General features: G+C 34.5%; 1 pseudogene; it reads right to left on the bottom strand.

The window, feature by feature from the left end:
- Positions 1-37,019: 37,019 nt before the first annotated feature.
- Positions 37,020-37,621, bottom strand: LOC144289183 (ubiquitin-conjugating enzyme E2 N pseudogene; annotated as a pseudogene).
- Positions 37,622-72,089: the final 34,468 nt, after the last annotated feature.

Here is a 72,089-nt window from a genome sequence, read left to right as displayed (position 1 = left end):
TTTTTTTTTTATTTATGATAGTCACACACAGAGAGAGAGAGAGAGAGAGAGAGGGAGGCAGAGACACAGGCAGAGGGAGAAGCAGGCTCCATGCACCGGGAGCCCGATGTGGGATTCGATCCCGGGTCTCCAGGATGGCGCCCTGGGCCAAAGGCAGGCGCCAAACCGCTGCGCCACCCAGGGATCCCTTTTTTTTTTTTTTTTTTTTTTGCCAATGTGATTCTTAAAAATTATCTATCTTCTGTGGTATATATAAACAATGAATACTACTCAGCCATCAAAAAATGAAATCTTGCCATTTGCAATGATGTGGATGGAACTAGAGGGTATTATGTTAAGCAAAATGTCAGAGAGATAAGTATCATATGATCTCACTCATATGTGGAATTTAAGAAACAAAACAGAGGATCATGGGAGAAGAAAAGGAAAATAAAACAAGACAAAATCAGAGAGGGAGACAAATGATAAGAGACTCTTAATCATAGGAAACAAACTGATGGTTGCTTGAAGGGAGAGGTATAGGGGGATTGGGTAAGTGGGTGATGGACATTAAGGAGGGCATGTTATATAATGAGCACTAGGTATTATATAAAACTGGTGAATCACTGAACTCTACCTCTGAAACTAATAATACATTCTATGTTAATTGCATTTAAAGCTTTAAAAATTTAAAAGTAAAAAATTAATTAATTAAAAATAATAAAAATAAAATAAATTAATAATAAATTTATAAATAAACTAAAAGTCCATTGGAGTAAACTGCGAAAAAATTACCTATCTTCTATGGAAATATAGTTCATACTATATTTTCATTACAGTACATCAAACTTCCACCGTTGATCTAAAAAATAAATAATTTGTAATTACATATAAGGATACAGTACCAACAAGCTTCAACTTACTGCTTGATGATTGGAGCCAATAAGTAATTTAAAGAGTTTAACAGACTATACTGTGGCTTAAAAAAGAATCAAGAATTTAATCAGAATTTTACACTGGCTTTCATCACTGTTTATATACCTAGGAAAAAGAAAAGGTAAGTACAAATGTCAAAAGAACAAATTGTGTGTCTTGTATTCCTTCCCTAAAAGGAAATTTGCTTTTAGAGCTAGTTGTGAATTTCAGAGTTACACTTTTAACCTGTTAAAGATGGCTTATGGGGAAACTGCTCTCTCTGCTATATCTAACATTCTACACACATACCTCTATATACGGATCATCCATGGGTGGCTTGCTCAAATCTTGGTTACTTGATCCTTGAAATTAAAATGAATTATGGGATTTGGCTAAGATAAATGTTAGCAAAGGTCAAAATTTGTTTTCTTTTGCTTACCAATATTTTACGATGACCAATTAACACTTATGGCTACTTTATGTATCCACAGAATGTTAGAGCTCAGACATCTAAATAGAGACTCCAAAATATTACATTGCTTTCCTCAAAATTACATTTTCCCTTTTAAAAAATGCTCCATTCTCACTTTAACTTACCATAAAATATTTCTTATCAATGTTCTCCACTCTTACAAAAAAGTTTCATATTTTAAAGTAATTGTTTATTTGTTTACTTAAATAAATTTTAGTAAAATTTAAGAACAATGCAAGCCCAAACATTTTATGCTAAAAACCACAGAACCTTGTGTCTTTCAAAAAGAAACAAAAAGTTTTGTTCTGAATATGTATTTAGAATATTTTTTACTAATTTAGTAGTTACTCCAATTTTATTATATTAATTTTGCAAGTTTCTTACAGAACAAAATGCTGTTCCATTTACTTTTCCAAAACTTCTTATTAATATTAAATTTTTAAGCATTAGGAAACATGTTGTGATACTACATGGAGAATTTTCATTGAAAATAATTTAAGTTTTAAAAATGATCAGATTGATTTATTAGTTAATAATTGGAAAATTCTTTTCTTCTAAACTTTAAGCCCAATTTGAAAAAGCCTTTTCCTTATTTAGAAACTCTCAGAATTTATTTAAAATAGCAAAGAAAAATTAGGAAATCTTCATTTGCTACTGAACTGGCCTATTAATGACTTTTTCAATAATCACTTTTTAATCTTTTACATTTTTGATATATGTAGAGATAATCAAAATTATAAAAATTCAAACCTGATTATCTGTGTTTTCAGATTCTTCAAAATTTGTTCTCAATTATATGGAGTATTCTAACATAGCACCTGAGGTTTAATACAGTTTTGTTTAATTCTATGCCTCAAAGTCTTAATGATTGACTATGAGAATTGATAATCTGGAGTGTATGATATATAAAATAAAAATATTCATGTTTGCTTAAGAACAACAAACAAGCTTACCTACCAATCTGACATCCAAAATGTATTAAAAAGTCTCCATTAACTTCAGTCTACAGTGAAGGTATCAATCATCAGTTTCTCAAAGTATTTACTCACTAGAGAAGCTACTCCCAAATTTCAAATCTCTCTGTTGCTTTCTCCATAACTTTCTGGCCATGCACATACTCTTACTCTTTCATTTCCATGCATGTACTGTCACTCTACTCCTGCCCAATATACTCAACCTTGCAGAGACTGTCTTTTCTTAATATCCACCAGTGGAATCTTTTTTGGCTTAGAGTCTGTGCCAATATGTCTTCACACTCCTTAAAAGGTTATCTGCCATTTGCTTATCAGTACTGCTCCAGATCTAATCATGTATCTTCACCTATTACCTAGGCCAACAACAAAACTCAAGGAGTCAAGGAAACAATACAAAAACCTTCCTAAATGAGGAGAACAGAAGTTTTAAATAGTTACAGATAACATTTGCCGCCCCCCACACAAATATAAATCACTACTTAACACAGTAGGTCGTACAGTTTCTGTAAGATCATTAACAGTATTTATTACATATTTGGCTCTTTTAAAAGCTCTTCCATTTACTCTCTTCAGAACAAACCTTACTTCTACTTTACATTTTCCTTTGAGATATCAAATATGTAGTTTAGTGGATTTTTCCCTTTAGCATTTGTTTATGATTTTTATGTAATACTTCTTCCATCCTGGCATAAAGCCAGTAGCCTCTTCTGCCTGTCCTCTTTTCTTCAGAACACCTCAGGCATTAGGAGAGTAGAGGGGAAAAAATGAATTGTGCCCTTACTGACTAGATTGTAACTGTGTTCTTTTGATAGGTTTCAGTTTGAGTACCTCCTGCTTCTAGGACTGCAGTGGCTAACTCACCCCTGTTTGGGAAAGTCAAGTCTCCATAATAAATAATAATCACAAGTATAAGAGACCATCATTAAGATAGCATTTCCACTGGTATAGCACTTTCTGAACCTCTGGCCAGAGGGCTAGTTCAGAATTGACTCAAAGATAGTCCTATTGTTAAATTATTTCTTAAAATAGCTATTCTACAGAAGGTGTTCCTCAGAGATATCACCAATACTGACCCAGCCTACTCCTGCTTAGCTTAGCCTGACAGTTTCACTATTTCAGTTGTATTTCCTTAGCGGGAAGGAAATCCTGCTTGCCTTCTCCTAACATATTAACAGTAAGGAAACACGCTCCTGTCACCTCTTCTCACCAGTTCAAGATGAAATTATTCTTTCAACAAGCCAGTGTTGACTGCTTGACCCTTGTCAGTTTTAGCTGCCAATCATGAAAAGAAAACTTTTCAAGTGGTATGTGATAAAGTTGTCCTAATACAGCATTATGCAGAGATGAACATTACTAAAACGTTTGTTGATAGTGTTTCCTGAGACCACTGCAGGTCATGGCTACTGGCAAAAGATATTGTAAGTTACCTAGAGGAAACTGACTAAACATTAAAATTTCAGTTGAGCCAGCAGTAATAGTGTAGAGAGATTTGTGTTCTAACAGAAGAAAGATAAGGTGCTGAAGGGGAAGATAAGGGGAGGATCTAAATCAGATATGATACAGGTTTCCCCAATGTAGTCATGTAAAAACTAGAATCTGAAAGATGAACAAGATTTAGCCAATTAGAGTAAGGAAGATACTTTTATTGATGATCCTTCCCTCTGTTCTCAAAAATTTGTGAGAAGGGAGAAAAATGACCAAATCAGTTTAGCTCTCGGAGATATCCAGGTAGCTTATATCAGAACTGTGATAAATCATTTCAGGTCACTGTATGTACATTGGTTAAAAATTCTGAGAGACACCCAGAGTCAGAAATAGGAGCAACTAGCATCAACAGGCCATTGGGATTACTAGGAATAAATAATAAATACCTAAGTCAAAGGGCCAAACTCATCAGCTTTGAAATTGAACGAAAACTAATCCTTCCCCACGGAAAGAACCACACAGAAAGAACCATCTAATTAGAAGTTGCTTTCCTACCAGTTGCTCCAATCAAGCTGACCACAGGAAAAAGAACTATTTACCTTGTCCATAACCTAAACACAAGCCACATTGTCAGTCTTCTGCAAACTGTCCTGGCACAGACTTTAAGGACTAGCCCTGTTTACCTCATTCTAGAACCAAAGATTGTATTTCTTATCTATTTTCTCCCAACATATTACCCTCCTGTTTTGCCCAGTAATGTGACTGATTAAGCTTTCAAAATGTACCCCTGATGATACAGTTTTTTCTGTAGCATTTTCACCTCATATTAGGTGAGGGAGTCAATGTTCTTGCTTTTCTTTTCAATTATGCAGACCATTGCACATAAAGCCTCTCCTACTTTGTATCTCATTTCTTCTGGAAGTTTCATTCTCATCTTCCTTCCTTATGTTCCGCTATCATAGCCTGACTTCAATCCATTATATCTACGTCTCACACATGAAACATTCAACATCCTGACTGCTCAGTTGCTTTGTTTATTTAATTTTGAAGAAAATCACATAAACAAAAGAATATTTAGATTATTTCTGTTTATTTCAAAAAGAATATGATGAATACTTAGGTGCTAATCTCCTGGTGAACAGTAATTTAAAGCTCCTCCTGTACCCATTCCTGCCATATTCCCTCAAAAACAGCCACCACCACTCTTGTGCCTATGATTCTTATCCAGTTTTTAATTATACCACTTATGAATAATTACCAAACCAATCTACTGTTCAACTTTTGTCCCTGTTGAAATTTACACACATGAGATTATACTGTATGCTTTCTTCTCTGAATATGTCTTTTATACACAAATTTAATAAAACAGGTTATCAAATATCAAAGTGTTCACATGATAGCTGTGTTGGTTATTGTTTACTCATTCTATCATTATATAGTATCTATATCGATACACCACAATTTAATTATCTATTTTATTTTTGTTGTAGGAATGGTCAAAAGAAAATATCTAAAATAAAACAAAAAAGACTTTTTTAGATATACAGTATCTCTGACTAAATCTAAAAGTCATGATTGAAGAAAAATGATATTTAGGAGATATAGTTGAGGAAATCTTTGAGAACTTAGGAGAAAAAGAAAGATGGCAAACAGAATGGCAAGTAGGTCAGTGCAGGGCATGAAACATCTGAATAGGTGCAATTTTAGAAAGAGGCAACAGAAAAAATAAGAGGAGTATATTATCAATAAAATAATTTCAAGAAGATTCTAGAAAGCTATCTGAAGAATATGGGATTTCCGATTAGAAATTCACCAAGTATTCAGGAAAATAGATGGAAAAATGCTCCATGGCAAAGTATGTTGTTATGAAAGTTCAAGAAAGAAATGACATTGAATTTTTTGGCAGCCGCAGTAGAAGCAAGACAACGGAGGACCCTCTCAATCACTGAAAGAAAATAACTTTCAATTTAGAATTCTATGGTGAACCATGCTCTCAAAATAGCATAAGGTAGGATATATACATTTTTAAACATGTAGTTCTCATGCTTTCAGAAGATTTACTTCCCTTATGCCTTTTCTTGGGAATCTCTTAAGGAATAAGTTTCAGTGAAGAAGTGAAACAAGAAAAGACCCAGGAAACTAAAGATGCCACAAAAGGAGGGGAAAAAACCCCCAAATTCCAGGATAATGAGAAAGGGATGCTCCAAGGACATAACCTGAAAGTTAAAATATGTTTATTTTTTTAAATTTTTATTTATTTATAATAGTCACACAGAGAGAGAGAGAGAGAGGCAGAGACATAGGCAGAGGGAGAAGCAGGCTCCATGCACCGGGAGCCCGATGTGGGATACGATCCCGGGTCTTCAGGATCGCGCCCTGGGCCAAAGGCAGGTGCCAAACCGCTGCGCCACCCAGGGATCCCTAAAATATGTTTAGAATAAATTATAGTCTTGGGGAAAAAGTTTAGAAGCAGTTAAGAAATATAAAAATTGAAAATTATGCAAAGAAAAAACAGAGACAGTTATTGAACTCAAGGCAAATAAAAAGCTATACAAGAATGCAACAATTTCAGGAGCTCTGCTGTGACTTATTTCTATATATATACAAATTCTACCACTTACTGCCCTCATCCAACTAATTCCCTAATTACACCTGTGTTTCTGATCTGTTATGGCTTCTATAAAAGAGAAGGAATAAAAAGAAAGTGTGCAAGTCTTAAACTCCAAATGTCATCTTATTCTGTGCAAGACTCTCCTTTCAAGATAAACTCTCACAAACTCTATTTTCCCACATAATTCAAATAAGCTGCACCTCTCTGGCTTGGGTATCAGATGTCAATACCAGAGTTTTTCTATCCTGATTATATTTATCTAACAATCATGGTAAAAACTAAAAAAGAAAAATGTTGACAATGAGAGAGATGAGGTTCAGTCAATTCTATACGATTTATCCTTTGTCGAATTAATATCTTCATATTTCTTATTAAGTTGTTTTTCTTTCCTGTTTGACCTACTTCATAAATTTTCACATAAAGTGAAATTGATATTCTATAAATAAATATGTTGTTTTAATATGCTTTGAATGAAATACAGGAAGAAAAATTCCTTTTGATGTCTTTGAGTATTAAAAATTGACTATTACAGGTAGGTAATCATTGCTGGTACCTATCTGCAATATGTAACAGAGGTAAAACTCCTTGATTCTACAAATTGAGATGGCAGACAAACTGCTGAGAACTAGAGAAAATATATGACAATAAGCAGCTAATATGACAGGGATGTCAAGAGAGAATTGTGCACAACAGAAAGTTATATCTGTACAAAATGTCCTACTTCATATAAAATAAAATTAAGTTACTGCAAGAGAGAATGTCAGGTGATATGAAATACCTATTTATCTTATGCAACCTAGCTTTGCTGTAAGCTTCTCTGGATGATTCTTAGAGAAACTAGAGCACATAGTCACATTAGTTTCAAAACATGTGCTATATAGGAATATGTGTAATTTTTATTGTGATATTTAAGTACTGCATTTTTGCATTGAAGATTATATTTCACAGGCAGAATGTGAAAGTATAATTTCTAAACAGTTTTTCATGTTGTAACAATAGTAAATGAGGCAAATTACCTAAATTATACCTAATGATTAGAGTATGTCTATTTCACGCCTCTATCACTCTATTCATGGACTTTCCACAGTCAGGAGTGCTTCATGCCACATCTCTGTGGTTCCAGATCTTAGCTACCTATCCCTAGATCCCTTAACTATTTATCCCTGTGAGTTTCCCCACAAAATTACCCCTGATCCCTCAGCTGGAAGGAATTCCCCAACCCTAAACTCCCACAACATTGTATCTCCATCACCTTGATAACACTCACCACTTTACGGTACTGTAGTCACTTGTCTGTCTCAGAATCTTTCTTCAAAGAAGGAATGTTTGTGCATTTAAACAAAAAGTATTTATTGTATGGACAAATGCATGACAGTTGCTTAAGAAAATCAATCTCTAGGAGGGACACCTGGGTGGCTCAGTGGTTGAGCATCTGCCTTCAACTCAGGGTGTGATCCAGGGGTCCTGGGATGGAGTCCTGCATCAGGCTCCCTGCGGGGAGCCTGCTTCTCCCTCTTCCTATGTCTCTGCCTCTCTCTGTGTCTTTCATGAATAAATAAATAAAATCTTTATAAAAGAGAAAGAAATAAAGAAACAAACAAAGAAAATCTAGGAAAGCATGAACCTGAAACACCTATACGTTTGTATCCTGTCCATGAAAAGCAATGGACAAAAATAAGAAAGGTTTCTTTCAACTTAATTTTTGAAATAAGTGGTCAATAATAAAACCTTAGATGGTCTAAACAAACCTGAGCAGTTTCAAATATCTGTTACCAGCTGAGGCCACACAAATAATACACAAAATCTCCTTTACAGTTTCCTGGATGTGCAATGAGAGTAAAAGCATGGAGGTGGCAGGCATGCAATCAATACATTAACTTTATAGAGACCCACTTATACTCATTTCTCTCAGATATACCCAACTCTCATAACACAAGCAATCAATTACACAACTTCAAGAACCTAAGCCCAACCCCTCCTAATAAAATAGCTAGGGCCTTGAATTTTTAGGTACTTCCTAAAGAAAGGCAATCTTTCTTGAGCTGATTTCCTGTGTATGATATAAAGTAAAAAATATAGTTTATTTTTATTTCCACCCAGATTTTTAAATTTTCTCTAAATACCATTTCATGTTTATATGGAACCATCATGTCTCAATTTAAGTCAATAAAAGATCACTGTTTACTATGATTCTAAAGGCAATTTTTCAGAGTAGCACTAAGAAATTGAACTCTAAACTCCTCTATCTACTCTACACTCACCCCAATACCAAAACCTGTGATAGTTTAAAAAGACTCCTAGAAAGAGTATATTATTTAAGCACAGTTTTCCACAATTGCCATATAACAAAAAAATAAAAGCAGATGACCTATTGTTGGTGGTAATCTATACCATATTCTTTACTGGTTAAAGAATATACATTCATAGTATAAATCTTTCACTACTAATTTTTGTGGAGAAGTAGTCTCCTTAAGTGATGTGAAAGAATTGGCCCATAGTTTCTCTTTATTTGACAAAGATGAAGCCTTTCTAAGATATGTCTCTTTCCCAACAGCTTAGTCATCTGATCTTTTCAATATTATGATTGCAGCCCAGATAATAATAATCATTGTATTGGTTATTCTATTACAAGTTTAAAAATATAGAGTTATTAAAAAGCTCAAAAGATTTCCTAATAAGCTAATATGCTATAGAGCTATAATAATACCTAATACTCAGGTACATTGCATTGAATAAAATAAGAAATCATCCTCTTTCTTCTCTTCTCACCAAGAGCCTTTCTCCACTAAGCTTCTCCTTCTCTTCCTAATTTTTGGAGCTTAGAATTCATTCCTTAAAGATAATTGGGCTTTTGATTAAACACTAGATTACTTACTTATTTGATTTTCAAATTCAAATGATTATAGGGACTATGTAGGTAATGTATTCCAAATTAAAATTTGTGGTAAAATAGAGGGCACACATGTGTAAAGAAGGCAACATCCAGTGAATTATTTTGGGGGCAATTAGGGATAATTTTCTAGAACTTCCAATTTTTCAGAAGTCATAATTGAGGTATTTTAGTGAAATAATTTCAATTTTAAATGCTGACAACGAATTCCAATTTAACAAGAAACAACTACAGTATGCAGGGTCATATTTATTGGATTAAACAATATGCATTTGTTGATGTATTCAGTGTTAAATTTCTTATTTCTGTGCTATGCAGACATAAGCAGTGAAATGTATACCGTCATATCGTTCTTTGTCTCTTCCTACCTGTTAAGATGTTTGTTTTTCTGATAAAGCAGAAAAACTCCTCAGTTTCTACCTGTTGACAGGATTTTAAATCCTGTATCACCTTACTTTATAGCTTTGGTTCTCAACTGGGAGTTATTTTGCCTGCTAGGGGACATTTGGCAATGTCTTGGGATTTTTTTGGTTGTCACAATGGGGAATAGATATACTACTGATATCTAGTGAGTAGTACCTAGGGAATCTGTTAATCATCCTAAGATGTACAGGACAGTCCCACAACAAAGACTTACTTATCTGGCCCCAAATGTCAGTGGGACTGAGTTTAAGAAATTCAGGCTTATAATACCACCAAATTCTTAATACTTCCTAAAATTCTCATGGAAGCTTAATGTATGAGAAAAAGTAAAAAAAGAAAAAAAAATTGATGAAAATGTTTGAGAGGACTTGAAAGATGTAGGATAAGAAAGGAATGGATCCCAGTGTGGAGTGTTTTAATTTTATTCCACTTCTATGTTGGTCAAAACCAATCTGGAATAGAGTGTTTTATCTCAATTTTGTTATTCTCATTACGCCTCATGGTAGAAATATTTGAGAAAAAGAACAGGAAGAAGGAAAATCATTATCATTGCTACTTATTTTTCTCTTCCTTAAGCAGAGATGTGTTAAAGTCTTCAAGTCTTCCACCATGTTTAGAGCTCATGCTGTTCTATGTAGATGTTCAATTTACCATAATTACTAATAATGGATAGCCAAAATAGCAATCTGTATTTTCAGTGATTTTTTAATGGTAAATCAGTCTTTATTTTTTATCTTTCCTAGACTTTCTCATTTTTATTTTCATATCCTTTAACTGAAGAGTTGGAGATTAATTTCAAAAAAGTTGAGCACACTAAAATAAAGAATCCACATACTCAAACTGGACTGTTATTGCAGCAGGCTAAATGAGTCCATTTGGATGTATTTTCCATTTTCTAGGTTACCATATAATGATTAGGGAACTTAAGTTTCACTAATAAAAATATATTTCCAAAATTTCCTCATGGGAGCACCTGGGTGGCTCAGCCGGTTAAGTGTCTGCCTTCTGCTTAGGTCATGATCCCAGCGTCCTGGGATCCAGTCCAGCATTGGGCTCCCTGCTTAGCGAGGAATTTGATTCTTCCTCTCCTTCTGCCTGCCACTCCCCCTTCCTGTGCTCTCTCTCATTCTCTCTCTGTTGAATAAATAAAATCCTTAAAAAAAAAAAAAAAAAGAAAGGAAATTTCATGGTAAATCAGCTTTCTGGATATATAACCAACAGGTCCAGGTCCAAGAGTGTTGCTCCTTTTTTGAGCTCAGTAATTATTGAATGGGGTAGTTCCCTTATGTGAAAAGTTTCTTGCATTTTTAAATTCATAATCACTGCTTACATTTTCATTGCATATTTCGAGGGTTACTGAGAGTTTTTATAATATTTTTTAAGGTTTCAAGAGACCACTAGAGTGAGTCAGATTTTCTTAACAACTTCTGACAAGCATCAAATTCATTTAGACTGAGGAGTTAGTCACCTTGAAAATTTCAGTTCATCTTAATCTGTGGTCAAATACACCCCCCATTTCACTCAATTTATCCTCTTCAAAGTAGGGCAGGGGAGGCTTAACATTTAAAATATCTATTGGTACCTAGATATATTCGTGTTTGTGCTGTGTTAGTGTGGGTCTGTTACCAGTATTTATTTATTTTTTTTTAATTTTTTATTTATTTATTTATGATAGTCACAGAGAGAGAGAGAGAGGCAGAGACACAGGCAGAGGGAGAAGCAGGCTCCATGCACCGGGAGCCTGATGTGGGATTCGATCCCGGGTCTCCAGGATCGCGCCCTGGGCCAAAGGCAGGCGCCAAACCGCTGCGCCACCCAGGGATCCCTGTTACCAGTATTTAATTGGATTTGCTAAACTTTTCATTTTTGCCAGTTCTTTTAGTGGAATTTTACAGATGCAGGATTTATGTGAATTCAGATTATTTGAATGTTAACTACAAACCCAAGAAACCCTGTATTTCAAAATTAACTAAAGATTTCAGACTCCTCCATTTTTCTAAAATTGAAAGACTTTAAATTAGAAAAGTTTTATACTTTAGTTATATTTTTAAATTGTGAGAAATTTTCTTACTTCGCAGCATGGAATCTCTAATATTAAAAAATGATTAAAAATCAAGAGTTTTGTAAAACTGTTTTTATTAACATTTGCAAATAATTATGCCAGTATATATAAACAATGGATACTGTAAGAGTTATGCGTGGTTCCAGAAAACTGCAGCTCCTTGAAACTTCTGAAAATATAGGGCTCCATGGATAATATAACCACATATTTGTAGCACAAGTTTAGGAATACTAGAACTTTTTTCTTATTTCTTCAATCTCAAGGTCATTTACTTAGGACAAATACATACCATACAACTTTTGCAGGTAATATCATGGAAGGAAAACATCTCTGCACATATAATATCCCTTACGGTTCTTTCTTTCCTTCACTTCAGGAGACACTGTCACAAGTTTACAAAGCTTCAGGTAAAAGGGAAAATTTGTATGTGCATTTATACAGCATAATTATTTCTTAAATTATTGTGAATACTTAAGTATGTGACATTGAATATTCAAAAATTACCATTCTCACTTAATTAATTCAGCTTGGTTTATCTCCATTTAACAAAATTATTCTATTCAACCACTTTGAAAGTTTGATGTCCTGGGTATTTTTAACTCTCAAGGGCTGACCCAGTACTGCCTTTAGACCTAGACAAGTGGGGCCTCTGCTCTAGGCCCTCCACCTCAGAGGATGCATGCCTCTAAGAGCTTTCTTCAAAATGTTCTAAGTGATTCTGTCCCTGGAATAGTCCATGGCCTGCCTACAATTCTATCTGGGCATATTCCCATAGACCAGACTGGGGACCAGATAAGTCTGGTGTCCATTTCTCTGCTTGGGGCATTCTCTGACCCTCTGTCTGGTACATGGGCTCAACCAGATGCCCCAAGGAGCAGACTCACTCAACTTATATAATCTTCCCAGTTCTTCATGGTTGAGCACCAGATCTGGGAAGATAGTCTAGCGAGAGGATTGCTCCAGTTGCTCAGCAAAGTATTGCTTTTGTAGGATCTAACAAAATGGAACCACTATATTGATTTGAGTGATTTTTTACTCATATTGGACATAGGGTGAGTTCAGGGTTCTGGCTACTGATGGACAACCACTGATCCTTGGGGTTGAATCACATGTATGGGCCCATGCTTTAGCCCTTCCCCTTGTTCCAGTTATAGTGCCACTTCTAGTCTATAGCACAAAATGGTGCCAGAATTGGTAGTAGGTGACTTTTACTACATGTGCCCTTGCTGCTGATAGCCAGAGAGATCATCTGTATGGTGCCAGATGGCTGATTTGTACAGGCAGACTCTGAATGCCCAGATCTTAATCATGATCCAGAGAATGTATAGATTTCATTCTCTGTTATTTTCTGCAAGGAAGATATATAGAAAAAAAACATGTTTTTAAAGATCTGAGTCAGGAGCTTCAGGGTGGCCAACCTGGGGCATCTCCTTGTAACACAGAATGTTTAGGTGATAGGCTTTGATCTTAGAACTTTGGCTGTGCAAAGAAGGGGAAAACTACAGAGATTTGCTAGGGTAATTGCTGTACTATAAAGCTTGCGGCATGTCGATCCCAGCAGCAGATGCTTCATTCAGTCTGCCTTTCCCAGACACCCTGTACATAAGTTCCTGCAATAACCCAACATCCCCTTTACTGTCACTGGGTCTTTTCTTCAGTCTCACCAGGTCATCACTCATCCTTGGCTTAGAGTCTGCTGGAGCATGGCTACACATCACCCCACCCCCTTAGCAGGCTTTGTGGTACATGTCAGGCACTATCTCTCACTGAAAGCTTTAGAAGACTCTTACTTACAACACCAATTCTTCTGAATGGTTCTCTCTTTTCTGATGAATATATGTCTCCTGGGCCAGTCTTAAGCTATGCCAGACAGGGATGGATATTTTTCAAACTAAGAGACTACTCTTGCTCTGTCCAGGAGTCTCTTGTCTATCCTGCCCATGGGTCACTGCTCCTATCTAGGAGACAGTATGTGGAAGGAGGAGGTAGCAGTTAATACTTCTATAAATGCAATGAATGACTCCAACCAAAGAATGCAAGGTTGAAAGAAGTGTTTTTTCCTTTTAGGCTATAAAATTTTGAATGATAAATTTAACAGGAAGTGAGTTCTTATTCTGATTTAACTTGCATGCTTTGGGTAAGACTGACCCTTGTCATTGTCATCAATGAAACACAGCAACTACCTCTGAGGGAATCATTGGAAGCCAGTGTTCAGAGGCAGCACCTGAACAGATGATGGCACATCATCAGTAATAATATAATAAGGATTACACAAATGGTATTAAGGAACTGGCTAAAGAGGCAAAAGGACCTGTGAGCAAGGGCCACTATAATCAGACATGCCAACTCATACTTGGCCTCCAATAATATGCTACATTTTTAGCTGATTCTTCTCTGTCCAGTAGCACCCCTTCCTCCCATGTTCTGCTACAAATAAGTCACCCTGCACGTGCTTTTTTACTCCCTGGAAGGGCTGTTTGTGCCTTGGATTCCACATTACACGGTTGCCCTGCTGCTTTGGCTCTTTGATAGTCCTAAGAAGTTGATTGTAGAGTTTAGCCAGCCCTGTACAGTCATTAGAATGGATAAGGCACTCTTTCCAGATTTATATATGCTAGGCAGAAGCAGAAATTTTATTTAGTTGATTTTCAACAAAGATGCCAAGGTAATTAAATTGAGAAAAGAAAGTCTTTTCGGCAAATGATTTCAGGATAATTGAGTATTCATATGGAAAAAAAGTGAACCTCAACCACTATTTCACATCACACAGAAAGGTTAATTTGAGGTGTTGCTAAATCTAAATATAAAGTTAATGCTCTAAAACTTCCTAAGGAAAGCATAAGAGAGTATCTTTCTTATCTAGGATTAAACACTGATTTTTCAGACCTGACACAGAAAGCAAAGACAAAAAAAAATTTAAATGCTAAATTATACTTCATTAAAACAAAAAAATTATGCTTATCAAAAAAGGCACCATGAAAAAAAAAATGGACAGGCAAACCATAACATGAGATTTTTCATTGGGAGAATTTCCAGTGGGAGAAAACACTTGCAAAACATATAACTGACAAAGGCTTATGTTCATGATACATAAATAACTACTCCTACAACTCAGCAATAGAAAAAAAAAAACAGCTCAATAAAAAATGGGAAAAAAAAGACTTGGATACTTAACAAAGAAAAAATAAAGTGTCTAATAGCCACATAAAAAGGTGCTCAACCATTAATCTTTAGAGAAATATTAATTAAAACCACAGTGAGTTATTTATGGAGAATATCTAATATGCCTAGAATTAAAACTGATAACAACAAATATTGGCAAGATGTAGAAGCACTGGAACTCTCCTCAACCATGGCTCAGCAATTCTATTCCTAGATATTTCCCAGGAGAAATAAAAACATCAGCATACCAAAAAACACGAAAAAGAATGTTCATAGTAGGTTTCTCATAATTGAAGTAGAATAACTCTAATATTCACTACCATAAGAATGAATAAACAAATTGAGGTATGTGAGTGAAATACTACTCAATAAGCAGTAAGAAGGGGAAAAACTTACACAAGTCTACAAGATAGGTGAATCTCACAAACACTTTTCTGTGTGTAATAAGCTGGACAAATTAGTGAACACACTGTATAATTTTATTGATACATTTGAGAAAAATTTGAATATAGGCTGTGAATGAGATAATAGTTTTGTTTCAATGCTGACTTTGAAAGTATAATGTGTTCTGAAAGAAAATGTCCTTGTTTTTAGGAAATTCGCACTGAAGTATTTAGAAGTATTGAAGAATTATATCCCAATATACTCTAAAAAGTTTAAGAAAAAATTGTGTATGTGTGTGTAGATGAGAGAGAAAGAGCAAGAGAGAAAAAATGATAAATAATAAAGCAAATGGAGAAAAATGTGAACTGGAAACTGCATAACAGGTGGATGGAAATTCTTATCCTTGCAACTTTTCTGAGTTGGAAATTATTTCAAAATTTAAAATTTCCAAAAGTTAGCATGCTCCATTTTATAAAATTAAAGTACATAGAAATGTCCTTTAAGGAAACTATTGTCTAATACTCAAGAATATTCAACAAGGCAAACAACATATCTCCAAATTTTGACCGCGATGTTCATGATTGTACGGCTCATCCTCAGTAACTAGTAGCATGGTGGATACCTTAGACAGTAAAGGCCATCTCCCATATAATACAGGAGAGACACCACTATAATCATTCTTTAAACCATCCTATTGGGGACTTCTGCTGACTCCTGAGACTAATTAATGTCAGTGGAGAAGTTCAAAGCTAAATCATTAATGACGTTATGACCTAGGTCAAGGTGTTTGGGTTTTGTAAGGAGAGTGATAGGGAGCCATCAAAGGGTTTTAAGCAGGTTTTATCAAGCTCAGATTGGTACTTCATAAAATTACTTCTACAGACTGGGAGATTGCCAATTTTGGCAGGAAAAGGACTCTAGCAATGTTGCCACAATGTACAAGTGAGAAAAAAGGACCTAGCTTAAAGTAAAGAAAATAAGGACACTGACTGTATCTGAGAGATATGAGGAAGTCAAAACCAAAAAGATTTCTCATGGATTCAGTGTGGAGGTAAGGAAGAGGAAACAGTTAAGTGCAAATTTTGTTAGATGAGTAACACAAGAGTAATAGCAGATTTAAGACGATGATTAGCTCTACTGTTGATTTACTGTTAGTTCTCCATGTAATGGCCAAGTTGAAATGATCAGCAACAATCTGGTGCCAAGAAGGAGATCTAGCCTAGGAAGAGTGCTTGGTAAGATGTCAGCATGTGGATTTATGTTTTTGTTGTGAAATACTAGGTAAGTATCTCTTTAGGTATAAAAAGTCTTTTGAGCCTACATGAAATTCATTAGTGAATGTGAGGTAGGATCATGATCTCTTATTAAGCCTATTATCCAAATAAATAGATTAAAAATCACTAGTGAGAAATTAAAAAAACACAGATGAACCACTAGAAATAGTAAACTTCTATTTCAATTTCTTGGAAAGAAATATCCTTATATTTTCTTTGGTACTTTGTTCTCCTAACTTTGTTTTTTGAATGTTAATAGCGTTGTTTGTAAAATGAGAAAAATGTCTGTAGGGGGAATATTCAAGGGGTTGATGCTCTATTTAGCCAGTTATATCATAGTTCTTGACAAGCTCTATGTTATTGGTATATGACATGGAGTTCTTTCCAACTATAGGCTCTCTTCAAAGATTTTAACAGGCTGTTTGCTCCTATCCAAGAAAGCAAAGGAAGAATTATATAGTTCTAAGACATGTGAGATTCTTGATGGCATTAAATTTTTTTGGCCAAAATAGGTACAAATCTCTAACATAGGAGCATTGCAGAGGTTCAACAAAGCTTTTGAGATAAAAATGTTAATAAAAGCCAAGATGTAAATTGGTAGAAAAAGCAGTAATTCAGCCACCCCACCATCGGAGAGTAACATGGTGGTATACGATGTGCATGTGCAGATAATACCAGTAGAAAATTGGGAAGAAAGCAATAGAAAGAAACTAGGAAGAGGTGGTCAGTGTTTCATAATTGTTCTCAACTACTTACTGATAAAATCAAAGCAGAACCCTCCTGAGAAGTAGAATATCCTTTTGCCTTTCGTGTTGGCCTTTTAGGCAGACCCTAAATCCATGTTTTCTGGTAACAAAGACTTTGGGGGTTAGAAACTTTGGCCTGTTATAACTCATCCATTCTTTCCCTGTTCAACATAGTCATTTTTATTCTAAAACAATTGCAACCATTCTGCCAACATGACTCACGGAAATATAAACTTATTGTAAATAAAATAATATTATTTAAAAGGATATTCCCTGACTTGCCACATTTTAAACCTCTTTTCATTTAGGAGTTAAGACTATTAGTACTAAAAATAAAAGTCATGACTGTTAGCCATCTGAATACATTGCAAATTTACTTACAGTATATGCGCTACAACAATGGCTTAATTAAGTTAGTTGGATTTCCAGGAGTAGAAAGGAATTCTGAATGTTTCCTATTATTCTTAAAAGATTGACAACAATGGCCTTGGTGGATTACTTAAAGAAACTAAAATGTCCCTTTATTAAATTTAACTGAAACATTATCCAAGAAATCACTCTTCCAAGGAGAGCAATCCGAGGTTTCCTCACTGACATTTAAACAATGCCTTCCTACTTACTACATAACTAGAGTTGAGAAAATAATAGATTATGCCATATGTTCTTAGTTAGTTCCTGTCCCCAAAGGCTTAGAGAATGGGCATGGTTTTATAAATTTAAACAAATTAAATAAATGTTTTGTACTTGTAACTCTTACCTTTTAGAAAAGAAGAAAGAAGAAAAAAAGAAAGAAAGAAAGAAGAAGAAGAAGAAGAAGAAGAAGAAGAAGAAGAAGAAGAAGAAGAAGAAAGAAAGAAAGAAAGAAAGAAAGAAAGAAAGAAAGAAAGAAAGAAAGAAAGAGAAAGAAAAGAAAGAAGGAAGGAAGGAAGGAAGGAAGGAAGGAAGGAAGGAAGGAAGGAAGAAGAAGAAGAAGAAGAAGAAGAAAGAAAGAAAGAAAGAAAGAAAGAAAGAAAGAAAGAAAGAAAGAAAGAAAGAAAGAAAAAGAAAGAAAGAAAAGAATTACTGCCAGGGGAGCCACAGAATAAAGAGACCCGATAAACAAAAGAACAGAAGGCTGTCTGCATCTTCACATTAAACAAACAAAACACAAGACAAGCAACAACAGATTGTTTGCAGTTTAGCAAAACAGTTAAGTTATTGCCGTTTATCTGGATTGAACTGTGTATAAAAATATTTATGTTTCATCTTATTTTGATTATTAACAAGAAAATATGACAAAAACGTCTTCAAATTTCTCAAGAAATTAAATATCTTTTTAAGAGCAAGATGTACAAATCTTGAATATTTCCCTAAAATCTAATCTTCTTTCAGTTTCTGCTTGTATCCACAAAAATGCAATACTTAACATTTCTCCCTGTAATCATCTGACTATAAATTAGGATATGTACCTGAGCCCTGGCTGTGGGTCCCACAGTTTTGGAAATCATGACCATGTTCTTCACAAGCTTTGTTTGTTAGTTGTTTATTAATTTTTTCCATACAGAATCAGTCAAATTTTCTAATTTATATACTATGAAAAGTCGATACAAAGTCATAAACATGTTTTTGTTTTCTGCTTATTGACTTGTTAATCTTGCTTTTATTTGTACATCTACAGAATATGTATATTAAGTAGATTATAATTCGTAGAAGAGTGATCATCTCCATGTTGACACAAATATTGTATTGACCCAATTATGTTTCTTTCTTACTTAAATTGCATACAGTCAAGTGAAATTATTTCTGGCCACCCATTATAAGTCATTCAGGGGGGCAGCCCTGGTGGCTCAGTGGTTTAGCGCCGCCTTCAGCCCAGGGTGTGATCCTGGAGGTCTGGGATCGAATCCCACGTCGGGCTCCCTGCATGAAGCCTGCTTCTCCCACTGCCTATGCCTCTTCTTCTCTCTTGTGTGTCTCTCATGAGTAAATAAATAAAATCTTTAAAAAAATAAAATAAATAAATAAATAAATAAATAAATAAATAAATAAATAAAGTCATTCAGGGAATCTCATGCTCTCTTTCACTAATTATGGACCTTAAAGGAAACTTATTTCTAGAGCTAGTGGCATCAATGTGCACTTAATTTTTTTAATGTTCATAATTTTCACCCAAATTACTTCATAAGCCAGAGAAAACATTTGGGGGTGGAGGGTGGACAGAAATTTCTACTTTAAAAGTCATTAACTTGCTTTTGGATCCTTAACAGTTCTAGGATTTCATTTAATCACACTTTTAAATTACCCAGAAATAAAAAAAACCATACTCAACAAGAAGAGGCTCAAATCCATATTAACAGGTTCACACCAAAGATTCAGTACCCTCCCAATAAGAATTTTTAAGCTACTCTACTCATTAAAGTTTTAGTCATTCAATTCATTCAACAAATTTCTAAAGCATATATTATCCCAGGCCTGTGGGCTAGTTATTTTCATACATTATCTACAACTCTCAATTCTTTCCTTTCAGTGGCATAGTATTGTATATATCAATACCCAACATCCTGAAAGTAAGAAAAATTCTGTTGTCTGATCCTAAAATAGAGGCAGTTGGAGAAAGAAACAAAAACAAGAAGCCAGATTCTCTCATCTGTCCATAAATTCATAAAGTGTCCTTTTTCCCTTAAAAAAAAAAGAAAAAAATACAAATCCAGAAACATAAGAGTGGAAGAATCATAACTCAATTTTTAAAGCCCCTAATGCACAGGTACCAATGTCTATGCCCTCCTCTTTCCTCTAGCAGCTTTCTTGGTGGGCAATGGTGCTATAAATGGGTTCCAGGTGTGATAAGGTTTGATCCTCTCATTTCTTAAGATAGCTGGCTATGGCCTGGAATGTGATTCTCCCAGTTAGTTGCCTCTACAAATTTTATAAATGTTTATGAATTCATGACTTGTAAAAGGAAGCACTGTTACACCCAACTATCTCCATCTTCTTGAACCAGTGAAAACAAACTGACTCTTATCACATGTTCTTCAAAATTATTTTCTAATAACATAAACTTAATTCTCTGTGTCCTTCAGGGCTTTATTTAGTAATTCTAAAGCTAAAAAATTAACTCCACTGCCATCTGCTTTTATGAGACAATGATTGTTGCTGACTGGGAGAAGACTTTGGAGAAACTATCAGGATCAAAAAGATGTTGGTTATTATATCACAATAATACCTTCTTATATTTATACAGAGTTTTCAACAAGAGTCAATGATGGTTAAAAAATAACTATAATATTTAAAACTTGTTTCAGCAACACAAGACAAAAAGCTGGGAAGAGGGATGGATTTATGGAAAAGAAATATGCCCAAGAGCAAAAGGAATAATTGGGCCTTTTGTAAGACAAGACTCAAAGTCACTCTTTCTGTCCCCATTGTACCATTTGGTCTTCTTTCTACAGTTCATATTCATTTTTCCTTCACTCTTTTCTCATGCACAAAATTTTTCCCTGATTAATTCATTATTACATACCTTAAAAAGACAATTTTGTACCTCTTCTCACTCAAAATCTTCAGCACTCCTACCCCACATATCACTCTCAACTGAGAACCTAACCTCATTGTCATTGAAAAGTAGATATAATCAGAAAACCACTTGCACATTCTGTCTACCATTATATCTACCAAATGGCCTGTGTGTCTATCTTCAGAAAGTCTGTTTTCATTCTTGTTATAATAGAGAAATTGTTCCCCATCTATGGCCATCTATGACCTTCATTAGTGGACTAGATCACTTCCCCCTGTCATCTGCTCAAAGATGTCAGTTCTATAATTACCCTCTCGCTTGTGTCATTTTTCTGCTCTCTGCTAGATCATCCCATAGCAGTACATACCTTCAAGTTATAATATTTTAAAATATCCATCTTAATAAAAAACTTTGATCTATAATCCCCTCATAGCTTGTGCCCTATTTCTCCATTCTTTTTTAAAAACCTCATTGTAGCAATTGCCTTTATACTTTCTTGCTCAATAAATAAGAATTCACTCTTGAGCTCACCTTGTACTTCTTGTCCCCTCTAATCCAATAAGACTACCTTTGTCAATCACTGTGCTGAACTCTAGATATATAACCTGAAGTCTATTCAGGATATTCACTTCCATGTCTAATAGACATCACAAATTTCATAGGCTCACAACCAAATTCTTGAGTCTGTTGCCACTATAACCCCCAAACTAACTTATTTGTCACCTATGTGTTCCTCTTTCCAAAATATCACCACACTGCCATTCACTTAGGGGATTCACCTAGTAAATCTATTCATTACCTAATACTTCACATTCAAAGCAACAGCAAATCCTGTCAGCTTACTTTCAAAATATATTTTGAATTTAACCATCAGCACATCCACTACTACCTCCTTACTGCTTGACCAGTGTTAACATCTTAAATGGTTTCCCTGTTTCCACTGTTTGCCACTCAAAAAGATCCTTTGACAACATAAATCACTCCCCTTCTTAAAACTTTTATAAAAGATTTAAGATTGCCATTAGAAAAAATTCCATAGAGCTTATCCTCCCAAAGATTTGGCTCCTCTTTCTCTAGTTTCATCTCCTACCTCACTCAGCATAGTACAGCCAAACTGGTCTTCTTGCTGTTGGGCTTTTGTGCTTGCTATTTTCCTTGCTTGGGTCATTATTCTCCAAGCTATCCACAAGATTTGCTTCTTATTTCATGAAGTCTTTGATTTAATGGCACTAACATAGATTCAGGCCATATTTAAAATAAAACCCCTCCTTTGCTATCTCTCACTTTTCCTTGCTTTAATTTTCTTCACAACACTAATTTCTTAACGTTATTTATATAATTATCTTAACAATCTACACATCCCAATAAATTAAGCATGCTTTATTGACTGAAGTATAGTAGGTGGACAATCATTACTTGACCATTGAAAGATTCAAGACCATTGAAAGAAAATAGCCAAACTAGTACTATCCAGTTCAAATGCCAAATACAGTTTCATGAAGTCTCTGTATCCCAATTCCATATTTCCAGGACAAAGAAGCAAATGGCCAAATTCATCTTGATCCCATCAGTTATGCTGTCCATCAGCCATGATGAAATGGTGGTAGTACAGGCCCCATAGTATACACAGTAAGGACTATGGAAGAATAATTTCAGGGAAAAAAGATGTGAGTAGGCAGGAAAATTAAATACCTTGTCTTCACTTTCATCTATTCAACAAATATTTATTGAGTACTGACAGTGTGCCAAGAATCTGGAAAATAGGATACAACAGAAACTTGGCAAACAAGAACCTTTCTCTTATAAATTTTTCATGTAGTGAAGGGAGCTCCAAGTATATATGGCACTCTAACCTATGATCCATGGATAGAAGAATCAGACAAAGTAAATTGTCTGAATTATTTTGTTATGCTACATGCTGCTACATGTTATATTTAAGTGTATTAATTATAATAAGAATACTTCATTCTCACACTACTCCTCCATGAAGCAAATATTGAATTATTCTCACATTGATCTTGATTATAAATTTATAGATATATTCTCATTGAAAATTTTTGTTTCCTACATGTTATATATTAATAATTTATAAATGTGAATATTTATTCCAAAAAGAATGCAGCTTTTTCAGTGTGTGGTATACATGTATTTGACTCTTCCTCATAACCACTGCTATAACTTAACTACTCCTACAACTATTTACTCTTAAATTGGTGTACCATGGGTTCAATTCTTTGCTTCTATATGGTGTTTGTGTTTTGTTTTGATCAGCTCAGTTTGTTGACCTTGGATTTGAATGCTTTAGGACTTTCACTCTCAAATTCACTATAATCCACAATTCCCCATTATTCTATGGTGGTTGTTCTCAAACTTGAGCATGAATCGGAATTACCAGCAGAGCTTGTTAAAACACATTTTGCTGACCTCACCTCAATTTTTTGATCTGCTAGGTCTTCAGTGAAGCCCAAGAATTCGTTTAGTTATGAATTCCCTGCTTATGTAGCTGCTCCCAGGACTGCATTTTGACAATCATTGTCCTATACTACTTCTGCATTTACATTATTTGCTAGCCCTAAAGACATCTAAATTTGTGACCCATTGTAGCATATATGCCTAAACTATTTACTATAATTCTAACACATTTTTAGTCTTTACTTAGAATCCCCACCTGGCCTAGGCTGTGATTATCACATGTAGTGTTCTTTAAGATTGGTTGACCAGGACTTTTATGTGACTGTCTCATTAGGACCACAGAACTAAACCACACACTAGTTGTCTAATTTGAAGTTTCTTCTAAAAGGAATAGACAGTCTCATAGTCTTGGAGCCTGGGGTAGAAAAACTTGTGTTTATGACTTTTATCTTCAGATCTTGATAATGAGTTCATCTTCAAGTAACAATAACATAGGTAGTACTGACAATCTTCCATGTCATTTTTCACTGTAATTATATATACAGACACACATAATTGTACATGTATATATGCTTATCACTTTAGTAGACAGGTAGATGTGAATATATGTATATATGTGTGTATATATTTACATCTGTCTGTCCATTAGAGTGATTTCCACAGTAGATATATTATTTTATAATATCTTTCCCTTATCTTCCTTATCTTACCTAAAGAGTCACTACTGATCCTCTTTTTCCAGCATCTACCTATTCTTCAAGACTCTGAAATACACTGCTTCCTGACCTAGACTCTGGGAGAATCACCAGTTGTGATATAGAGCTGAACTACATTGGAGGTATTACATGAAAGGATAACCATTATTATCTGTTTGGGAAAGTTGTATTATTTCAAAAGGGAAAAGGTGTTTGACAGATAAAGCAAACTATGTTGCCAAAGAATTAACAAATTTCTGTGGCCAAAGGTCTACAAACTTTTTTCTTTATGCTTTCTCTATAACTTGTTTATTCAAAAAAATTGATATGTGAAAAAAAAATTGATATGTGAAAAATGTCAAAGCAATATTAAGTATCCACATAGATTTATGCTAATCATGATATTATTGATAAATATCTAAGTTCCATATAGGTTAAATGGATCTTTGTTTCATAAGTTTAAAAGTCTTCTATAAAGCATCATTTAATTGATTTACTGTTAAATCATTAGAAATAATAAGCATCAAAAAAATAATAATCAGCCTCAGATTACAGGGATTTAAATTGTTAAAGATCTTTACTCAGAGAAGCTAGCAAATTATATTTTTAGTTCCTTATCTTAGTTACTAAACAAATAATTTGGTTAATTTTTTGTTTTGTTTTGTTCTGTTCTGTTCTGTTGTGTCCCTCAGTCTTACAGCTTAGACTCAAGAACTAAGCTGAGAGTTGGCACCATTTGTGGAAAAACTGGGGGATGTAAAGGAAAGAGAATACCACCCTGGTCTCTGCCGTTAACTTTCAGAGAACAAGAAGTGGAGATGATTTATTAAGATACATATTCCTCAAGGAAAATCCACCTTTTCTGTTGCCTTTGCTTGGAGTGTGTTCACCCCACTCCCTTCTTTGCCTAGTTAATACCTATATATATATTATTTTTTATCTGGGTTCAGTTATCAAAATTACTAATTAGGTCCAATCCCCGATTATATCCTCTCATAGCACCACTAAGCTATTCTTCATTGCACTTTTCCCACTTGTATATGTTCATTATTATATTACCTAATTAATGCCTCCACCACCTTAGAAAGTGGATTTCCTACAACCAATAGTGTGTTCGTTCACCAACACATTCTAACAGTAACACTATGCCTGACACCTAGTAGGTCTTAGATTTATGTATCTATGTTAATATCTATATATGTGTGTATATGTTAAATGGATGAATATATGAAAATATATTTCCTCATAGTCTACCGTTTGGATTGAAAGTTCCAAAATTATAATCATTAAAGATCATGCAAATGAAATAAGGATTTTGTCCATTTACTCCCAGGTAACATATGAAATATTATCTAGAAGCTTTTCCTGTTTGTATAGGCAACTTATTAGGTCCTATTGGTCTACATAGCTCATTAGATTACATTTTATTTGAATGATAGGTGACATAATATGGCAATGTTTATCGAATTATATTGAAACATGACATGAACTAAGAGCCCAGGAAAGCAGCATGGACAGCAAAGGCCAAAGCTGACCATCTGATTTGGTAGAGCAGGCTCTGAAATAATGGAGGGGACTGCCTGCCATAAGGCTTATCTAAGCCCAGCTCTACAGGAAGCATACTCATCTCACAGATTTTTGCTCATGTTAGCAGGACACTAAGTATTAAGACTAATATAATATAATAGCTCAAAAAGGAAAATGAATGTGATAGGACTTCTGACCCCCATTATGAAATCTTCAGCAATTTGTATCATTTGATTAGAGTCCACTGCAATTTTTGACTCCATTAAATAGCCACTCACCCAGATAAAGAGGAAACTGGAAGTTCATAATTTCCTTCTTCAAGGAATAATAAAATATCTTGATCTTGAGAAGTTTGGGAAGGATTACTGGATCTCACCTTGTGGGTAAGAACAAAGATTTTATTATTTTTTATTAGCTTAAAGACTTATTTGACTATCATGGCATAATGTCTTCAGTGGGTCAGATATCTAGAGAACTATGCTCATTTATAATAAAATGTAAAAATATCTGTATTTTGTTTAAATACCCATAATTATTTCCCTATTTAGGGATCCCTGGGTGGCGCAGCGGTTTGGCGCCCGCCTTTGGCCCAGGGCGCGATCCTGGAGACCCGGGATTGAATCCCACGTCGGGCTCCTGGTGCATGGAGCCTGCTTCTCCCTCTGCCTGTGTGTGTCTCTGCCTCTCTCTCTGTCTCTGTGTGACTATCATAAATAAATAAAAATTTAAAAAATATTTCCCTATTTATAGCACTTCAATGATGGAATTTTCAAAGAAATTCCAGAAAAATTAACTATATTCTTTGATATATTTACAATAAAACATATTTTATTTTCTTTTATTTGTGTTTTGATATTGAAAAATAACAAATAAGTGAACTTACCCAGCATTTTATGTATTTAGCATAATTACATGTATGATTATTTTATTGTGGTATGTTACCAGGGGTGATAAGATACTACCAGAAATTAATAAAGTCTTCTTAAGTACCAAATCAGTATTTTTACTTCAATTTCATAATAATGTTCAGTTATATCTTAGTTTAACCTGGTTAGAGTTTACATCCATTACTTTGGCCTCCTTTTTAAAAAAAGTCCTATTCAAAAGAGTAATTTAAATCAGATAGAATTTCAAAGAAATATAGGCTTGGATCTCAAATCTATTTGAAAATATTTTGATATGAAGGTATCATCAGTAGCTGTGGTTTCTATAGCTTTGCATATCTGATAGTTATCTTGAAACTTTCTTAACTGTCAGTAATGCTGAATAGCATCCTCAGCTACAGTGCTTTTTCTTGCTGCTTCTAAATTTTACATTCTGACCTCCAGATTCCTTTTATAAACCCCCAAAAGCAGTGCTGCAAGTAAGTGTGCACTCCATGCAAGATCAGATTGGACCTTGTTTCAAAGCCTGATGCACCTATGGATGAAACTATATCACAACCTGATAAAATTACATTGCTATTGTTTTCTGGTTTATACAGCTTCTCTAGAGGCATAGAAAATGACCACTGAATAGAATGTACTGCAAATGACTGCACTTATTTCAGAAAATTTACCTGTATGAATATCTTAATAGCATAAACAGAGTTAAGTAACCTCTCATTAAGTTAATAAACATCAAACATTTCTATCTATTTTCAGAATTGTAAGTTTACCAATATATTTTTGCAAAATTTCACATATCACCAACTAGATAAACCTATCCTGATAAGGTAATCCTCCCAAACCTCCAAACTCATCCAGTTTAAAGCTAGTCTTAGCTTTAAGACAGGGAAGAAATCTGAGAGAAAAAGATTGATTTTTCAGATATTGATGGAAGACTTGGGAGGTTAGCTTAAGAAGCCCTCAGCAGAGTGATTATGACTTCCTTTGTAGCCTCTTTTTCCTTGCCATATCTTTGTTTTTCTGTGAAGAATTCCCAACTTGATGTTACTATTTAAATAAATGTCATATGTTAATACTGCTAAAATGTATTGTGTTAATAGTGACTTTATTCACATAAATACTAGCAATATATAGATATATTTTAAAATAATATAGACCTCATATAAATCATCCCTAGATAAGCACAAAAAGAAAAAATTTCATATTTCATTAATAAAAGTAAATATAAAGCATATTAGTTAATACTTTAAAAAATAAAATGTATAGGTTTTATTCTGATTGCAAAATCAACATTAAAGAATGTCTTAAAGTATAAGAACACAAAGAAAATAAATAACTTTAGTAATCTCACCCTCAATGATAATCACTAAGAGCATTTTTGTGTATAGCCTAACAGGATCCTTCATGTATACACATATACATTGCATTTTTTACAAAAACACAGTTGTTTAATATGCTGTTATGTTCATAATAAAACATGATGATCTTATTTCCCTCATGTTATTTAACATTCTATAGCATAGTTTTTAATGGGTTTTGGAGAGCTCAGCTTTGGTACCATCTCCCTAGTGCCTCTCAAGTGGACCCCAACCCAGACCATTGCATGGTTCCTTCATAGAACTACATTTTCTGGTCCTTGCCTTCCAAATGTTAACCTATTCCCCTGGATTTAGTCTCCAGCTTCCCTGACCTAAAGTAGCCATCTGATCCCCTCATCAGTACCCTGTACACCTGATCAGAATTGTCAGTGGCAGTCGGTACCCTGTACAAATTATTAGAATGACATGTCAGGCCATACTTCTCTTTCCTAGTTCTACATCCCAACCCTGTCCAATTCTCACTTAAAAATGATTGGAGAGAGATGGAGATTTTTCCATCAAATACACAGATGTCTCCAACACATCCAATAATCTGAAAGACAATTCTAGAGAGATGAGAGAGATTGATAATAAGAGTATTTAAGGCTATGTTAAAATGATTTGGGGATATTTATCTTGAAATGTTAACCGGAATTGGTGTGGATGAAAAAGACCCTACAGATAAGAAAATCTGTTAGAAAAAAAAAAAAAAAAAAAGAAAATCTGTTAGAAGGTTGTTCTGCATTCCAAAAGAAAGATGACGAGTCAGGACCAGGGCAGCAGCAGGATCATGGGAAAAAGAGGGAAAATGGAAAAGATTTCATCTACAGACTTACAAACATGTATTGGAAAATTGGTCCAGGGAAAGGGGCAGAAGTGGGGAATGGCAGAAGCAAAAGAAAGAGTGAAACCAAGGGAGATTCTGAGGTTTAGGAGAGATCTAGTTTAACAGTTATCCTGCCAATTTGTATAGTTTATATGCATCCAAGCCAATTAGTTTTAATCTATGTGAAGGTTATTTCATGTAGCAGAAAACTTTCCAAAAAATGTCTCAGTGACTCAGGTGATATTAGACATCAGAACATCTAATAAAACCATACAAATACTGAGAACATGTTACAATTTCTGGGATAGAGATCATTTCAATCTTCTAACTAGGAATACAGCCTAGGGTGTCTTGTTTTAGATGGACCCCATTTATTATTATATGCCTTTAAATGAATCCTGTTTTAGTCCTGACATTTTAGCAAGAAGCTGGATGGAAACTTAGTTAATTGGTTCATTCTGCTACAAGAACATGGCTACCAATTAGAATACAGGCTCTGAAAGTGTTAAGTTCAGCTACACTGAAGATGAAAAGAGGGCCTCCAAGGTATTCTCTAGTTTGTCTCTTGTAATACTTATATATAAAAGAGGTATGTCCCAAAACCATAGCTTCTGGCATGAATTAATTCATTTGTATTTAAAACGAAGTAAAAATCACCTAACTGTTCAGAATTTGTTTCTTTATTTTGGCTAATGCATTCAAGAGTCAATAAATAGGATTGATGGAAGAGAGGAGAAAGGAGTATTGCAATGCAAATTCTATACTCCAACCAACCTGAATTCAGACTCTGGCTCTGCTGCTTATTAGCATCCTGACCATAAATAAAATTATTTATTTCTCTAAGATTTGCTATCTTCCAAAATAGAGATATAATAATAAAATAACAATATCTTCCTTGAAGGGTAGTTGTGAAATTTAAATTAAAAAGGGAATATAAAATACCAATGTGCCTAGCACTTAGTATAGAGTCAATAATGGTTAGTTATTATTATTATTATTTGCATAAAATAGTATTCTGCACTGATGTCAGCTGTGAAGATGAAAATCATAAGAAGTTGAAAGCAACACATACAAAAATTGTCAAAAACAGATTAGTAACTTTTTGAAGTCTCTTTTGTTCTTAGCCACCTTATCTTTATGGTAAGTTAATTGTGAAAATAAACCCCATTCTTTGCCTTTTCATAAATCCACATCCTTTGCCCTATAATTTTGCATCTCCTTTTTTAGAAGGTAGACACTATGGACAGAAGAATACAGCAGAGGTGATGGTGTGCCAGTTCCAAGCCTAGACCTTAATAATCTTACATATCTCCTCATGCTGCTTCTTGGAAAAGAACCAGCCCAAACCAGCTCCTGGTCTGCTGGAGGATGAGAGGTCATTTGGATCAGAGAGTAGTTAAGTCAGCTGAGAAAATCCTAAATAAGCTAGCCACCAGCTGATTTGCTGAGGTCCACAGACATAGTGGAAATGGGCACAGCCTTGCCCAGATCAGCAAAACCACCAAACCATGGACTTGTAAGCAAAAGCAAGTGTTTATTGTTGTATGTCAATAGGATGTTACTTGCTTGTTATAGAGAATTATTGTGGCAATAGACTATTGTCATTCTCTCTGAAATTAAGAATCTGAATGCATCTTTGGTAGAAGGAGTAGAGAAAAAAATGTCTGGTTTGTGAATAAGGACTTAAAAACCATGAAAGAAAAAAGCAAGATACAGTAATTTAAATTATCACTTAAGGACTTACTAAGTGTCAGGTAGTGTGCTAAATAATAAAAGTACATAGGGGCATGTGGGTGGCTCAGTCAGTTTAGCATCTGCCTTTAAATCAGGTCATGATCCTGGGGTCCTGAGATTGAGCCCCAAGTCAGGCTCCTTGCTCAGTGGGGAGTCAGCTTCTCCCTCTCCCTCTGCCCTTCTTCCCACTCATGCTCTCTCTCTCTTGCTCACTCTCTCTCTCAAATTAATAAAATCTTTAAAAATAAATAAATATAATAATATATGTATATATAACAATATAGTATACATGCACATGTAATTTCATTTAATTTTTATAAGAAGCCTTTGAAGAATCAAGTCAGAAGAAATCAAAGCTGAGGGAATTTAAGTAACTTATCTGAGCTCTCACTGCAATTCCTGCTCAGGATTTTCTGACTCTAAGGGCTTATTTCAATGTCTCTATGACACTGTCTTCTAGTATAGATTTATTCCTAATTCACAAAGCCTTAGCACTGTTGACTCAAGCTTGATTAATAAATAGTTTTATCAACGACTTAGAGATGAAATTCTAGGGTAATCATGAATTACTCCCCCAGACTGTTTAGGGATCCATTTACTAAGAACCAGGAATCAAAGTCAGTAATCCAAGTGCAAATAAGGGAAAACACTTTCTAGGAAAGATATATCCTTTTTTAAAAAAGATTTTTTTTATTTATTTGAGACAGAGAGAGAGAGGGACAGCAGAGAGGGGTGGAGGGGCAAAGGGAGAGGGAGAAGTAGACTCTCTGCTGAACAGGGACCCTGGGATCATGACCTGAACTGAAGGCAGATGTTTAACCAACTGAGCCACTTGGGCAGTCCTCTTTTTTTTTTTTTTTCAGTTAGCATAGTAATAAATTCTAAAGAGTTTCAAAGGACACAGACATTTCGAGGACAATTTAGAACAAACTGATCTAAGTAGTAGGTTGAGAGGGAATAGGACAACTCACATTAAAAAATATTTAACTGTTCTGCTTCCAGAGCTTTCAGAAAGCAACTTCTCTTTGCTAAAGGCCTAAATATGTAAGATAATTGTGACAATTATTAAGAGAATCAAACAATGTAAACAGTTGCAAAAGGAGAATGAATTTCCCTTTGGAAAGGATTATCTTGAAATTTTATGGACACAGGAATATTACTATACAGTGATCCTGGGAGAATTAGGGTATCCAATTTAAAGCAAAATTGTCATCAGCTTGACTGAATGAAATGTCCTTGTGTTGCTTACCCCCAAAGGAAAGGAAAAGTCTGTTTTTCTGTTTTAGAAGCTGCCAGTCATGCAGCAGTGAACATGAGCCATCATATGAGTCACTTTTCTTTCAGCTCTAATCTCTTTTCACAGTGACAAATGAATCACAGAAATCAATCTCAACTCTGACTCCAAAAAATCTTCTGTGGGATTTTTATTTGAAGAGAGTTAAGACAGGTGACCTAAAATTTCACATTAGAAGGCAGACAAAATGAGTGTGGGGCTAAGCTGGGTGCCAGGAGTATGCTGAAAGGGTTTGGCATGTTGGAGAGAGCTCAGGCTCTGGACATGGAGCAGATGAGTCCACATCCTGTCCCATGGCCTATTAACTATATGAGTGGGAAAATCAGTCAACCTCTATAGGACTTAGCTTCTTCATTTATCAAGAAGAGAAGATGGTAATATCTATATAGTAGGACTATGATGAGCATGAAACAATATATTTAGACTTTTTCTTCAGAGTCTAATAAAAGCATTAGTCAAAAATCAAGAAAGGCACTAATTAATCCCACAATCATTTTACACTATATTACCTAATACTATAAACTTTTTCTTACTATTTTCTGCATGAATATGTTTTTCTATCTCCCTAATTAAATGACTGTTACCAAAAATCATTGATTTTATTTCTTTTTTAATGTCCCTTTCAGTTCTGAACACTTTGAAGACACTCTGCCCATAGAAGGAACTCGGTATAGTTAGTAGATAATTATTGAGCTACATATTATAAAGAAGAGTGAGACATCATTGATCTATGTATTTATGTGGATTCAGAAGGCACATACCAAAGACACAACAAAATAAAACAATTACTGATACTATTTGTGCTCATTAATAAAGTTTTACATTATCTCCATAGATCTTTCTCCTGAACCAGGGCCTCATGGACAATCTTAATGCATACAATTTGTTTCCCAGTCCATAGTATGAATTAGCTAGGTAATACTGAATACCTCAATAGAACTTCTGCTGAATACTCTGGACTACTTATTAGACACAATTACTGTCAGGTTAAGAAACCACATAGTGGTTGCTGAGCTCCCGTTGCTACTCATTAGAAAATTCTGGAGCCAGGAGCAATACAGAAAGAAAGGGTTTTATTAAGGTTCATTTTCTTTTATCCTAAACAAAGGTTCCATTATTAGCACATATTGAGGTATTTCAATTTATACTAATTAACTCCCTTTAAAAAGACACCTATGTTTAATGGCATTAAATGAAAGCAGTGGTTAAAGAAATGCTTGCTCTGTTACAGAACCTCTGATGAATGACAGAGTCCTCACATAAGTAAAATACAGTGCAAACATTCCCCTAAGCTAAATTTTAGTGGACTGTTATTAAATGTAAATAAATATAAATATAGAAGCTCTATTTTGTGGTTAGTCTCATGGAGTCATCACAATTGTTAAGCTTTGACTTTGGTTTCTTTCAGTCAATTTTTTGCAATCTAAACACAGAAATGGTTGTGTGGGGGGGTATATGTTCCGTAAGCACAAGATTTCACATGATTTCAAATCTATTCTATAATTTTAGTTTTAAATCCGCAATTAGTTGCCTTTTAATACCCAAATGTATCTTATAACTTGAAAAGAAAGAAGAGTGGAAATGTAAAAAAAAAAAAAAAAAATTACACTGAGTAAAATATGGTTAAGCCCTCCCCTCCAAACACATAGAAAACTTTTCATTTAAGATACAGACATTAAGGATAAGGTGAGCATATCATTAGGGATTTATTTGTCAAGCCCTAGGATTCTTTTTATTTTTAATACTTTGACAAAATTTATCTGCAATTCCCGAAGTATAGAGATCTTAGTTTATTAATATAGCGCCATCTTCTGGCAAATATTAAGAAGGGCAGTTGGTTTTGTACCAAGAAAGTATTGAAAAAGAATTTAATGAAAAATTGATCCATTGTAACAAATGTCTAGAATTGCATTCTACAGGACATTCTTAACATTTTAGTGTTATATTAATTTTCTACTTGTTAACCTTGACTTCTAACCTTTTCCAAGTTTAAAGTTATGGTCAAATTTCTACAACGTGGCATAAATTCCATTAAGCAAAATTGTAAAATACAGTTATATATACTATATGCCTTTTACATATAATATGTAACTTTATATATAACATATTCTGTATGTGATATAAAATAAGTACAAATATAAAATGCAAAATGTGCTCAGATCATAATTTTTAAAAAGTAGAGTTATTTAAATACATATACGTATATATAATCCAAAGTTCTACATACATAGACCCAAAATATACAAACAGGCCAGCCTTAACAGGAATAAAAGAGTGAAGCATCAAAAATGGACTGCTTTTCTAAATATCTTACCAAAAACTAAAATGCAAACAAAAAAACTGAACAAAATTTCTTAATGTATAAAAGAAAAAGATGGTTATAATGATTATAACCATCATCAGTGATAAATTCTAACCTCCTTAATATGTTAATAGTTCTAATGCATCAGTAAGAAAAGACAGCAATCACAATAGAAAATTGAGATCAATAAAATTTTGTAAATAAAGGATAAGAATTGAACAAAGAAAAAGTTAAATAAATAAAAAAAATATTTATCCCCATACACAATGCACTAGAAGCTAAAAACAACAAAGCTAGAATTTTTAGATACAATTTGAGAAAAAAATTAAGGCTGTTAATTCACTACTTTATGATACATATTTATACCATATTTCTGAAAGATTCTTTGGCAATAGGCACCAAAAGGTTTTTTAAATGTATATATCTCCTCAGGAAATGGTGAAGCATGTGAGAAACATGTAAAAAAGAATACTTAAAAATCTGAGCCATTTTTGGTTTGTTTGTGTTAAACATAGGGAATCTTTGGAAGTAATCTAGATGCCTTAAAATAGGAGATTTTAAAATATATTTTTAGTATATTAAACTCCAGTGTCTTTATATGATAAAATGATGCTATTAAGTCATGGAATGAGGTTCACAATATATTGTTGAGAAAAAAATAAAATGAAAATAAAACAAAGTAATATTTATATTATGATCCCATGGGAAATGACAGATGGATATATATTGATTATTCATGGGTCACCTCTGCATATTGAAATTATAGACAAGTTTACCTTCATATTAATCCATATGTTCTATGTTTTAAATAATAAATTTATTTATTTTATACATTTTATTAAATAATAATTTACTATTTAGAACATAGAACTTCTAAAAATTGACAAATTGTAATTCTTGACTTTTCAAGAGCATAAAAAATGAGAAAAGTCAGTAAATATTAAAAGCCTATGTTTTGTGGAGTTATACAAGGTATATAATTATACATAGTATAATTGAGAAATTAAGATTACAAATTAGTAATAGAATAGGTGAAAAGTACTGTATGAGTAAATATATCAGTCAGGACAGTTTAGCTTTAAGAATCTGAAATCTCGTTGAATGTAAAGCAAAAGAAAGAAAGAAGAAAGAAAAAAGGAAGAGAGAAGGAAAGAAAGAAAAAAGAAAGAAAGGCAATGAAAGGAAGGAAAGAAGGAAGAGAAATTATTTGCTTTCACAACTAGGAAGGGCACCAGGAGAGCTGATTTTAAGGATGACTATAAAGAAGGACTTAAAGGCAACTAAACTTGGATTCTGTTTCTGTCTGTATGATATTCATTGTCTGATGTCAGCTTCTTCATCTGGTGATAGCAGGAAATGGTCCTAAGCAGCTTAGGGCTCATACCCATATAACTCCATTAAGAAAACTGCAGTTAAAAAATATTGACTGGTTAAATTATGTTATACCATACCTTATAGTCCAGGATGTAGGTTAACTTGATTAGCACTTCTTGTTATTAAAAAAAAAAAAAAAAAAAAAGATTTGAACACTTTAAAATGGTAAGGAAGACTTTATTGGGGACTAGTGTGATAGATGTCCAGACAACCACAATAGGGGAAAGAGACTGGGACTCAACTCAATACCACAAAGACAGCTGGGATTTATATAGTCAACAAACAGAGTGAGGGAGCCAATGAATGAAAAATATGAAGAGAAGACATTAAATGTAGAGGAATTCTTGCCAAACCCACTTCACAGGTTTCTTGCTGAGGACAGGCCACGATGATCAGATATCAAGGATTAGCAGATTCTCAATAAACTGACTTAGCAGAATTATTGCTACCACTAGACTAGGTAGGCTAAAGATGGATGAGACCGAGAATGAGACCTAGCTGACAAGTGGGCTCCAAGGAGCCAGACTAAAATTTGGTCAAAAAGAAAGTCTTCGTCACTGCTAAACACAAAGCTTTGAAAGAAGGAGCAGGATATGGAACAGAATTTTGTTCAAAACAAATAATAAGTATTTAAAAACCATAGTGCAACTTATTGGTAAATTATGAGAAATCAGTCATGGAAAAGACTGTTTCAAGTTTAAAAGTATTTAAAGAAAAGATGAGTATGAAATTGATATTAAAAATTAATCAACTTCTTATAGGCAGAGAGGAAAGCAGGGAAGAAGTTATTGATAAGGAAGTAAGTTGTAAACAAAGATGGGAAAGCAGGAGAAATGAGTCTGTGTGAGAATAAGTTCAACGGTGTTGCTGTAATATCACATTTGTATAGGGAATTTATGAAAGATAGACTGTCGAAGAGAGTTAAGGATGGATTGCAGAGTATCATGAAATTCCAATACAAGAGTCTGAACTTGATCTGACTTCTCAAGCCAGGGTACTCATATCTCCAGGAAAATATGGTGGTGCCAGGGATGCTCGGATGCATAGGACTAGTATGGCACACCTTCTAGACATCAAAATTTCTTCAAGATTTGGAATGAAATGTCAGGCTATTTAATCAGGAAGTATTTTAAATTATTTAAATATTCAAATATAAACAGTATGTAGAAAAGAATGACAGGTTGAATTTTATTTTTTAATTTTTTTTTTAGAATTACAAAAATATTTTACTAAAACATAAGATTTACAGAAGTTTCCAGACAAGCCATACAAAATGGTCACAAGCTTTTTCTTGAAGGAAGGATGCTACACTTGACAGCAAAGTCACAATGTTATTAGTGAGGGCTGTGATGTTTGTTTAATGTTCCCATTTTGGTTCAAACAATCAAGCTTGTCCATCTACAGCGTCTAAATAAAGTTAGACTTGGCTAGAGAGCATATTCTAAAGAACTGGTTAGCTTCTTTTAACCGATGCAATTAGATCACCATTAAAAGGGGGAAAGGAGCCCATAAAATTAAAATAAAACTACCTCTCCCCCTCAAAAATAATAATAAAGAAAAACACCCACACCCCTGCAGCTAACCCTGACAACTACCTTCATTCACAGTGCTTTATACTTAAGCCATGATGGGGGAAATGAATAAAAGCAGAGAGGGCCCACTGCTTTTTTTTTGGGGGGGGGGGCACTGCTTTTAAACGTTTCACAATCCAGATGGTGCTTCTAGCCTCTGCTCGTGCTTTACAACAGTGAATCAGGACAAGACATGGATTTGCTAATGTGCATTTAATCACCAGAGGACTGAAGATGTCTGGGCTTTTATTCTGTAATGTTTCTAAGACTGTGTCCATTAAATGCAAACAAAAAAGGAAGAAGTCTTGGCAGAACAGGAGAAGTGATGCACACTTGATGATCAGATCGATTTTAAATATTATTCATGGCATATAGCCTAGTCCACGCTCTCGCTGTTTCTATGGCTTGGGCGTCGTTGGTCTTCCACTGCTCCGCTTCATCATTTGCTAACGGATCATCTGGGTTGGGAGCACTTAAAGCCTGGATCGATAGCAGAACTGTGCGGATCTGCAGTGCTGGGGACCACTTATCTTTCAAAATATCTAAACATACTCTTCCCAACTTGTCTACATTAGGATGATAAATTTTGGTCATGAAACGTACTTTAGGGGCTGCCATCGGGCATTCTTCTGGAAGGAATAGTTCCAGTTTAAAAGTCCCTCCCTCAAAGGGGGAACCCTGGGGGCCAGCAATGACCACATGAAAATAACGGGCGTTGCTCTCATCTGGTTCTGCTCTAATGCCAGGAACTGGTTCTGCCAGCAAACGCTGGGTTTCCTTGATAATCCTGCGGGGCAGCCCCGCCGTCTTGTCAGATCCTGGGTTTGGCATCTGCTCTGGACCCTGGCTCCGCTGGCATCCGTCAGGTTGAATTTTAGAAATACAAAATAAGATTTGAAGAGGATAGTTAAATCTTTTGCCCTCAAGACTTTTCAGTCCCTTCTCATTTGCCACTTGGGTGGAAATTCTTGAAAACCCTGCTGCAGTCCATAAGAAACTCTCAAGGACATGTAGGCATGAAAGTGGCATGGAGAAAAAATGGTATTATGTAAAGATTAATGGGGTAACAATTTCTCACCTCTTTTTGCTTATCTGTCACAATGCAGGATAGACTAATGGTGATGATTAAGGTACAACCATGAACCATCACAGACACTGTTCCTTTCCCACTCCAAATCTTACATGGCAAGAGAAGCAGTTAAATGATGAGTCAGCAATTCTTCATTACCTCTAATTTCTACCAGAATTCACTTTCCCTTTGGGATGAAAATAAAAAATTAGAAGAAGCTGATTATAAGTTGATTAAAAATCTAAACTCGGGTACAATTCCAATGCCATTCCTGAAGAAAGACAATATAGAGTTCAAAGAAGGTAAAAGAAAAGGTAACTAAAATCGAGAATGTCTAAAATTTTTCTTATGATGAAATGGGATTCATCAATCTCAAAAAAGTAAATTTGAAAGAGAACATAACTGAATTTTATAAAAGCGTGAAAATAACCTATAAAGGTAATAGATTCTACAACAAAATAGCATCTACTATGTGCTAGGTAATTGTTTTTTATTGTAATTCATTCTATCTTGAGAATAAAACTATTATTAAAACTAGACTAATAACTATTATTATTACTATTATTATATTTCAAATGAAGAAAATCAGGCTCAAAGAATTTCAGGATTATCCCATATTGAATGAATGACATAGGGTCAGGTTCTATAAAATAAAATAGCACTTTACACACCAGTTAATGAAAACAAGAGGTATTAAAGGCTAAAAATAAAATGAAATATAAATGAATAATAACTCAGATTCATGAACAATAGCTGTGTCATGAATAGTGAGTGAATGTTATATGTTTTTAAAGTAAAAGGCTAACCTTTTGAGATTGCAGCATAGAAAATAATTGGGAAGCCTTATAATACCACCCTCTTGGCTTTCTCAGAAACAGAATTTTGAATGTACTATATGGCCTGAAACACCTCAAAGTTGTTAATGTGTAACAAATATTTATCAAGTACAGTGCTCAGGATATCTTAACTCAATCAACTTTCCTAAGACATTACTATGTATAATCAAACACCCCACTTAAAAGAGATTGCTTTGCTTTTCTTTTATATGTAATTGCCTTTCTTTATCCTAGAGACCTGGAACTATCTTGTAATACTATCCACAGGATCCATGCCATGGGACTCTATTATAAATAAAACCTTGGTACAATGAGATCCTGTTGGTATTTCCAGTAATAAATCCCCTTGGTTAGGATCAAAAACACATCCACTTTATCCTGAATTCTGCATTCTCCACAGTAGTGCTGTAAGGCTCCAGCCTTACAACATAAATGTGAAAATAAACCCTCAGAAATTTTTTGATATGGGTGGAAAGCCTAAGAATTATCTTTAATATGACCATGTAGTGCTATGTAGAATTCAGAGTAGCTATTATATAAATGCATTCTACTCTCTCATGGGATCTATGTACCAAATAATAGCTGCCAACCAAGTTGAACTCAAAGCCAATTTCTAATTCATTACTCATATAGAAATTTGAAATATACTCCTTTAAAAATCTGTTGGATAAGGTTCAAGAGGGCAGCACAGGAAGATCCTGAACTCACCCCGTCCCACAGACACAACAAATCTACAGCTACATATGGAACAGTTCCCTCTGAAAAAAGACCTAAAAACTAGCTGAACAGCTTCTCCATAACAAAGGATGAAAAGGTCACATTAGGGGACAACTAGGTGGCTCAGTCGGGAGCAACCAGCTCTTGATTTCAGCTCAGGTCATGATCCAGTCATGAGATGAAGCCCCACATCAGGCTCCACATTGACTGGCTTAATATTCTTTCTCCCTTTCCCTCTGCTCCTCCCCCATTCTTTCACGCATGTGCATGCACTGTCTCAAAAAAGAAAAGAAAAGGCCACGTCAAGATGAATAGGAAAGTCAGAGACTCAGTCTTAACAAAATCCTCACCCTTAGTATGGCAACCCATAATTTGAAGAGATCTCACAAATATGAAGCTGCTCACTGAGGCACAAGGAGTTTGTGCCTCTCATCACATACTCTAGTCCTTTGGATCTACACAGTAAAGATGAACCTCCAAAATATCTGGCTTTGAAAACCAATGGGGCTTACATCCAGGAGAACCATAAGGCTGTAGGGAACAGAGATTCCATTCTCAAAGAGCTTGCACACAGACTCACTCACCCTGGGACCCATTGCAAAAGCAATAGTTTGAAATGCACCTATCCATATGTGAAGGATATTCATTTGCTAACCTTAAAGCATCTGCCAAAGACTCAGGAGCCTGTTGGGACTCTCTGCAGGGATGGAGGTGATGGAAGGCACCATTTTTGCACTCTCCCTCTGACCTGTTAATGCTGGTGGTCACATTCTGCCCTCATATCAACCCCACAGTCCCACCAAAGCCAACAGACAAGTGCCCTTGCCGCCATGATTCCCATGCCCCTGCCAAAGCTGGCAAGCTTATACAGCCCACACATTGAGTACCTGGTTCTAGTAGCTGAGGGATTACATTTCTGGGCCCCACAGGTCTGAAACAATTGGAAAGACAGTTCTTGGCAGGCTACCACTCCCCAATCACTGCATAGACAGCAGACAATCCCCAGTTTTCCTGTGAAAAAGGTCCACTGTGCAAGATCTTCAGCTTGAGGGGCAGGCTTCAGGTTTACCATCAAGAGGCCACAGAAATGCTCTTGGAGTACATATCCATTGGCCTTGCTATAGCTCACTGATACCTTACAAAAAGAAACTTGTCTAGAACCCCAATTTTTGCAAATGTTCTGAAGGGGACAACTCCAGATTGCCTAGTCTGGTGGCCAGCAGAATTTACAACTGTGGTTCCACAGAACTGTATATATTTGCATAACTTAAAAGCTGCTGCCTCAGGGACTAACTTTCAATGACCCTGAAACTAGGTGCTGACTGGATCTCTCCCTCCATAACACTCACGGATCTTAACACACTCTCAACGATTAGGACCTTTCAAACCTAAATCAAGCTGCTTAGACAATCACAAAGGTTTGAGAGACAATGAAGAGCTAGGGCAGAGGTTAAAGTAAGTCTCATCTCCTATACAATCCCCTCTTTTAGACCTGAAGGAGATAGCTGTTTTACTAAAAATCAAAACAAATACAGAGAGTCAAGAAAATGAGGAAACTGGGGGATATGTTCCAAATGAAAAACAAGATAAGACCTCAGGAAAAATCCTTAATGAAATGGATATAAGTAATTTACCTGATAAAGAGTTCAAAGTGATGGTCATTAAGATGTTCACCAAACTTGGGAGAAGAATGGATAAATGCAGTGAGAACTTCAAAAAGAGAAATAAAATATAAAAGAGTACCAAAAATAAGTTACAAAGCTGAAGAATGCAATAGCTGAACTGAAAAATACACTACAGGGGTTTAACAGAAAACTAGGTGAAAAGAAGGAGGAAAATCAGTGATTTGAAGGATATAAATATAAATGGACTAAATTCTCTAATTAAAAGACAGACTAGCAAAATGGATTAAAAAAAAAAAAAAAACAGGCCCATCTATCAGCTGCCTAAGGAGACTTACTTTAATGTAAGGTCATACACACACTGAAAGTGAAGGAATGGAAAAAGATATTCTATGTAATGAAAATCAAAAGCTGGGATAGCTATACCTATATCAGAAAAAATAGGCATTGAGACAAAGACTATAATAAAAGATAAAGATGTGCATTGCATAATGATAAAGGTGACAATCCAACAAGAAGATATACCATTTGTAAATATTTATGCACCCATCATAAAAACAGTTAAATGCATAAAGCAAATATTAACAGACCTAAAGAGAGAAATGCTTTAAAAGGATCATACCACATGATCAAGTGGGATTTACTCCAGGAATACAAGGATGGTTAAAAATCCATCAATCAATCAATCAATCAATGTGATGTACCACATTAACAAAATGAAAGATAAAAATCATGATCATCTCAATGGATACAGAAAAATCATTTAAGAAAATTCAACATCTGTTTATAAAAACTCTCAACAAACTGGGTATAGAAGGAACATAACTGTACATAATAAGGGCATATGAGATACATGAAATAAAAAGCTAATAACAGAAACCCACAGCTAATATCAAAGTCAATGGTGAAAAACTTAAAGCTTTTCCTCTAGGATCAGGAACAAGACAAGAATGTCCACTTTCACCACTTTCATCCAACACTGTATTGAAAGTTCTAACCAGAGTAATTATGTAGGTAAAAATAGACGTCCCAATTGGAAAGGAAGAACTAAAACTATCACTATTTGCAGACAACATGCATGTATAGATATAAAACTCCAAAGACTACTTCAAAAAAATGCTAGAAAATATCAGTACAGTTGTAAGGTACAAAATCAATATACAAAAATTTGTCACATTTTTATATACTGATAACTACAGAGATATTGAGAAACAATTTCATTTACAATTATATCAAAAAGAATAAAGTACCTAAGTATAAATTTTACCAAAAAGGTGAAAGACCTATACACTGGAAACTGTATGATAAACCAATGAAACAAATAAATGGAAAGATATTTTTACTCAAGATTGGAAGAACTAATGTTGCTAAAATGTACATATTACCCAAAGTAATCTATAGATTCAATACAATCCCTATCAAAATTTCAATGACATTTTTCACAGAAATAGAAAAAAACAATTAAAAAATTCATGCAGCATCATAAAATATCCTGAATAGCCAAAGTGATACTGAGAAAGAACAAAGCTGGAAGTATCACACATCCTGATTTCAAACTATATTACAAAGCTATAATTAAAACAGTGTGGTACTGGAATAAAAACATACACATAGATCAATGGAGCAGAATAGGGATACCAGAAATAAACTTATTAATATATGATCAATTAGTTTATGAAGAAAGAGACAATATGTGATAGTATCTCTTCACTAAGTGGTGTTGGAAAAATGACAGCTATATTCAAAAGAATGAAACTGGACCACTACATTACACCATACACAAAAAGTAACTCAAAATAGATTAAAGACTTGTATGCAAGGCCTGAAACCATTAAATTCTTAGAAGAAAACATAGACATTAAGCTCTTTGACATCAGTCTTGGCAATGATTTTTTGGACCTGCCTCCAAGGACAACAGAACCAAAAAAAAAAAAAAAAAAAAGAAGGCACTATATCAAACTAAAAAAGCTTCTGCACAGTAAAGGAAACCATCGAAACTAAATGAAAAGCTACCTACTGAATGGGAGAAGATATTTACAATATATGTCACATATCCAATAATGAGGTAATATCTAAAATATATAAGGAACTCATACAACTTAATAACAAAAACAATCAAATTTTAAAATGCGCAGAAGATCTAACTAGACATTTTTCAAAAAAGACATACAAATAGCCAACAATAGCCAACAGGCAAATAGCCAACAATAGCTAACAGTCAACAATAGCTAATGTTGAAGAAAGGCTCAATATCACTAACCATCAGGAAAATGCAAATCAAAACCACAATGAGATATCATCTTATGCCTGTCAGAATGGCTAGTATCAAAAAAAATAACAAACTGGCAAGGACATAGAGAGAAGGGATGCGCTGTTGATGAGAATGTAAATTCATGCAGCCACTAAAAAGACAGTATAGAGGTTCTTCATAAAGTTGAACTAACATATGATCCATCAATTCCACTGCTGGATATTTATCCAAAGAAAATGAAAACTCATTTGAAAAGATATATGTATTCCCATATTCATTACAGCATTACCTATAATAGCTTGGATATGAAAATAACCTAAATGTTTATTTGTGGATCATTGGATACAGAAGATATTGTGTATATGTGATATATGGAATACCACTCAGCCATAAAAGAGAATGAAACTTGCCATTTGTGACAATATGGATGTATCTTGAGGATATTATGCTTAGTGAAATAAGCTGTGTAGCAAAAGACAAATATAATATGATTTTACTTATATGGGAAATCGGAAAAACAAAACAAATTAACAAACAAAAACAAAACCCATAGATACAAGGAACAGATTGGTGATTTCCAGAAAAGAGGAGGATAGGAATTGGGCAAAATGACTGAAAAGGATCAAGAGGTACAAACCTCCAACTAAAACAAGTTATGGGTGGTCGAATGCATAGCATGGTGACTATAGTCAATAATATTGTATTGTATATTTGAAAGTTGCTAAGAGAGTAGATCTTGAAAATTCTCATCTAAAAAAAACATTTGTAATTATATATGGTGACAGATGGCATTTAGACTTATTATGGTGGTCATTTTACAATGGATGTAAATATTAAATTATTATGGTATAATCTAAAACTAATATGTCATATGCCAATTATACTTTAATAAAAATAATGTAAGATGAAAGCCACAAAATGCTGATTAATTAAATAAAATGAAAGCCATTAAAAAATCTGCTACATTACAGCAGGTTCTATACCACTCTTCTGTAATGTCAGTATAATATTACCAAGTATGAGAATGAAACATGAATGTTGACAATTATGGATATTAAATTCATTCTCCCGTATCAGATATATGTCACATGTCATCACTTTCAAAAATTCATAAATGAGCAGTTCTCTTCCTCTAGTCAGTGTAATATGAATTACAGAATGAAAATATTATGTTAAACTACTCTTTTTTTAGTTACACACCTGTAAAATATTCTTCTGCATCCCAGCAGCTCTGGATCACAGAAATTTTCTAAATACTTCATCCATCGCCATAATGTAGTTACCTCTAGGGTGTGATTTCAACAATCAAAGGTGAAATGGAGCATAACAGATCATTACTTCTTACTAATTAATGATTTAAGTTATTATGACTGGTAAGCTTGAGCATTTTTCAAAATGAGAATTGCCGTGGCCTGTTTTTAGAGGCAGCACACTCTGAATTACAGCTATGCAGTAGTACCCTCTAAACAGCAGTTTCACTTCCCACGGTAAACCCATGCTCAGCCATGGTCCAAAAGCAGATGATTCTCCTGATGTGACATCAGAAGGTCAATAGCAGCCTAATGCTAAGTCACAGTGCCTGTGTCATTCACCTTGCTTCATCTCCTCACATAGGCTTTTTATCATCTCACAGCATCATCACAAGAAAGGTGAGAATACTGCAGTAAGGTATTTTGAGAGAGAGAGAGACCACATTCACATAACTCTTATTACAGTACATTGTTACAACTCTTTTATTATTAGCTATTATTGTTAATCTCTTACTGTACCTAATTTATAAATTAAATTTTATCATAGGCATGTTATGTATAGGAAAAAGCATAATGTATATAGGGTTCAGTACTATCTCCTGATGTATAAGGGGGACTACTATATATCTATACATGTGACTTCACAAAATAAAATATGAAAGGTACCAGTGGTAATAAGGATATTTATGGTCACCTTTTGGTTATTACTCATGTTTATTTGCAGGAACTAAAAAAGCAAGTCAGTGTATTTAGCATTCTTTGACCACTTAGGTTGTATGCTGAAAAGTTAAAAGTTCTATCAAAAGTTAAAGTTCTATAATCAATTCTGTCTTAAACTCTAACCTTAGAGCTCAGCTGTTGCAAACATTTTATCATTTCTCTGGAGGCTTACTGTTCATGGCATTCATGCTGTGAAATCGTATTATAGCTGAGGCATTTGTACAACTTTCTGTAATAAATGCTTTCAAACAATGGTCCCAGATCTCAAGAAGATCTCTGTACAGAGAATTCTGCAGTGGCTTACTGTACGGTGAGAGCCAAGAAAATCAAACAAATGTGGTCTACTTTCAAGTGAGAGTTAAACATTTGAGTCCCTAAATCAAATTTCATCTGCTTTTACCAGTCATGATTACATTTAATAACCAGTAGGCTATAAAACATTTTAAGAAATGTATGTATCACACATTGATGACTTATATTGCCAATTCATTATTCCTAACTCTTTTATTGCCATTTTATCATTCCTGACTAATTGCATGTTCTGACAGTTTCTATGAAATGTGTGATACCGAATAATAATTATTGACTATTCATCCAGTAGTGGTAGGAAGCACAGCCAGGAGAAAATGTGTCCCAGATGATACATGGGCAAATGTTATTTAGACTTTAATAATTTCATGTTAATTTGGATTTCAACGGTAATTAGGGAATTTATGCCTTCAAAATTTTCACTTTTATCGACATCCTTAAATACTTGCAGTGGTTAATAAAAATGTTTCCTATTGATTATTTTAACAGAGCTAGCTTATCAGTATAATAAATTTAAAAGCTTTGATTTTTAAGGAAAATTTTCTACCAAAAAATAATGGCTTGGAATTTGTCATAGGTAGAGAAGTTTTGTTTAATTAGGCATTAGCTTCCTTCTTCAAAACAAGTCAGTCTTATTTCCTAGTTTAATTTTTCATTTGAGGGTGATACAAATGAAGAGAGTCTTACATAGACAAATAGCAAAACCAAACTGTAATGCATAAATGCCATACTAGCAACTTGTGCATGAAAAACAAGAGATGTTTTTCAATGGAGTTGCAATTCAATCACAAGCAACCACTTCAGTGGTCACACCTGATACCCCAAAAGTCCAGTTTTACCTATGGCTATTCAGTGAAACTGCAAACACAATTCACTAAACTTTTATATACATTCTAGCTCTTTAACTCAGTCATGCAAAGAACCCAAAGGCATCTAATCTGCAAAGTCGCCTGAAAACATACAACTGTCCTTGTGAATAGTTTTTCCCTGAAATGACTCAAGTATGGCTTAAGTTTTATTACAGATTTTACTTGGAGACAGTGAAAAAAAATAACATGCTTCACAGGCTCTCCTTGCTAATCTAACAACACCTAGTCTGGGGTTAAGGAAAGAGTGGACACAGGAAATACTTGTTAACTGGAACATTTCCATAGTAAAATAGCTTCAGTGATAGAGAAGCATCTCTGCAATGTCCATACAAATAGATATTTTCCTACCTTACCCCAGCACAAAATTAAACAAGAAGGAAATATTTGCTCACAGTTTTCTTATTTAGCAAATATCTAATGAAAACCTGTAACATGTTAGGTACGTGAGATCCTAAAGTGGTAAAATTAGGCCCTGATATAAATGGTTGTCTAGATTTATAAGAGGAATACTTATATTTTAAATGTCACCTAGAAAACAACTTCACTTAATATGTTTTAGTAACATTTCAACCTTTGCTGTTAGATACTTAGGGAGTATGTATATAGAGGGTGCCCCATGTAATGCTTATAGTGCTCAGAAAGATACAAATAATAAGCAATAAAATATAAATGAGGGAAAGAGAGAGAAATGGAGTGAAACAACTTTCTCTCTCTCTCTCTCTCTGTCTCTCTTGACAAACCATGAAAGAAACTCTTAACTATAGAGAACATACGGATGTTTACAAGAGAGATAGGTGGGAGGATGAGTGAAATAGGTAAAGGACACTAAGAGTACACTTATCATAATGAGCACTGAGCAAGGTATAGGATTATTGAATCACTATATTGTACACCTGAAACTAATACGACCCTGTATGTTAAATACACTGGAATTAAAATTAAAAGCTTAATATAATAAAAAATCCTCTCACCTTTGAATGATGTCTTTGAAATCAGAATGGATTGTGAGTGGGGCATTGTAATTTGAAAAAGACAGCAAAAACACACCATCATATGCAAATCTCCCCTGTTGGGCTCACCCAAGGGACATTCATCACAATCACCCAGGCATTTTTGCAAAATTCTCAAATTGCTGAGTCTTTCTGATACATACCTAACCCATGCTCTACCTTCCAATCATTCCACTTTAATTGGAAAACATTCATTTAAGGGCATCCAAAAAAAATCAATGACTAATTATGTATGACTGCAACTTCCACAAACATCAGTTTTGATCCTTGATTTTCAGAGAAGTCAGGCTCAAATTTGGTGCACATATATATCCTGGATATTTGTAAGCTTTGGGAATAATGAATTTGGAATAGTGAGGTAAATTCCTCTCAGCAAGATAGATTAGACAAAAATATCCTGATAATACTGGTTTTGTAAACAGATAACTTCATTTATCTCTCTCTCTCTCTCTCTCTCTCCTCCCACTATGTCTCATTTGTAATCAAAGAAACCTTCTAAACTAATCACCATTAGAACTGACACATCTTCCCTAGAGAAAAAAAGAATATTGGCCCCCAAATTGCCTAATATCAAAATATTAGCACTGAAATCACTGTAGATATATCGAATATGTCTCTATTTCATTTTTCATTAATATTCAGACAAAAAAGAGCCAAGTGTTAAAAAAAAAAAAAGGTTCCTACAGACTACAGCATATGAAGGATAAAGAATGTTGGGTTTTCAATGCCCATTACATCTGTCTACAATGTTTATAACCTACCAAAAATACTCTATTATGAATTTCACTCATTCAGCAAATATATATTGATCACTGTGTAATTGACACTTGTCTAGACACTGGAGTTATCACTCCCGTTTTTTCCTATCTCTAAATTTATTTAAAATCCAGAACCATATGTAGTTTAGATTCTCAATAATTGTGATAATACCAAACTTTTTCATAATATTATATTTTGCAATGTCAGTCATACCCCACATATCCTATAAAAAGATGATGTCTAATCCCCTTGTTCTCTAAATTTGCATAGATCAAGGATCATCTATTATAATATTGTGAATAGATTTGCTACAGCAATGACCATCTTAGGTCCCTGATGCAATTAATAACTGAACAATTTTCTTCTCAAAAACACCCCTCAACTAATAGCAGTTTTAGATAACAATGTTGCTCTTGCCACTTAATTTGTCTTGGCTTTTGCAGAATAAAAAAATACGAGCAGGTAAGTATGGGGTCCAGTCAATAATCTAAAGGAATGTTTTGCTGACTGACTTTGCCAAAAATGTCTTTGTCCTGTAATTAATTGCTTGTTTGTTTGTTTGTTTGTTTGTTTGAGAGAGAGAGAGAGAGACAGAGAGAGAAAGAGAGCAGGGGAGGGGAAGAGGGAGAAGCAGACTCCCCACTGATCAGGGAGTCCAGGACCCTGGGATCATGATCTGAAGTCAGATGCTTAATCAACTGAACTACCCAGGCACCCTTGTTCTCTGATAATTTGAAAAGCACTATTTCTCAGTCATGCAACAACATTTTCCTCCTGTAGAACAACTTAAGAGAAAAGTCTGAGAGTTTTTAACTAAGAGGACATAACTAGGTTAAAGGGAAGTTTGTTAACTCAGATTTCCCAGTTAGATATTCACCAATTCACTCTAATTTTTTAAGCTCTTCTCATTATTTCTTTCCTTAAATTTACTGGATACATTTCAAATGAATTTGGAAACAAGATAATAAAAAAAGAAGCAATATCCTTGAGAAGGCTCAATAACAATATGTGGTTAATTGCTATTTTTAAAGATTTTCAGATCACAGACAAGTATTTATAAATATTAAGAAATTGAGAATTCTCCACTGTCAGGAGAGTGGAAGGTAATGAATTAAATCAATATGGGTGGTGTGCGGAAGTTTTTTGAAGCTGGGGTATCTTTCCCAGATTCTGAGTTGTACCACCCTGATAGAATTCAAAGTCTCGAAATAGGGATGGATATAAGGTATCTGTAAATTCAAAGACTAGGGATCCCTGGGTGGCTCAGCAGTTTAGTGCCTGCCTTTAGCCCAGGGCCTGATCCTGGAGACCAGGGATCAAGTCCCACATTGGGCTCCGGGCATGGAGTGTGCTTCTCCCTCTGGCTGTGTCTCTGCCTCTCTTTCTCTCTCTCTCTCTCTCTCTCCCTCTCTCTCTATCATGAATAAATAAATAAAATCTTAAAAAAAATAAAAAATAAAAAATAAATTCAAAGACTAAAATCAATTAGCACATTCCAATTTCTCTATCCCTCACCCCTTCCCCCTATGGAACTAAATCAGAAAATTCAAGAAGGGACATATTTTCAGGAAACTATATAGATTCACTTTTATTTTACCAATGCTTTATTCTAATTTTTCATCTTCGTTTACATGAAAAATTGGCATCTCCTAGGCAGAATGATATTTTAAAATACACAGATGCTGCAAATAAAACATCTCATGGCTGTTCAACAGAAACATAAGGCCACTGAAATATATTAATTTGTCAGTACACATGTAAATGTGGCTAAGCAAAAATTTGGCAGAAGAACAAGCATTCTCACAAAGAAAATACAACACAGTAAAACATAAACACAATTAAATGAACCAAATTATAACCCATCAATAGATGAGAGAGGCGTGCCATTGACTATGCCCACATGGTAAATATACAGTCAATTTTCTGGCTTATTAGACAAAATATGCACAAAGCTTTTGGACAATTAACTGTATGTATTAGAATCCCATTTATTTAGCTAACATCTATTGAATACCTATCATATTTTGCATTATGATAAACACTGGGATTATAAAGATGAAAACAGGCATGGTCCACACACTTGAGAACCTGCCATCTTAATTAAGTCACTTCTTCACTGCGTAGGATTAGATTTTTATAAATCATCTTACATTTTTTAAAAGTCAACAAAAAAGGGAATCCCTGGGTGGCTCAGTGGTTTAGCACCTGCCTTCAGCCCAGGGCATGATCCTGGAGTCCCGGGATCGAGTCCCATATCAGGCTCCCGGCGTGGAGCCTGTTTCTCCCTCTGCCTGTGTCTCTCCCTTCTCTGTGTCTCTCATGAATAGATAAATAAAATCCTTTTAATAAAAATCAACAAAAGCCTGATCTAACATGATTTGTCCATGTTCTGTGATGTTCTTGCCTTATACAAGCACATAAAGATGTAATTCACTTTATACTCTGTGATACTTTAACTATATACAGACAGTAAAAATATATTTCATTTAAAAATGTCTCATTCATTCACTCATTCTTTTATTCAAAAAATACTTATTCAGGGCTTATTCCTTGCTACGTTCTGTGCCAGTAACTGGAGACAGCAGTGAAATATCAGCATATTTCTATAGTTTTTTGCAAAACTATAATTTTATGTTTTTCCTAATAACAAAGCTCCTAAAGCCTCCCATCTGGACAGATTATTTGCCTTGTTTTCCGACTGTTATTCTGCTGTTCTCCTAAGAATATCTAAAATTCTCTCATCTTCATCAAACTTATTTGGTTTGTTTTCTATTTTCTTCCCTATCTAATCTGACACACTAATATATGCTAATAAATCAAAATATCTCTCCCCTTCTGCGTGATAGTTGTGCATATATACAATGTCCATCTAGAGATCATGTAGTTAACCAAAGTAACTCTAATGATGGGGATTTCAAACTCTGAGATAGAGAGTTTGAAGAGATAACTGGACTGAATTTATAAGTAGTTACCTTTATACCTATACAGGGATTATGCCTAAAGCCATCGGGTGTAAAAACCTGTAAAAAGTATTTTGTTATTTATTTATTTATTTAAAAAGATTTTATTTATTTATTCACTCATGAGAGAGACAGAAAGAAGGCAGAGACAGAGACAGAGACAGAGACATAGGCAGAGGGAGAAGCAGGCTCCTTGCAGAGAGCCCAACGCAGGACTCGATCCTGGGATCACACCCAGAGTGGAAGTCAGACGCTCAACCGCTGAGTCACCCAGGTGCCCCAAAGTATTTTGTTACTTAATTGCATTGCTCATATCACAGTGCGATATTCCCAATATGACCCTCACACCTTCTGTTTTAGAATCAGGCATAGACCTTTGATTGATGAATATAATCACTTCATAACAGGAGTTTTTTTCTTCCCATCCTTCATCCTGTTGTATCCTGCTAATCATGTACTAAAGTGAGCAGAGGATATTCAATCCCAAGACTCTGCCTTAACAGATTCTAGTTCAAACACACTGTCATTCCAGTCCACAGTCAGACTAAGCCAGCAATCGGAATAATTTTTACCACCTGTGACAAATTTCAATTTTCAAAATGAAGTTTATGTCAAGGCCATTCTTCAAAAAAAAAGTTAATGTTTATGTGCTGGGAACTATGCTAGTTTTACATCTGCCATCTCATGTAGTTTACAGTTCTATGAGTTAGATCTTATATTTCCATTTTACAGAGGAGGAAGTTGAGATTAAAAGAGGTTAAGTGTTTGGCCATGGTCACATGACTCACAAGGGTCAAAAACTAAGATTGGAGCAAGTGGAACAGATATCAGTGGTGCCAGAAATAAACTGTGACTGAAAATATACCTGCCAGCATCTGTCACTATAATTCCAAATCTGCCATTAGCAAATCATCCTTTGGAGTCCCAAAGTTATTTTATTTTATTTTTTTTTCATTTTAGAAGATTTTTAAACATATGTGTATCCCTAAAAGAAGTAATGTCTAAAGATCTTCATCTAAATATCATTGGACATTTAGAAATCTCTACAGGGATATATTGCCCATATGCCTTTATTGCCTTATGTTTAATTTCACTAAATCTAAGATATCATTAGTTGTAAAATACACCATTTTTTTGTGTGTACCTACCACTAAGGAAAAGAATGCCAATTTGCCATGACAGTAATAATGATTTTTTTATCACATTGACTTAAAGTTACATTTCAATGTCAGAGATGTTAAAATGTGAATTGACAAAATAGTGTAACACTTCGAATATGAAGAAGCTAAAATAAGGTAGATTTTTGAGTATCACTAAAGACTAACTTTAGCTGCTTCACCATTTAATGAAGATTATTAAAATTGCTAGGTGATTACTTAAACTGGTGTAGAAAACTGTAATTTAAATAGTTATGCTATTTCAGAATTAGACTATACACAGTCACTAAATTCAAAAGAATATAGTTGCTACAGTTATGAATGTAATTAAGAAAATGCTAATTTAATACCTATTGTTTATTATTACTTTGTCTTCTACCATGTAAAGGGAGGGTAAGAGTGACACAATGTTCCATGCTTCTCAGAATTTTAACTGATGGGGAAATGAGAAACTATGTTTGACTTTAAGTGGGTAAATTGAACACATCTACATCCTAATCTCACTTATAAAATGCTTCTGAGAATTTTTCTATATTCAGCTCAGACACAACTGTCACTGTCAAACTTATTCTAAGAAAATTTGTCACTGCTTGAGTAACTCGCAACATTCTCTACGTGTCCTCTCTTACAATTATAGACTTACCATGTTAACCATCTGAACAAGGTTAATATTCATTCCTTATGCAGAAATTTATTTCTTATTTTTAAATATTATCCACTTACCTTTAACAACTAAGCAAACATCAGAGTAGAGAGTAATAAACTTTGGAGTTGAATTTGGATCACCTTTTTCCAAATTTGATTTTTTTATTTGTAAAATATGAGAATTTTAAAAGAGCACTAGAACTTAAATAAAATCTGGGGGGAAAAAAGAGCACAAATGCAGAGTATATAATGGGTACTTGATATATATACATTTCCTACATACACATACTTTGTAAAGAGGAAGTTTGGTTGATCTCTTGTAGGAGACCCTACAATGTGACAGTCTGGAGCACCAACGGTGAATAAGAGGACTCAATAATGGTGGCTGAAGTTGAAGAGAAAATAAATAACATAAATTCCATGGGAAGCTAAAGCTCTATTTTAGGTTTCTCAGAAGGTGTAAAAGCTACTTATTAATATACACAATCTGCTTCAAAGGGCTCCTATTTAATGCTCACATTTTTTCATTTGTTACTCTTCCCCTCTCATTTTTCTTTTCCTACCACTACTCTCTCTTTTTAAAATCAATTCTTTTTTTTTACATTGAAGCACAGTTGATACACAATGTTACATTAGTTTCAGGTGTACAACATAGTGATCAGACAAGGCTATACATTATGCTATGCTCCCTGCAAGTGTAGCTACCATCTGTCACCGTACAATGCTACTGCAACACCATTGACTATATTCCCTATGCTGTAACCCCTACCACTTTTCTTTCACTTTTTCTTCTACTTTTTTCCTACTGTGCTCCAAAGTCCATATTACTGAACAGCTATTTTGATAACCAATGCATAGAAGCCTTCTCAATTGAAGTCAGCCTTCCCTCACCTCAAGCTTTGCAAGAAAATCCAGTATGCAGAAAGTAAACCCTAATTTGGCCTTTCAGTTCTTACCTCTATATTGGGAAAAACTAGATGTGTTTCTCTTAAATTACCACTCACCTAAGCTTTTCTATTAATATATAACACAATTAGCTTTCATTCAACGAGTTATAAAATTGTAGATGTTTCAGTGCCTGTTTAAAATTAGTTTCGATGAGCAAAAATTCTTATTTGTTATTTATGGTCCCTGAATCAATTTTTCAAAGACCTACCACTTTAAGTCTTCTACACCAATAAGGATCTGAGCTAGTTACTATTTGGTGACAATTTTAAGCAACATGTTAGTTAAGGATTTCCATAATCCTCCCCCCACACACACACACATACCCACTGTATGTGAAATGTATCTGCAAATACCTCATCTCAACTTTACATTGAAAGTTTGTTATGACTTCTTTTTTGAGTTTTGGACTATTTCTTATACTTTGATAGATAAATATCTGCATTTTCTTTATCTATATTTTAAATTCCACATTTTCCATATTTTAACTCTATATTGAGAATGTAGAAAAGATTAATGAAAATTTATAATTAAAGACAATTTTTTTAAAAAGCAACATCTGCATTTTTTGTTTTACTTTCCGTATTTCAAAACAGGAAGAATTTTGTCTTACAATTAGTTTTAGGAAAGAAGTTTCAATAAGTAGACAAAAAATGAAATATTTCAAATGCATATTTCTGAAGTGCAAGATTACTAAAGTTCATACAATTATTTTTGTGTGCTTAATTTCTCAGCACAAAACATCTGCTTTCAGAAAGACTACTGAAGGTTTTCTTTATATTAGTTTTTTTCAGAATTCTCCAAAATTGTCTCATAAAGAGGTTATATTGTATATTCACCTAGCCCCATGGCTCCTGTACTTTCTTCCTATTTATATTCTCAGCAGGGAGCTACTAATGTTTCCTAAAATACACAATAAATTGTTGTCAGCTGGCAGTCAAGTTAGTTATATGCCTGAAGCTATTATATTTGAAGCAACTTTCCAATTAATACTAAATTATATTGATAGGCTTTATTAAATACATTTATCCACCATAAACCCTTCTGGATCAATTAATTGTTGTATAACAGAACTTTTAACTTTAAGGAAGTCCCATACCAAGAAGACAACAATATTTTGTTGCAAATGCATATCTTTTTCATTTAAACAGATAATAGCACATTTCCTGTGGTCAGATTTACAGCTCCTTTCAGGTAAGCTCCTATCTTACTAATTTTTTTAAGATTTTATTTATTTATTCATGAGAGACACAGGCAGAGGGAGAAGCAGGCTCCCTAAGGGGAGCCAGATGTGGGACTTGATCCCAGGACCTGGGATCATGACCTGAGCCAAAGGCAGATGCTCAACCACTGAGCCACCCAGGTGCCCCGTACCTTATCTAAATTCTTAGCAGATTCCCCACACTGACAGAATGGGCTGGTTGTGAGAAATCCACTTCTACATTCCTGTCCCTGAGCATTGTACCTATGATACTACAATGGGATAGGTTGACTTCATACAAGTATTTTCAAAGCAAAATAAAGTACTTTGGAAGCACTGACTCTTCAATCACCTATTTTACGGATGGGGAAATGAAGATCCCTCCCTGTTGTCCATAGTGACTTCTGTTCTGTTGGCTTCTCTTTACGTAAGGAAAAACATTTTAAACCAGATCTTTTCATGTACAATATTTCTTTTCTCAGAGAAGTATTTTCAATCTTTCCTACATGGGAACTTGCAAACTTGGGAAAGTTTGAGAATTTTGACCTAGTTTAAGATTAAAATTATTATCTTTTACTAATTATGAAATGGACCATTTTCAGGTAACAATAAAAGAATTTCTAATCTATGCCAGGCATTTTATCAGGCATTGAGGATCCAAAGATGAATAAATATGGTTCTCTGAACTGAAAGATCTTGTAATATAGTGAGGAAGACAACATGACAAATAACTATAACTCACTATAGTGATGTCATAATAAAGGTGCATATAATATGCAGAAAGTACAGAAGGTAGGCAGGCTACAACAAACAAACATAACGGAACTTTATATCTGATCATTATGCCTTCTAACCCTGCTTGCCTTTTAAATAAATACCATTTAAGTCCTGGTATTTTAAAATTGATGTTTTTGGTACTGTGCTATGTGACATTTCATCAAACAATTTATTGAATTTAGAATATATAGCACATTGATCCCCAGTATTCCCTTATCTAATAAATCCATCATTGCATTAAGGAAGAAGATAAGAGTAGTTTTTGATCAGCTTTCTCTAATAAATTTGTGTTACTGACCACTTTTTAGTGTTTATATAGCAATAGTATTTCTTGGGTCATAAATTTAAAGCAGTCTGTAAATCATGTAACTCAACTTTGTGAAAACTTTCTAGACATTTGAACCCTATTCATTCCAGAGTAGAAAAAGCCTCGGTCTAAACTATGTAGGGCATTGAACCTAAAAAGGAAGTTGAATAGTTGCTTCTATTAAAAGTGTGATAATACAACTCTTAGGTCAACATTTATCTAAGCTCTGATGGTAGAAGATCCCCTACAAAGTCATTGGCCTTTTGATTTTAAATGTATAATAACAAAAATCACAATAAAAAATAAAAAGTCAATTAGGAAACTAAGACATTAAGTTTTCCAAAAATTTTCACATGCACATAAGTCATTTAGTCCTCAGAAAAATTCTATGAAGTAGTTAATATCTTCACATTTAAATATTTAGAAACTGATGTTCTGAAAGCTTAGAGGATTTGCATAAGAACACACAATAAGGAGACAGCAGCCTGAGCAGGACTTCAAAATCTACTTTGAAATTTCATAGTAACATATTTCCTAATCTAAAATATAACATTTAAAATTTTTTTCCAAACATCCTCATTTATATCTAAATATATAATGCACAAGTATGACTATAAGCTTCATTATACTGAAATTATTTATAAATTAGAAATGACTAAAGATTGTTATAGTTAGTTAGCAAAATCACGTGAATAAAGGAAATAGATTATAGAGTTAGAATCAAAACTCAGTTCTATTAGGTCGCCTAGGTGGCTCAGTCAGGTAAGCATTCAACTTGATTTTGGCTCAGGTCATGATATCAGGGTCTTGAAATGGAGCCCCAGCGTAGAGCCTGCTTAAGGTTCTCTCTCCCCTATCTGTCCCTTGCCTCTCCCCTCCCCCACACTCTCTTTAAAAAACAAAACAAAACAAATAAGAAACAGTTCTGTCACTTCCTGTGTGACCTTGAGCAAATGATTTAAATTCTCTGAGCTTCTGTTCCTTTTATGTAAAAATACAAATAATATACATTGCACATAGTACTTGCGTGACAGATAAGTTCTAAGAAAAATATGCAGGGCCATGGTGTCATAGAGTAGACACTCAGTAGCTAATACTAATTTTACTTAAAAAAAAACTATCCTAAGGGTTGATATCCAAATTTTTACTATTGTTTTCAATAGAGTAAAACAACTCCAAGGTTCAGGTATAGGACATTATGCATTTATTTTTGTCCATGAATAGCTAGCTAGTGTATCAGTTTTTTCCTTCTAAATATAATAATTTCTTAAAGAGAGCTTACCTGGTGATTTGTCTATAATGTTGCCTGTGGGGTAGGTGGAATTAAAAATTTATATGAATCTTCTCACATTTATAGTCGATTGAGAATCCAGCTGGCAACAGGATCACAAGGCAGCCATTATTTGAAAGACCAAGATCTAGAAAAATAGGAAGCACTAAGAAATAAGTGTAACGTACTTCTTCCCCACATTTTCCCTTGAAACATTTGATTAGAACTAATCTGAGCAGGCAGGAAAAAAAAATCAAGAAAATAAGAAAAGCTTTTGTTAAAACTCTCAAAAGCAGAGATTTTGAGAGCTATAGCAGGCCCATTCCTCTAGGTTATAATTGCGAGTTCAAGATTCTCTATTACCATAGACCATTCAAGGATGGCCTATGGTAAATATTTAGGGCTTTCAGTTGGGATTCCCGAAGGGCTACAGTTGTTTGTAAAGACAAACTGGAATCAGCACAGCACTCAGAAATTCTGAAATTGTTTCAATCCATATATGGATAAAGGTGATTTCTTTGCCTACTAGAAGGAAATTAAATCCTCTCTGGAGGAAGAAAACATCACCTAGTACCTCTAGAACTTTTCCTACAAAATAGTAGCATTCACCAAATCACACACACACCCCCCAAAAGCCAGGCAATAGAAAAAGGTATTCCATTTATATACTGTAAGAATCAGACAAGGACTTTAAAATAACTATAGTTAATGTGTCCAGGAAAATAGATAAGATATGGAACTTTACTAGAAAACTGATTTTATTACAAGCAATCTACTGAGAATTCTAGAAAGTATACAATGAATTAAATTATAAACTTAATAGATATTTTAGTAAATGCTTAGACACCACACAAAAGAAGATTAGTAACTAGGAAATAGATCAGGAAAAAAATTAGCAGTCTGAAGTACAAAGTTGGAAAAAAATTTAAATCTGTAACAGAGAATGAGAACATTGAAAATACTTAGCATGCATGAAAGAGGATAAAGAAAAAACAACCTATGCACATGAGCTGTCTACCTGCTGAAAAAGAAAAGAGAAAAACTTAAAAGAAGATAAAAGGGCAAAAAGGACCTATTACCTTCAAAGGAGTGACAATGAGACTGACAGATCACTGAGCAACATGTTGCGAGTCAGAAGGCAGTGAAGTGATAGATTTAAAGTACGGGAAAAAAAAATAAACTCCAACCTAGATTCCTTCAGCCAGTGAAGACATCTTTATTTTTAGGTATTTATTATTATTTTTTTTTTGTGAAGACATCTTTAAAACGATATTGTGATGAGGAAATTTTCAAATAAACAGCATCTGAGAAAAGTCATTTCAAGGACAACTGTACTAAAAGATATGATAAAGTAGTCCTTCAGGAAGTAGAAGCATAATGCAAAAGGATAAATAAGTTTGGGAAATGTAGAAATGAAGGTAAATCTAAATGAAGACTGACTGTCCTGAATAATAACATCTCATAGAGTTTGAAATGCGTGCGTGTATGTATCTATGAATGTATATGGGTTTGTGTGTGTGTGTATACGTACACACATATTCATATCCTACATATATATGCACTTGCATATATATACAAATATACATATATAATATACACTCCATGTTTATATATACAACATGACAACAATAGTACAAAGGTCAGGAGGTAGAAAAATGAACTTAAAATGTGTATGATTATTGTATTGTCCAGGAAATGGTTAAAACATTAACAAGAAGTAGACTGTGGGGGAAGCCTCTAGAGATCTCATTTAAAAATAATAAATACAAGTATATAATTAAAAGGCTAATGGATAAAAAATATTTTTAAAATTATATGATTACTCCAAAAGAAAATAAGAATGGAGAAAAAATAAACAAAACCAAATAGAAAAATAGGGGGGGGGGACAGTAAAGCTGATTTAAATTCCACACGCATCAGTACTTAGACTAATTATATGAAATTTAAATCAATTAAATACTTCAAATTTCTTTAAAAGACTGTCAGGCTAGTTAGAAAAACAAAACCAAACTGAATACTGCTTAAAATGGATACACATTACATATGAAGAGACAGGAAATTTGAAAGAAGGGATGAAAATACATAGCCACACGACTACCAAAAAAAACAATAACAAAAATTGCTAATAGTAATATCAGACAAAATACATATCAAGGTAAGGAGAAAAATGAGAAATATCTCGTAATGATTCGGGGTTCTCCAAAGCAACAGGGATCTCCAGAGAAACAGAACCAAAAGGCTCTATCTATCTATCTATCATCTATCAAGAGACTTATTATAAGGAATTAGCTCATTGAATTTTGAAGGATACCAAGTCTCCAGATCTGCAGTTGATAAACAGTGTAGTTCCATTCTGAAAGACCACAGCAGGAAAAAAACATAAAACAAAACAAAACAAAACAAAACAGACCCTCATCTTCCAGGTCCAAGACAATTAGGCAGAAACAGTTTCCTATTGCTACTGGAAAGGTCAGCCTTTCTGCTCTAAACATACCTTCAACTAACTGGAGAAAAGCCACCCACACTGGGGGAAAGCAAATGCTTTACTCAATCTGTAATGAAATGAAATGTTAGTCTCATCGAAACACCCTCACAGACACTCTTAGAATAATGTTTGCCCAAATAACTACGGCCCAGTCAAGTTGACAGGTAAAATTCATCACCACCATAATGAAAAGATTAATTCACCTGATGGATATAACAATGCTAGCAATATGTGTCTCCCGAGGTTGGATGGGGGCACAGTTGACTAGAAAGCCTAAAAGGCAGAGACACCAGATAACTATGCCAAAGGTACAAAATTAGCTGTGGAGAGGTTGCTGCATATTGGGCATCACTTACATCTTCAGAGGTTGTTCATGTAAAGGAGGCATGAGCCCTCCCTGTGGATCAGTAGACGAACATTATCTCACGGGAAAATGATGATAATGATAATGAATATTACATCTGTCTGTGGTATGGATGGATGGATAGGTTGTAGGTAGATACAATTTCCTCTCAGCAGCATGAAGTTAGTTCTATTTATTATCAACCCATCTTCAGATTGAGGATATTGAAGCAAAAGATATTAAGTAACCTGCATTTTAGAATCAGGATTTGAACTCAGGTAGTCGTTCCAGAGTTCATTTAGCACCACACTATGTTATGTAAACAGAAAAGCCTAGATAAAGTAAACCACCAGAAAACTGCGGATAGGTAGGAGGAAGGGAAGAAGCCAGTCAGAGAAAATTATATCCCTATATCACAGGAATCTAAGAGACAAGTAACCTTAAACACCTACCAGGCTCAAAACCAGAAAACTAACTTGGCAGAATCAAAAGAGTACACCTCATTGGCCCTGCTGATATTTTTTCTGTGCTTTCCCAGTTTTACCCTAGAGAGATTTGGAACTTAGGTTTCTGAAAATAAAATATCACCTTCTTTGGGTTTCTATTGTTTACCGCAACACTTTAAAAAAAAAAAAAAACAGAATCACAGTTTTAAAAAACAGCTTAACTCCTCTATTCTCTTATTCTGACTTCACTCTAAGAAGGATCCACACTATTGCTTGCAGTTCATTATAATTTGCAAATTTCTAGTCTCACCTGGTGTAGGTCCTCACAAAAAGGATCAAATGCTTATATTTGGAAACACAGGGTAAATGAGAAAAGACCACAGATTAGTTGTTGTGTTTTTCTCCTAACAGTTTTTTTCCTTGCCAAATCAATTAAGTAAACAAGCTGTGGCTTCCATTCTAAAAATAGAAAACATGCACTTACAGTTGCCCAAATATGTTTTCCTTTTCATACATAAAAGGAAATACTCAGAGGATTTAATTATAACAAGACTTTGACATTTGTGACATCAATATGATAGGTTAGTTACTGTTTGTGTGCTTTCTCTAAACACAGAAACAAACTGAAGGATCCAGCAAGCCAGCCTCAATGCTGTGCCACAGCTGACAGGCTGGAAATTTGCCATATGGATACCATATTAGTTGCAATTAGCTGACAGCTCTTGGACAAAAAAATTTTGTTATTCCTTATAGAATTTTTCAGTGCGGAACAGAAATATTGGAAGAATTAATATAGCCTTATGGAGGTGATGACTATTAAAGAAAAAAAAATGGTTAATAGCAGCCTTTGTTGTGAAGCTGCAGGAACTCACAGATAAGGGCCTAAAATGTTGCTTTCAAAGGGAGAATCCTGAAGACCACCGCCCCCCCCCACCCCCCCCACCCCCCCCCCCCCCCCCGCAAAGCTGCTTTGCAATAGTCTGGATCACATTAGATATAGGGCCCCCCACTATCTGAAAATAGGTTCCTATGAAACCTTTTGGTAAACCGAAGTGGCCTAATGTAAAGAAGCAACTATCATTAATATACAGTTGACCCTTGAACAAGGCTTTGAACTGTGCAGGGCCACTTATAGGTATATTTTATTTTTTCAATAAATACAGTACAAGTACTACAAATGTATTTCCTCTTACGATTTTATTAACATTTTTCACTCGCTCACTTTATTGTGAGAAGACTGGATATAATACTTACAATATACAAATATATGTCAATCAACTGTATGTTGTCAGCAAGGCTATCAGTCAATAGCAGCCTATTATTTGAGTTTTGGGGAAGTCAAAAGTTCCATGCAGACTGTCGACCGCGAGAGGGTCAGTACTGCTAACCCCGTGTTGTTCAAGGATCAACTGTATATGGAAAAAAAATTAAGCATTCCCAGGCCCACAAAATAACTTCTTATAGGTTTTGCTGATACCTTGGGTACATCTTGCTAAGAGATGCAGAAAATAAATTGAGATAAACACAGATGTTCACAGACATGGTTCAAAGCAATAGCAGCTGAGATGCTGCGTGTAGTTCCCGGGGAAGGAGCTAGGTGGCGCCACTCGGCCGCTGGGATGCACACTGTCAAGTGTAATTGCTCCCTGCAAAAATGCTGAACGCCATTTTTGCTTTTATGGAAAATGAATGCCATTTTGCACTTTTCGTAAAAGCAAAAATTCTTTCCAGATTTCCATTGGTTAGTAAAAGCAGGTATTAATGTAGGTCTTTCACAAAAGCAAAATGGTGGAATACAAACTTTGAAAAAGCAGGGAATACCTGTATTTTAAACTTCAAAGTTCAGCTGGGGCAAGGTGTTAGAAGATAAGACTAGAAAGATCTTGCTGGGAAACAGTTCACAACGGGATAGTCATTAAGAATAACAGCAGGGACATTAACCAACAAGGATCTTCCAAAGAAAGAATTTTCCAAATCCTCACTGGAACATCAGCCAAAGGACTATATTTTACCTGAAATCTGCTGATTCTGAGTATTAGCTTTTTAATCTAAGGTTTCTCACAAACAGAATAATTTTTTAATTCCCTTCTCAGCTATTCCTTTTTCTGAAGACAGTCTTAAAGGCGCTGATAAATCTTATTTAAGATCCAAATTGTTGGGGCACCTTGGTGGTTCAGTTGGTTAAGTATCAAACTCTTGGCTTCAGCTCTTATGATTTCAGAGTCCTGGGATCAAGCCAATATGGGGCTCCAGGCTTACCGTGGAGTCGGCTTGCGATTCTCTGCCTCTCCATTTCCATCTGCCCCTTCTCTGCTCTCTCTCTTCTCTCATAAATAAATAAATATATAATATTTTAAATAAATAGATAAAATCCAAATTGTGTTTCTAAAATGAAGAGTTTCAGAGATCTCCTCTATTGATAGATAAATAAAATGGAAACAAAGCATGAAACTCCTTCACCTGCTATGTAATACTCTTTTGCTCTTTCTCTGATCTCTATATATTGTTATGAACAGTTAGACCAGCCTGGACCACTCAGATCTGAATTTCAGTTAAAACCTTCCTTCTTCTAGGAATCATTTCATGACTCTCCAAATGTTTACTTATGGAAGAATTCTTGGCTCTCCTCCAAAACACAGGATTTGTGCAAGACACATTAGAAGAATATAAATGTTTAATGTTATCAAAATGTGTTTCTATAGTATCCTCTATTTCTTATAATACTTAGCATGCACCATATTGAATCTACTTATTTAATTTTTTCCTCTACTAATCTTATAAGCCCTATGAAAACAGAAGACTTGCCTTTCCTGTTCATTGTTATATACTCGGAGCTTAGTGCAAACCCTGACACACAATGCAAACCCCATAAATATGGGGGAAGAAATTATAAACTCAAAAAAAGCCTACACAAAATTTCACATGGTGAAGTTTTGACTCAGAACAAATATTTGAATTTTGGACAGCATGTAAAAATAAGAATAAGCCAACAAAATCACCAGAAATCAGGGAGGGATGCTAAGTATACCTAAATCAATTATTTAATCAATTATTTAGAGGATACTATAAAAAATGTGAGACATAGCAGCAAAACCTACCAATAGACAAAGAACATTCACCATAAATAAGATGAAAATTGTACCAGTTATTCTGTCACAAAAAAAAAAAAAAAAACTTAATAAAGCCATGTCTTTTGCAAAGGAAGTCACCAAGGGGAAATAGAAGAACTCTGGGCAAGATGGTGTCACAATACTCCGTCAGATATTTATGCTCATATTTTATCTCTTTTAGCCCAATAAACTTGTTATTTCAGGGTCTTTGATGAGTCTTTTCTGTCACTTGGTTCTTGTGAAGTACATTTAAATCTGTAATAGGAAAGGATGTTTTAACCATCACTCAAAATCCAGAATCCTCACAGAAAAGATTGATAACTTTCACTACATTAAAAAAAAAATTCTGTACGTCAAGAAATACCATAACTAACCCCAAAAGGCAACCTGAGAAAACTATTTGTAATTCTATCACCGACAAAGGATTACTCTTGGCTAGAATATATTAATTGCTAAAAATACATTTTAAGAATGAAAAATAGGGATCCCTGGGTGGCTCAGCGGTTTAGGGTTTGCCTTCAGCCCAGGACGTGATCCTGAGCTGAGCCATTCGGTCCCAAGATCGAGTCCCGCATCAGGCTCCCGATGGGGAGCCTGCTTCTCCCTCTGCCTGTGTCTCTGCCTCTCTCTCTCTCTCTCTCTGTTTCTCGTGAGTAAATAGATAAAATCTTAAAAAAAAAAAGAAAGAAAAATAGGTGAAGTCATGAAAAGAAAATGCAAGTAACTTTTAAACACATAAACATGCTCAAATTCTTCTATAATAAAAAGTATAATTAAACTACTTTGAGATGCCACTTTATCTTATCATATTTGCAAAAACTGGAAAGTTTGAAAAAATACGCCATTAGTAAGATGATGGGAAAACAGGCATCCTCATAAATTGCTGATTGGAATGTATATTAATGCAATTACTATGAACAAAAATTTGTCAATTACTATTAAAATTACAGAAACTTCTGATACAACAATCCAACATATGACATTTTTTTAAAAAATTTTATTTATTTATGATAGTCACACAGAGAGAGAGAAAGGCAGAGACACAGGCAGAGGGAGAAGCAGGCTCCATGCACCAGGAGCCCGACGTGGGATTCGAAGGATCGCGCCCTGGGCCAAAGGCAGGCGCTAAACCGCTGCGCCACCCAGGGATCCCCAATATGACATTTTTAAGATATATTTGCACAGGTGAAAAATTATATAGATGCACACATTTGTTTGTTGCAGCATATTGTCTAACAGAAAGAGTTTACATTTATATTATCAAAATAAGTAATATGAGATTATTAATAATATTAATAATTATTTATTAATAATAAATTATGGTATGGTATGGTTTTATAATAAATTATAAAAACAATAAATTGTTTTTATTTTCATAGAAATACCACAAGTCCAACAAAATTAAAATAATTATTAAAAATACACAATAAAACTAAAATCATGGTTACATAAACTAACACAAACTCTAGTTCATAAGAAATCAGATAAAGTAAATTAAAACATGTGTAAGTATTCCCCATTGATTTTGCAGACTTCTATATAGACAGGAAGAAGAAGGGCTTTGTTAAGAAAAAGAATGAGAAAGAGATCCTGTTGGAATATATCATCCAACAGTATGTTTTAGGGAAGTATCTGAGAGGTATATTTTATAATCCTTTCAGTAACAGAAAATAACTCTCAGTTGCCTTCAGAACTGACTGACAAATTGGCTTGAAATAAAATTCTTAGATCAAAACCTTTTTCCTTCAAAATTCCACTGAAAGGGCCTCCTTCACACCCAATGCTGGAGTAGGTTGTACACAACACACACACACACACACACACAAATACATCTTACATTTCACTTTCTGTTATGATATATACATAATTATTTCACTGATAAACTTTGTCCCCACCATCCTGGAAACCCCACAATAATAAGGACTGTGATTATTTTATTTGCCTATTATTCACCTATATTTATGTCAGATACAGAGTAAGTATATAGTACATATCCTTTTTAAATGAATAAATGAACAAATGAGTAAAGACAAATTAAGTCCCCATCTATATTATTTCATTTCCCTCTGACATTTACCATTAGAATAAAGGCATCTAAGGAAAGGTAAATTCTGCTCTATAGTAAGTAAACTGCATATTCTAAGCTCATGCTTAAAGCATCTTTAATCCTCTTTTGAATTTGGTAAGAATTTATCTATGTGTGAAGCTTAGTCTCTACCGTTGAACTTTTTTTTTTTGAGATGAAATCATTTGGATTCAAAATTTAAATTCCCCCATTAAGAGGTAATTATGTCAATCAGTGATGCAAGATCTTGGGCAAAAATGTGAATACAATAATAGCTAACACAGAATGGCTCCCTTGTGCCACATACTCTTCCAGGGGCATGAATAATAGCCAGTTAATCCCAAATTAACTCTCTGAAGTTGGATTAATTACAAAGATGAGGCATCTGAGATTAACAAAGGTTAAGACAGTTCCAAAGGAGAGAACCATTTGAGGGACAAGAGATTCTTCTTAATGCTTAAGATGAATATCATACGTATATAAAATATGTATGCATATGCACAGAACAGATATATGAAAGAAACTCAACAGAGGTTACTTCCAGAGGGAGCTAAGAATCTAGAGATAGAGGAGAATTGATATTTTACTATAAACACATTTGTACTTTCTGAAAAGTTTGCTATGTGCATATGTTACACTTCCAGTTTAAAAACAGAGAGAGAGAGAGAGAGAGAGAGAGAGAGAGAGAACATATTACCTATTCTGAATGTGTGTTATTTATGCTCCACTTGGTAAAGGATACCAACTGAAGAGAGAAAAGCCAAGGCCAAAACTGTCAATACCAGTCTTGCCCATGGCCAGTCCTGTTTGACAGAGAGTATTTAGGGTAATTTATAAACACAAAATATATGTATTTTATAAATGTTATGAATATGCCTTCGGGAAAAATATATATCACAAAAATATAGTTTGTTTCCTTTTCTTTGAGTTATTTTATATATTCATTTTAAAAGGCCCCTGTGAAATGTATTCTCACTGTAATATGTAACTGTTCACTAGTCCCTATTATTTATTAATAGAAAGCTATATTGTGGTCTATCTATAAGTAGTGATATTCAGAAGTATTTCTTTGAAAATGGCAACACCTTTTTTGATCCCCATAATTCCAGTTTTATAATCATTCAACATCAAATCAGGAACAAGTCTCATCATTTTCATCATACTGAGGTGGTATGATGAGATATCAGTTCAAGATATTGTTTCAGTTAAAAGGGAAAAATACCCATAAAAAAAACCTAATCTACTTGTCTGTTTCAAAATGTTTTTTTTTTTAAGCTGTAATCTGATGGACAAGAAATACATGACAGAAGACTTACAGTAAGATGAGCCACAGCTGCTTGTTTTGCCTTCAGTTCAATCAGATTCACCAAAGAAATAATAATTCATAGGAAGCAGGATGGGATGGGATGGGATGGGATGGGATGGGATGGGATGGGATGGGATTGGTAGTACTTTTTCACTTTTGAGATAAGTACAGGCAACCCTGAACTTTAACAAAAGTACTTAATGCTTATCAAAAATATTTTTTAAATAAGTATATATCTGATGTAAAAAGCGCCACATCATCTTGAGAGATAAAGGCTAACAATAATAGCTGACATTTACCAACACATTCCAGCTGACCTTGCACTCTTCTATTATCACATTTAATATCCCGTTTTTATATGTTCAAGATGATGAAACAAGTGTCACCAGGGTAAGCAACTTAGTCAAAACAAAAAACACTCAAATTCAGGATTCTCCATTCTAAGTTCAGAGTTGAGCATGTAGCATTTATTCACCAAATATTTATTTATCTCCTCTCCGCCGGGTGCTCTTAAAAGACCTTGAGATGCAATCCTTTCAAGGAACTTACTTATTACTGGGAGAGACTGATGGTATCAAGTGGACTAACTTATTTTTTTAAATAACATTTGTGATAAATTATATGATGGAAATACGGAGTATACTGTAATTAAGACTGAGGTTGGGCTTCTTTGAGTAGAGGGATGAGGGCAGACTTTTCAAACTGCAGCATTGAGCACAGCCTTAAAATCACAAAAGAAGCAGCTTGTGTAAAGCAGAAGAACTTACAAGCAGAAAGAAAAACACAGTCCCTGTTTTAAGAAAGAACTGCATCTGTTTGTGGAGCCAATATAGGAGGCCAGTACACTGGACTGTAGAACCAGAGGGAGAATAACATGAGTGAAGTCTAGCTGAGAATGTGGGTGGGGGGAGAGACAGATTATAATAAGACTTTATAGATGCTAAAAGAGTTTGAATTTTATTCTAAACTAGGATTTCACTTAAGGAGTTCAAACCGGAAAGTAACTCTGTCTAATGACATTTTTAAATGTAAAACATGCTTGGCAAATAAGCAGGTGATAATACTACTTGGTTAAGTAGATTTTATACTCAAACAAAGATAGTTTTGAGGATAAAAGGAGGCATTACTAATAATTACTCCATGACAACGGGTCTACACCAGGACTGTCTCAAGTATATCAGTTGGCTTTTGTTACATAACGTACTACTCATTGGATTTAAACATCAACATTTATTCAACTCACAATTCTAGGAGTCATTTAGAAGCCTTTTTTTGTGGTCTGAGCCTGCTTGGAGGATTTCCTCTGGGTTCACAGGCAGATTGAAGAAGGCCTGTCTGAAGATGTCTAAATAATCTAAGATGGCCTTTGAATCACTATAGACTTCCATTACATAGATCTTCCTCACAAGGAAAAGGAAATTTCAACAATTTGGCAAGTAGTTCAGGAATTTTTACAAATCATAAAGCAAAAATTAGCCAAATATATATTATTCCTAGGAATAATTTTATTTGAAAGTGGTTTATATCTTGAATGATAGTAAATAATACAGATCATTTGAATACAGTCTACACTCAGACTTTTTGCTGATAAGGTTTTTTAAATGGTTAGTAAAGACAGATATATCATACATTTATATATTTCTTCTTTTTGCTTATTATTTATATCCTAACTGGGGACTTGTCTTTTTAAATTTCCACAGAAAATGCTTTAAGTTGTTCTATTAGATATATTCTAAAGAGACATCATTTCTAGGAAGTGGAATATTTCAATATCTCTCATGTATCTTTATCTTCTCCTGAATTTCATACAGACTTTCTCTGCTATTATTAATATGTAAGATTTTGTTTTAATTATATTATTAGGAACTGCCTAAGTTCATCTTAGGTACAGTTAACAAATCAAATTTGGTTATTTTGTAGATACCATAAAATCTCCCTTTCAGTGCCACATGCTGGGTCCAGTTATTTGAATATATCTGGGTGAAAGCCAAGAGAAGAGGACCATGTATTTTCTGAGAATATGCTTTTAATTACATAACTCACTCATCACCTCCTGTTTTCAAGACCAAAGGAAAACTATGGAAGGAGGTGATGGAAGCAAGACTATTTGGTCGAAATACCAAGTGTTTATAGAGACTTGTGTCTATGCTTTAGCAAAGTAAGGTAGGGTGACATTTAATTATAAATACAGACCACCTGAAATCCATCAGTGCTAGCTAAACATGAGCAAGACGGGCAGTTCAGGGTCGAAGAGTCTCATGGTAGGAAAATCGCATGGGTATTAACAAAACTCATAAGAGTTTATTTTCTTCTTCCTTTCTTAATAAAAAAAATTCTTTCAAAAGCTCCATTTAAATTGGTTCCTCATAATTGCTTGTAGAGAAAGGAGAAAATATTATCTTTTTTCTTCAAACAACTTGATAAAATCTTGTATCTGCAGGTAACCAGAATTTTCAGGTGTATCATGAACTCCACTTAAAAGCAGTACATAAGAAACAGATCTACCACACTCAGCCTATCTGGACAAAAAAAGCCTTATGGTTCACTTTGTGGGGCTGAGTGATTAAGATGAGCTGTCTACATTAATCAGATTAAATAAGAAATGGCCAAATATCTATTATGTGCTGCATGGAGACCAACAGTAGCTTGAATTCAAGCTAGAAAGTTTTAATGAGGAGACTTAATTAAAACACACATCATCTTCAGAAATAGTCCTTAATTCTGAGAAAAATCACTGCCAAACTTAGCTCAGCTGTAGTAATTAGCAGAGACTGGGAATTCAGAGAGCTATCCCCTTATAAAAATGTATGCTAAGGAGTGACTTTCCAGAATATTGTCTGGAGTGTGTATTCTTGAGGCTCTGACCCTATGACTGAGACTCTTGTAGATTTTGGCAGAACAAGACTTTAAGTGGTACCTCAGTAGACCCCTACCCATGACATACAGAGATCTGATCTAAAAATCCTGACATCCAGGAACCTCAACATCAGAGACATGGACTCACTACATTCTTCAATTTTTTAATATCTCAATTTAATTGGAAGTATTCTTTCCAACTGAGCAGAATCTGTCTCTTTGAGGTTTTCATGCACTTTTTAATATTTGCTCTCTAAAATTACCCAGATGAAGTTTAATCCCACTTTTCCATACCTGTATATGTCATTGTTTTATTCTTCTCTAACACAATAGGAGTCCCTGATGTTTCTACTGTGCCTCATAATCCTATTTCAGGTCTTACCACCATCAGGATCAGTTCCTTCTGAAAGAAAAGTGGTTGCTGTCCTTCTTAAACTGTGATACCACAAAGTCTAATCTACTCAGTGTGTCATATTTTTTAAAGATATTTATTTACTTATTTGAGAGAGTCAGAGATAGTGACAGAGATAGCATGAGTGGAGATAAGAGGGAGAAGCAGACTCCCTACTGAGCAGGGAGCAGGATGTGGGGCTGGATCTCAGGACCCTGAGATCATGACCTGAACCTGGGGCAGACGCTTAACTGACTGAGCTACCCAGGCGCCCCCATTCAGTGTGTCTCATAAGGACTTATGCTGCTAGTGCTTCGGACTCTCAAGTTTTGTAATTGCTTCCTAATTTTCCATTAACATTTTGGCAGTTACAGCACACTGTTGGCTGATTTTGAACTTGTAATCAATGAAAACTCCTGTCTTTTTCTTATGAACAGCTTCTGAGCCAGGTTCCTCTATATTTTGTACTTCATCAGTTGATCAAGTCCAAATTTGTTTCATCCTTATTGAACAAATGATCAATATCCACTTTAAGAAAAATTAGAAAATACAGCAAGCAAGATGAGCAAGAATAAAAATTAAGTATAAGTCATCCCCTTTATTCCAAACATGTGAAGACAACTAGTATTTCCATTTTGGTAAATATTTTATCAACCCCTTTTTTTTCTATGCATACATACGCTGGCTGTTGGATATTTCTGTGCATTTTTTTGTGCACACATACAAAACGTAATTATATATTCTATGATCTTATGAAGTTTTTCCAAGTTGTAACTTTGTAAATGTCTTTAAAATTTTTAAGATAAATATTTATCCATCTATATTTCATTTGAAATGGCTTCACAATACTCTAGTTTCAGATGTAACAACACTGTACAAGGTACTATAGCCATGTAACAAACCACTTCAAAATGTAGTGACTTAAAACAACAATCTTTCTTTTGCTTACAAATCTAGAGTTTGGAAGAGCTCAACCGACTTGTCTCTGCTCTACTTAGAATCAGCTATAGTGGCTCAAAGGCTGGAGGCTGGTTTTATCTGAAATCTCACTCACTTACATGATTAAATACTGACTTTCCACTAGAACACTTAAAAGTGACCTTGCCATGGAGTCTGGGCTTCCTCATGACATAGAAACAGAACAAACAAGGTTTCAAGGGACAAAAACTCGAAAAGAGACAGAGCCAGATGGACGTCATATTGCTTTTAAACATCACTTTCATCATCTTCTAGTCAATGAGAGATCCACAAAGTCCTAGCCAGGTTCAGGGGGAGGCAAAATAGACTCCATCTGTAAATGGGGGAAGGGTAAGGTTAAGGAAGAGCATGTGGGACTGGAAATATTTTTATGACGATTTTGGGAAATTACTTTTGCCACAGCCGTAATTCATTTAACCTACTTGATACTGTTTAAAATTCCCACCATTATAAAAAATGCTGCAGAGACATTTCTCAAATATACATTTGTGAGTATTTACATAATGATTTCCCTAGGATATATTCTGAGAACAGTGATTACTAGGTCAAAGTTCACCCACATTTCTAAGGCTTTCGATAGATACCGGCAAATTGCCGTTCAGAAACAGAATGGCAGTTTAGACCCCAATCACCAGTCCGTGAATG

Source organism: Canis aureus, chromosome 18 (assembly GCF_053574225.1).
Source record: "Canis aureus isolate CA01 chromosome 18, VMU_Caureus_v.1.0, whole genome shotgun sequence".
NCBI classification, from domain to species: domain Eukaryota; kingdom Metazoa; phylum Chordata; class Mammalia; order Carnivora; family Canidae; genus Canis; species Canis aureus.
Note: the sequence above shows the minus strand (reverse complement) of the source record. Positions and strands in the feature narration are given on the sequence as shown.